At 39.7% G+C, this 68,702-nt stretch overlaps 1 protein-coding gene across 1 annotated transcript; it reads left to right on the top strand.

The window, feature by feature from the left end:
- Positions 1-38,009: 38,009 nt before the first annotated feature.
- TMEM192 (transmembrane protein 192) lies at positions 38,010-66,610 on the top strand. The gene is made up of 6 exons (XM_074376941.1): positions 38,010-38,193; positions 44,125-44,271; positions 49,957-50,221; positions 52,470-52,604; positions 57,816-57,918; positions 58,211-66,610. The coding sequence occupies exons 1-6, from the start codon at positions 38,185-38,187 to the stop codon at positions 58,347-58,349; spliced, it is 798 nt and encodes a 265-aa protein (XP_074233042.1). The 5' UTR covers positions 38,010-38,184; the 3' UTR covers positions 58,350-66,610.
- Positions 66,611-68,702: the final 2,092 nt, after the last annotated feature.

Raw genomic sequence — 68,702 nt, 5'->3', positions numbered from 1 at the left:
AGAGTAGACCATTCAATAAATGCTGTTTTCCTTCCTTCCTACATTGTTTTGTGCACACTGAGGCATGAAAGAAGGATTTGAGGGTGAGAGAAAATTGGAAATCCCAAACATTTGGTAGGGGTGCAAATAAATACAATTACCAAGTTGAGAATAATTTGCCAAGTTCTTAGTAAAGTTGAAAATATGCATAATCTATATGACTCTTCAGTTTCATCTCTAGAGAGAATGTCCTAGAGAAATTCTTGCACACATGCATCAGAAGATGTGTTCAGGGATATTAATTACAACATTGCTTGTAATGGTGAAAAACTGGATACATCCCAAATGTTCACCAGCATGTAAATGGATGAGTTTTGAGGTTGTGGTACAAGAAATATTACATCTTTTATGTCTGGTTCTGGGCACAGAGGTCTTGAACCCTTAGAATTTCCTGAGTGATGAGTCTTTAGGAATTCATTAGGAGTCCTTTTGGAGCACACCTGAGTTCGTGCTATGACATTATTATCGAAGCAAACTTGGATCTGCTTGCCAGCGTGCAGTAAAGCCAATCTACTGACACCAGGTTGTACTGAAGGAAAGTACAGAATTTATTACAGGTGCCAAGCAAGGAGAACAGGGAAGCTAGTGCTTAAAAGGCCCTAACTCCCCAGTGGTTTTCAGAGAAAGGTTTTTAAAGGCAGGGTGAGGGAGGGGGCTGTAGGGTATGTGATCAGCTCGTGGACAGTCTTCTGATTGGTGGGTGGTAAGGTCATCAGGAGTCAACATCATCAACCTTCCGGTTCCAACCAGCCTGGGGTCTATGTGCTTGTGGGCTGCATGCAGTTAACTTCTTCCACCTGGTGGGGGTTTCAGTCTCTGCAAAACAGCTCAAAGGACATGGCTCAGGATAGTATCTACAGCCCTGGAGGAGGAACTAAAGATCTTTGACTTATTTTAATGGCTAAACTAGTATTATTTTGTCTTGCTTGACTGTTTTCCTTTGTTTCTGTATTTTCTCACTTCTCTGATTAAACGTACTCTTTGGAACTTGGGGAAGCCTAGGAGACTAAAGTTTTTCTACAGACAAGAGGCAGGTGGAGGACATGGTGGGGTGGGGGAGGTCTGTTCCAGGCAGGTCCTGCTCGGTTACAAAGTGACTTAGGATGGGGACCCTAAGTAGCCTCAAGATGGGTCTGGTCACCAGAAGACCAAGCGATTAAAGGGTGGGGGCTCTCAGACCCACCCACTGACCTAGGGGGAGGGAGGAGGTATTAGGGATTAAACTCTATAAAATTTTTGAACAAGGAGACTCAGAGAGCTTCTGGGTTGGTGAATTTATCACAAGGCTAAGAGGGTAATATGCCTTGAGAAGGCATGGAAGCAAATTTATATATATATATATCTCACACCAATTATAATCTTCACATCTGAAAAAAACTAACCCTGGTAGATTCTATTTTCTTTATTTTACAAAAAAGAAAACTACCACTTCAACCCTATAAGGATGGCTTTTTTTTTTTTAAAAGGAAGATAAATGTTGGTCAGGATGTGGAGAAAATAGAAACCTTGTGCCTTGCTGGTGGGAATGTAAAATGATGCAGCTGCTGTGGCAAAGAGTTTGGCAGTTCCTCAAAAAGTTAAACAGGGAAGTGTGACATGGCCCAGAAATTCCACTTCTAGGTGTATATCACAAAGAACTGAAAACAGGAACTCAAACATACACTTGTACGTGGATGCTCATGGTAGTGTTATTCACAATAGGCAAAAGGGGAAACAACTTAGATGTCCCTGTGAATGGATGCACAAAATGTGGTGCATACATACAATGGAATATTATTCATCTGTGATGAAGAATGAAATTCTGATATGACAATGCAGATGAAATCTGAAAATACCATGCTAAGTGAAATAAGCCAGACACAAAGGACACCTGCTTCATAATTTTACTTATATAAGGTTCCTAGAATAAACAAATTCTTAGAGACAGAAAGTCCAATAGAAGTCACCAGGGGAGATGGGACATTATTGTTTCACGGAGACAGAGCTTCTGTTTAGGGTGATGGGAAAGGTCTGGAAATGGATGACAATCATGGCTGCAGAATGTTCTGAATGTACTGAATACAACAGAATTGTATACTTAAAAATGGTTTAAATGGTACATTTTATGTTATATATAATTTACCACAGTAAAAAGAAATCGAGAGAGAGAGAGACAGAGACAGAGACCTGGAGGTTCAAGGAATATTAGGTGGCTTGCCTGAGGCTGCCTCATTCACAGATGCTAGACCTGGACTTAAGCTCCCTCCGACTGGCCCCACAGCGGAAGCCTCGTGCACCGCCCGCCCTTCCCCCTCCGCGCTCCAGTCCTCTCCCCAGGAGAACTGAAACAAGGCGGGGGCGCCTGCTTCCACCTCAGCTAAAACTGTGCGCATCCGGCATGCAGATTTTCGAGGTTCTGCACACGTCCGCAAATGACCTCAAAGGGCCACAAGTATGGATGTGGGGGTTCCAAACAAATTTTAGCAAGTAGGTGAATTCGCAAATGGAGAATCTGCAAATAACGTGTGTAGGGAAAATGGAGTTACTCAGGCTCCCCCGCCGGACGACGCGTGCCCAGTGACTCAGCAGTATTACCCCGCATGCGCGGGACCCACGTACCGTTATGTAATGATGACTTGCGCTGCACACGTGCACTGGTTAGCCCACAGGTCATAGCTGGCTAGATGCCGGCTCTGTTTGCCTTGATATATAAGGCAGGTGGGACTTTCCACCACCACCATTGAAGCCTGTGTACTCCTTCGCAATAAAGGCATGTCAGAGATACCCACGGCTGAGAGTGCTCTTAAGTCTGCCCGAGTCCCGCGTGAACCTGCCAGGCCTTGAGCGCTTGCAATACAATGAGGATCAGCTCTATTTACAAAACTGTGCTTTTAAGCTTGCAAGGTTTTGGAAGTGACCTCCCAAGGAGAGGTACGTGTGTGGGTGAGGTGCACAGTGCCCTGCTGGCTTTACTTGGATGGAAAAGTCCTCAGCACATGGGGAAACATATCAAGCAATTATTTCCAGGCTTTCTTATACCTGGGGAGTCACCCAGGAAGCTTGTGAAAATGCAGGTGCTGGGCCTTAGCTGGGGCTCAGGTGATCTAGGATTGAGCCCAGGAAGCTTCATCTTTAGAAGCAGGCTCAGGTGATTCTGACACATTTTGAAAAGAAAATCTATAGAAATTCTCAATCTGGGCCTGCCTCTTGTTTATACACTGCTGCCAAAACCCATCAGTAATACACCTGCAGTCAAACACATTTGAGATTGTTGGCTGAGTTCACTGCAATCATGGAGACCACACACTATGGGGGAAGTATAGGGCCTCCCAGTGAAAAAGAGTTAGAAAGAACTTTCTATGAGAATTTGGCTTGTGTTACACGTTTGGGGGAAGGCTCAAAAAGTAGGCATGATGGGGAGGGATAAATTAGGAGTTTGGGATTAGCAGATCCACAATACTATATATAAATTACATAAACAACAAGGTCCTATTGTATAGCACAGGGAACTAAACTTAATATCCTGCAATAACGGAAAAGGATATATATACACATATATTCTTATATATATGACTACATATATATGTATATAACTCATTCATTTTGCTGTACGCCTAAAACTAACACATTGTAAATCAACTGTACTTCAATAAAAACATTTTTTTAAGCAGGCATTTGCCATGGATTGGGTGTTTGGGAAAGCAAGAGCAATTCTATGACTGGATGTCATAATCACTTTTACGTAGAAGGCAGGAGAATTGAAGCGGGGCTAAAGCTGCAATCAGTAAAGAACCAGCAATTACTCTGCTGGGAGAGAGGGCGTTTACCATGTTTACAACTCCATAGTGACCTTGTTTATGGCTGAGCTCAGACATAATTACACAATGGTCTTATTTCTGTTTCCCTTCATCAGGGACACGCAGTGAGCTCGCCCAAGGCTGGTGCTCCAGGCACAGGCGTGTAGTCAACAGCAGGGCCAGGTGCGAGGGTGTCCTCCTGAGGCTGATGGAAGGGTCAGACCCGCTCCCAGCTATGAAGGGTGGCTTCTCTGTTCTCACTGGTGGACATCAGTTTTTGTCCTTTTCCCTCCTTCCATGGCCCTTTTCACCTTCCCTGGTCTCATTTTTGCCAGTCTTACCAGATTCAATTCCAGCTCTCCAGACACTGGGAGAACAGCTCTCCCTCACCAACCCTTTCACAATTAGCTTGTCGAATATACTCATAAAATTTTCCAAGCTTGAATGGACACCAATTGCTAGATTTCCCACGAATACATATACGCTTGTTAGGGAGAATACTCCCCCAGACTCCCACAATAAGATAAAAGAAATGGGATTCTTTTAAGTTCCAGTCCCAAGGGATGAAATTTTGTCTTTTGTATAGTTCTTGGCATATTGTAAATGTTAAGCAAGTATGAAATGGGGTACAGTGATGATCTTGGAGAGAAAAAGGAGGACGCAGTGGCATTAATAGAGTCACAGGTGTTTAATCTCATTTTAAACCGTTAGAAGAACTATAAGCACCTCTAACAAACTGCTCTCAATGGGCTGTAGTAAAAAGATGTGGATTTCATGATCATAAGGTCATTAAGAAAACCAAAACACGCAGTTTAGATATTTAGAAATACAGAATCTATTACTTTTAAAGAATCTTAGAGTGGCCAAATTTGATTTTCCATTGGTTCTAGGTCTGCCTTGAACAGCATGGTTGGGCTGATGGTGATGAAAATGGTAGGTAAAGATTTGTAAAATTGGAGTGTTGAATGGTATGATTAAATATATTTAATATATTATATATTTGAATATATTTAAATATACTGTAAATATGCTAATTATCACTAACTATAAGTGCCTAAATTCTCCATATGCTTTTACTGGCCAGGAAGTAGAAATGTCAAGTCAAACATTTTACCTTGTAAAAAATATTTAATTTGCTCATTAGAAATATTTGTGACTATCATATATGTGGGGAACCTTCCTACTCCTCCATCAAAAAATCATAATAAAGTTTTGGAAATTATTATCCCTATAAACCAAGTATCTATCAAAATAACAGACTGTTTTTGTGCCTGAAGAAGAACAACTACTTTTATTGAAAAGAAAAAGTAAAGAATTGGGATGAAACTAGCCCAGGGGAAAAAGAGAAATCACATCAACGTGGCAAATGAAATAGTTCTGGATTCAGAGCAGCTCCTCAAATTCTAGATAGTCTTAGTTCTTCTCTGAAACAATACACTCTTTCAAAATTCTATCTTAAAAAAGTAATTTTTCCAAATATAGAATACCTTATTATCCCCTTACTATCCTTACTTCTTAATGTCTCTATATGTTGTCTTCAGACAATATCTATTTCCAAACAGAAAATGTCTGGAAAGAGAAATACCATAAGCATATAGAGAATCCTCTATTTTTTTGAGGCTAGATTTATTCCAATGTTTATAATCACATTAAAGCACATGGTTATTCTACAAAGGATTCAAGTAAAATATATGTGTTTTAAGATCTTTACTGGTGTGTTGACAAAATACCGATTCAATAAAACAGGAAACCCACATGAAACAGACCAGTAGTGTGCAGATGTAGGCATATTCTGGTTTGTTCCAAAAAACCAAAATCATGGTTGGATAAGAAAAACAACAAGTAAAATCGTAGACTTGCCTGTTTATGACATTTAAAATTGAAGTGTGTACCACATGTTTGCCAGTCTTTTTCATAAGCGTTGGGAGAGGGGTATACATAGATTCCTCTAGTCCCGTTTTACAGACATACAAAAAAAAATGAGACAGTCACCAAGCTCACACTGTGAGATAAAATGTAGGAGTCTAAGCGGGTCTGGAAATGACTGTGCAAAAAACACACTAGACTGGGCATGTTGCAAAGCACAGTTCTCCAGCCTCTGCTCAGTCTCCCAACCATACTTGCACTTGGTTTCTGTCCCTCCAAGCCTTTAAGGTCCCAAGCCTCTTAATTTTCATTCAACTTTGTTGTTGAAATATATGTGATTATATGACTCAGGCCTACAACTCTGGTTTTCCTGGCTTTTAAAGCCAGGTGAATTGTTTATGTAATAATTAAATATAGTAACTACAGTGAGGTATAACCTCACACCAGTCAGAATGGCCATCATTCAAAAATCCACAAATGACAAATGCTGGAGAGGCTGTGGAGAAAAGGGAAGCCTCCTTCACTGCCGGTGGGAATGCAGTTTGGTGCAGCCATTATGGAAAATAGTATGGAGATTCCTCAAAAGACTAGGAATAGACTTACCATATGACCCAGGAATCCCGCTCCTGGGCACATATCCAGAAGGAACTCTACTTCAGGATGACACCTGCACCCCAATGTTCATAGCAGCATTATTTACAATAGCCAAGACATGAAACAGCCTAAATGTCCATCAACAGGTGACTGGATAAAGAAGATGTGGTATATTTATACAATGGAATACCACTCAGCCGTAAAAAATGACAACATAACACCATTTGCAGCAACATGGATGCTCCTGGAGAATGTCATTTTAAGTGAAGTAAACCAGAAAGAGAAAGAAAAATACCATATGAGATCGCTTATATGTGGAATCTAAAACAAACAAACAAACAAACAAAGCATAAATACAAAACAGAAATAGACTCACAGACATAGAATACAAACTTGTGGTTGCCAAGGGGGCAGGAGGTGGGAAGAGATAGACTGAGATTTCAAAATTGTAGAATAGATAAACAAGATTATACTGTATAGCACAGGGAAATATATACAAGATCTTATCGTAGCTCACAGAGAAAAAAATGTGACAGTGAATATATGTATGTTCAACTGAAAAATTGTGCTCTACACTGGAATTTGACACAACATTGTAAAATGATTATAAATCAGTAAAAAATGTTTAAAAAATTAAATATAGTAAAATCTCAATAAAGATGTGGTATATATGTATGTGTATATATATAATATATATATTATACATACATACATACACACACTAAAATATTATTCAGCCATAAAAAGATGAAATCCTTCCATTTGTGACAACATGGATGAACCTTGAGGACACTGTGCCAAGTGAAAAAAGTCAGACAGAGAAAGATAAATACGGTATCATCTCATTTATATGTGGAATCTAAAAAACTAATAAATGAACAAACAAAAACAAAATAAGTGAACAAACCAAACTAGAACAAACCAAACTAATACAAACACGTAGGTACAGAGAACAGAGTAGTGGTTTCCAGAGGGGAAGGAGAGGGTGAAGTGGGTGAAGTGGATTAACTGTACAGTGACTCATAGAAGCTACATTTTTCGGTGGTGAGCACTCTGTAGGGTGTACAGAAGTAGAAATATAATGTTGTACATGTGAAACGTATATAATGCTATAAATCAGTATTATCTCAGTTAAAAAAGTAGCCAAATTTCTGTTGAGTTTATTCAGTGAACAGCAACCAAGCATGATAGAAAAGTATAGCATACCCTCATTAGGAGAAGGAGAATGAAAAGGTGCCTCAACTTCGAGACTGTATTGTTGAAATTTACATGTTCATAGATAACATGTATGTTTCTGAAATTAAGCTGATTTTTCTGCAACGCCTTTTGAGAGCAGACGTGTTACGAAATTGCACAATCACGAGAATGACATTTAGGTGTGTTCTCTTTCAGGGTTAACACCCAACAGTTTTATTCAGTCTGTTCATGTGCTTAATTGCCTTCTGTTATTATTTTTTAATGCAAGAAATACAGGCAGAGATCAGTGAATTGGAGCAATGATGTTTGGCTTGTACTCCTTCAAATGAGAACAGAGCCTCCTATTTGTGATGAAGTCTACTTTCACCTGCGCTTCCAGTAATCAGCCTCCGACCACCTGCGCAGGCAGAGTGGCGGCTCAGAACATTGTTCACGTAAACCAAGCCCGCCAAAATACTGTTTTCTAAAATACAAAATAGTTACTAATTACACTGATTGATTTTCTTTTTTTTTTCTTATTTTTAAATTTAATTTTTTATTGAAGTGTAGTTGATTTACAATGTTAGTTTCAGGTGTACAGCAGAGCGATTCAGTTATACATATTCGTACATGCATGTATTTTTTCAGGTTCTTTTCCATTATAGCTTATTATAAGAAATTGAATATAGTTCCCTGTGCTATACAGTAGGTCCTTATTGTTTATTTTACATATACTATACACTGATTGATTTTAAATATGTATTTTATCCACCAAGTGTTTATAAAAAATTACTTTTTTTAGGTATTTAATATTCATGAGATAATATGCGTGCGATCCTAGTTATAAAAATGAACGGTTAGAATTACATGGGAAAGACTGAATCAAATTGAACCGGGTCTTGTATTCGGAGAACGTTGCGGTGGACCACTGCCTTCATGTGGCACTGACGAATCGAGGTGTCCAGATGCTGAAGGCAGACTTCAAAGCAAGCATTCTCCTGTTCCGATTTTGATCATGTTCACATGTTAAGGCTAGGTACTCTCTTTTCTTTCTTTCTGCGGCTTTTACCTCTGGTAGTTATGAAGTACCACCGCTCCTCTCCGTACCTGGCCCCCATAGTCAGCCCATGGGCTGTGCAGACCAGCTCCCGAGGGGCTCGAAGAACGTGGTTCTATGCGGGCTTAGAACAATGCTGAGTGCCTCCTCGGCTTGTAGTTTTGCTTTCTCACTGTTTTTCCTCTATAGTTAAGTGCGTTTATTTCTGAAATACTACTCATGTATAAATACTGTCAGTTTCACTCCAATCATTTAACTTGTTCTACCACCAATTCCTGAATTTATTTATTTGACATAATTGCTAAATTTTATCTCCCTGTAAAAGAGGAACTATTTTGTTTGTTTTTTGGTTTTGGGGAAGGGCGGTTATTATGTTTATTTATTTATTTAAATGGAGGCACTGGGGATTGAACCAGGACCTCGTGCATGCTAGGCATGCACTCAGCCACTGAGCTATACCCTCTCCTGCAAAAAAGATCTATTTTGGATTTACAGTATATTTAAATTTTTTTCTCCTTATCTTTTAATTTAGATTTACTTTTCCATTCTCTAATATATTTTTCTCAGTTTAATCGTGTCTTAGCTTTCTGAATATGTGCTACTTCGGGTTTGGTGTACTAGGGTTAGGGTCAAATGTTGGCTTATCAATAAATGTAATTTTAACTAAAAAATATATATATATATATGAAATGTCTTAGCTAGTTTTCAATGTAGTTCACTCTATGTAGCATTGTCCCTCTTTCCATAGCATATTCTCTCTTTTTACATGTATCTTTGTACATTTTCATCCCTTTAAGAAATGAAGCTCACATTTGTAGTTTTAATGTGGAGGTTTAAAAAACTCACATAACTTGGGTTGTTCAGTCCTCAGCACTCTTTGTAGACAATACTAGAAAAATGACTGCATTGCAATGACCTCGTAGCTATGTGTTACCTTGGTTTTTTTAACTATCAACAGAGAGTCAAGGTCCTTCTACCAAACTTGGCTTATGAAATTGGAATTCAGCCCTAAAACCATTGTAATATAGATGAATATGCAAACAGTAACATGTATATAAATAAAAATCAGTTTAAAAGGAGAAAGTTACAGAAAGATTGTTTGAAAAGAAATAACTTGGGGAACCAATAATTTTATGTGCTATTACTGTCTTTAATTAGGTGTCGATTCCACTCATCATACTGGCTGCCTTTGCAAGGTTTGTGGTTTTGTTCCTGAGGAAATCTCTTCTGGACCTGCATATGTTGGAAGCAATTCCAGAATGCCTGGGCTGATGATCAAAAACCAATTTAAAATAATTGTAAGAATTCAAACACTTGGGGAACAACATGGTAATTAGGACGCAGGGAAACTGATGGTGCTTAGTGCTTACCTCTCTTCCGGCTAGCCTCTATGTATTCAACAGCCAGGTGCTGAATGCAAATATCTTTGCTTTCTGGACAAAAGAAGAAAAAACACAAAGTTCCAGGCTTGTCTTGATTTTTCCTGCTTCAAGACACAGAATCAAACATTTTGAAAAGCTATGGTTCTTTTTACCTGGGAACAATATTGGAGAAAAAAGAAAAAACAAAATGGAGCACCAGAACATAGTGTTTACCCACTGCTGGAGGGGAGGAGGCTGCCATCAGAGAAGGCACTTCTCCAGTTACTGCGCTACCAGCAATAATCTCTCGTAAGGAACAAACGGTGAGTTCTTGTTGTTTTCAGTTTATCTCTGCTTGAGTCCCTTTTGTCCTGCTCTGTTAAGGGGGCTTATGTTTCCACTTTAGATAGAGTTCTTCTATTTTACATTCACTTTAACGTGCCATACTGTATACTTTCATACCAAACAGTATGTCTTAATTATGTGATGACCCCTAAAATGTCAAATTCTTAGAAAGTTTTAAACCAGAATGATTCCCTAACACCACCCACCCCCTTACCACCGCCCCCCCCACCAACCCAGGGGAGGTCAAGGGTTGGGAGGGGGAAGGGAGGTAAGACCACGGAATCTAGACAAGCCAGGAGGGAGCTAAGATGAGAGGAACCTGAGCTTGTGGTATGGCCCAGGGACTGGATGTCTCCAAGAGGTTGAAGAGTGGGGGTTACTTGAGTAACTGAGCTAAAAGGAAGTAGTAGAGTATTTGAAAATGAAATTTCAGAAGTGGGGATATTTTTGAGATTAATATCTTGATGGTGGTCACTGATTGTGACCATGGGAAGTGGTGCCAGGGATCAAGTAGTCACTAGAGATGTCTGGGAGCCTTTCAGTCTTACATTTTAAATTGTTTATTAATGATGGATAAAACAAAGTCGTTTATACACCAACGCTGATTTTTGTATTTGTCCTTGTATTTGATGACCTTACTAAATCTAATTGGCTCTACTCAGCCATAAAAACCGACAACATAACACCATTTGCAGCAACATGGATGCTCCTGGAGAATGTCATTCTAAGTGAAGTAAGCTAGAAAGAGAAAGAAAAATACCATATGAGATCGCTCATATGTGTAATCTAAAACAAAAACAAAAACAGAAAAACAAAGCATAAATACAAAACAGAAATAGACTCATAGGCATAGAATACAAACTTGTGGTTGCCAAGGGGGCAGAGGGTGGGAAGGGATAGACGGGATTTCAAAATTGTAGAATAGATAAACAAGATTACACTGTATAGCACAGGGAAATATACACAAAATGTTATGATAACTCACAGAGAAAAAAATGTGACAATGAATATATACATACATATATGTTCACGTATAACTGAAAAATTGTGCTCTATACTGGAATTTGACACAACATTGTAAAATGATTATAAATCAATTAAAAAAATCTAATTGGCTCTAATAGATTCTCTTGGATTGTTTAGGGAGATAATGATATTACTGACAAATAGTGACAGATTTGTCTCTGCCTGTCCAATAATCTTACTTACCTTATTCTTTTTGTCTTATTGAACTGGCTAGAATAGCCAGCAAAATGTTGAAGAGTACTAGTTATTATCAGGGCCCACCTTGTTCCCTAACTTTAACAGGACTACTTCTACTGTTTCATCACTAAATGTGGTGTTGCCTATGGCTTTCCCATGTATGCTCTTTATCAAACCAAGAAGTTTCCTTTTAGTCCCAGTGTATTAAGGTTTTTGTTTTATTTCTCGCTATGAAATTGGGAGTGTGTGTTACATTTTATCAAATGCTTTTTCATAATTTATGATGTTAAACATGTTTTCCTCCTGTAATTTCTTATTATAGTGGGTCTTACATTAAAAATGCAGATACTATTTCAATTCAATTTAATAAATATTTTTGAGTGCTCACTATATGTACAAATGTGTATGTATATACATATATGTATGTGTATATATATCCCTCCGTGTATCAAGTTATATTCTAATGAATCCATCTAACTTAGCAATTCTTCTAGGTATTTATGCTACAGATACATGCTTATATGTACCTAGGTTCAAGGGTATTTTACTGAAACAGTTTCCCACGTTAAAAAACATTCAACAATAGGCGGGTGATAAAGGAATGATGACATATTCATGAATAGAACACTGTATAGTTATCAAAGAATGAGGTAAACACATGTGTACTGACACAAAATGTTCTGTAAGATTATTAACTTTAAAAAGAAGTGCATCGTTAAAACAGACACATGGGTCAATGGAATAGAGTAAAGAGCCCAAAAATAAACCCATGTTCTTATGGTCAGTTAATCCATGACAAGGGAGGCAAGAATATACAACGAAGAAAAGACAGTCTCTTCAGTAAGTGGTGCTCAGAAAATTGGACAGCCACCTGTAAAACAGTGAAATTAGAACATTTTCTCATACCATATACAAAAATAAACTCTAATTGGATTAAGACCTAAATATAAGACATGACACAATAAAACTCCTAGAAGAGAATATAGGTAGAACAATCTTTGACATAAATCATAGCAATGCTTTTTGGATCTGTCTTCTAAAGCAAAGGAAACCAAAGCAAAAATAAACAAATGGAACCCAATTAAACCTAAAAAGTTTCGCACAGCAAAGGAAACCATCAACAAAATGAAAAGACAACCTACTGAATGAGAGAAAACATTTACAAATGATATGACTTATAAGGGGTTAATATCCAAAATATATAAACAGGTCATACAACTCAATATTAAAAAAAATCAATCAAAAATAGGCATAAAACCTGAATAGACATTTACAATTGCCGGGAAATGGAAGCAACCTAAGAGTCCATCACCAGACGAATGGATAAAGAAGATGTGGTATGTATGAATATACAGCAGACTACTACTCAGTCATTGAAAAGAATGAAATTTTGCCACTTGCAACAACATGGATGGACTCAGATAGCATTATGCTAAGTGAATAAGTCAGATACAGAAAGACAAATACTGTATGATATCATTTATATGTGGAATCTAAAAAATAAAACAAACTAGTGAATATAATAAAAAAAAAGAAACATACACAGATATAGAGAACAAACCAGTGGTTACAAGCGGGAAGAGGAAAGGAGGGTGGGCAAGGTAGGAGTAGGGGATTAAGAAGTACAAACTACTGTGTATAAAATAAATAAGCTCACAAGGATATAGTGCACAGCACAGGGAATGTAGACAATGTTTTACAATAATTATAAGTGGAATATAACCTTTAAAAATTGTGAATCACGGGCGGGGGAGGGTAAAGCTCAGTGGTAGAGCACGTGCTTAGCATGCATGAGGTCCTGGGTTCAATCCCCAGTACCTCCATTAAAATAAACAAGTAAATAAATAAACCTAATTACCTACCCCCAAAAACAAAAAAATAAATAAGATAAATACTTCTTAAAAATTGTGACTCACCCTTTTGTACACCTGAAACTTATATAATCTTGTACATCAACTCTACCTCAACTAGAAAAAAAATTAAAAAAGAAGTGTATCATAGATCTATTGTGCAGATGATGTGTATGTCCACGGCCTACATATATACAAAGAGAAGTGAAGGACACTGATGGTGAATGTTATGTGTCAACTTGACCAGGCTAAGGGATGACCAGGTAGCTGGTAAAACACTATTTCTAGGTGTGGCTGTCAGGGTGTCTCTGGAAGAGATTAGCATTCGAATCAGTGGATAGAGTGAAGAAGATCGCCCTCAGGAAGGTGAGTGGGCATCATCCAACCCATTGTGGGATGACTACAACAACAAGGTGAGGGGAGGGTGAATTTGATCTCTCTGTTCAAGCTAAGACATCCACCTTCTCCTGTCCACAGACCTCAGTGCTCCTGGTTCTTGGACTTCTGGACTCAGACTGGAACTTACACCATCATCCCTGAGACCCCCATTCTCAGGCCTTCAGACTTGGACTGAAGGGCAGCACCAGCTTTCCTGTTCTCCAGCTTGCAGATGGCAGATTGTGGGACACCTTGGCATCCATAACCACAGGAACCAATTCCTATAATAAATCTTTTCTATCTATATCTCTAGCTCTGTCTATGTATATCCTGTGGGTTCTGTTTCTCTGAGGACCCCCAACTAAGACAGATACCCACCAAACTGTAACAGTGGCAGTTACCTCTATAGAGGGAACTAGGAAGGGGAGCAGGGGACTAAAAACCCAAAATACTACTCTACGAACTTCTGTATTGTTTGAACCTTTTGCAATGAGAATTTATTTGTGTATAATTTGAGCAGTTTTAAAAAGAGAGAGAGGGAAAAAAACAAAAGCATGAAACTGCTGTGAAACCAGCAAAATTTTGACAGATGGTCTGTCAGAACTACCAGGAAAAAAATGCAAGCCCTGGGAAAATAACAGAGAAAAAACATCAGGGAAACAGCCTTGGTTAATTAACACTAAGAAAGAGAAGGAAGTGAGGGGTAGAAAGATTATCTAAATAATTGGAATCGAAAAGCAAAGCAGGAGATCTGAGAGATCCTGCAGGGCTGTTGACTTGACCACAGCCCATTACATCTGTGATTTATGAAGATCATTTTGTCAAAATGAGAGCATCACACATCTTTCTTACAGGTCTATTTCAGAAAGTCTGGAAGGCATCATTTCATTTTAACACTCAAGAGGAAACCATCATGTGCCAAGAAAGATTTAAATATCTTCAGGGACAAGAGTATGGCTTGCCAGCTTTTAAGGAGCCAAAAATTTGCTTGTCATGCTGAACCAAGATGCTGAGCAGAAAACAGATTCTCAGCTAAAAGGCAGGAACCAAGCACAGTGACATCTGCAAGTCAGGTGTTTTTATTAAGGAGTTTTTTGGTGATTTTTTTTTTTTTTTTTTTGAATAGAGGTACTAGGGATTGAACCCAGGACCTCACTCATGCTAAGCATGTGCTCCACCACTGAGTTATACCCTCCTCCCAGGAATTTGGGTTTTTTAAATTAACACTTTTAAATTTACAAAAAATTATTTGATACATGCTTCTCCGGTCAAAATCAGATCACATCAAAGAGGGGATGGCAGCAGCTTCCTGGAAATTTAGCCGTCCCTTTCACTGGGCTCCCTTGTTCTCCTACATTGCCTGGAGGTTGATAAAACACTTTCTCATACATTAACTCAGGGGTTCTCACAGCAAATGCAGGGCTGGTCCTTTTGATCTTATTTTATAAGTGGGAAACAGATGAAGGGAGTTGCTTCAACAAGGTCACATGAGTGAATGGCAGAGCTGGGATGCAAATCTCTGACTGCTGACTCCAGTGTTCGCCACAGTGACCTCTCAGATGGAGATAATTAATGTATTTGACCTTTCCTGGAGCCAGACTTATGAATTAGTACAAAAGAAGGAACTCAGATAGTTTGGGATGGAGCTAAAGAACTGGAGCAGAACGTGATATAAAATAAGCTTGGGGAACCGATGTAGAGAGGAGTGAATGAGCAGTGTTGATTTCGCTGGAGAGTTTTTTATTTGTCATGATTAGGCTTTTCCAAATGCCACTGCAGAACTTTGAAAGGGGAAATGCCATGATGAAAACTGTGTTTAAGGGAAATTATTTGAAGAATTCAGCCTAAGAGGAAATGGAAGAGTGGTGTATTAGAAACAAGGAGGGTGGGGCGATACAACAAAAGATGATGAGAATCAGAAATATAAAGCACAGAAAGTTTTTGAGACCCTGGAAAGAAGAGCCATTTGGACCGTGAATGAAGAATGAAGAAGGGGTCAAAAGATAAAGTCCAAGATTTGATACTAAGTATGCCGGGCTGGCAGTGATGCTAGGAACCAGTGGAGATGTTGACAACATGGGTAAAAATGACTCAGCCAATTACTGGCATGTAAGGTCTTAGGTGTCAATAATCAAGTGAAAATCTCTTATAAGGAGTTAGTAGTATAAATTTGGAGAAAAGTGAAAAGTGGGTGCTAGTTCTTTATATATGAAAGCCATTTATTTAGTTAGGTGGTCATGACAATTGGGAACCTAGAGAATTGCCCAGGCCTGAGAAACACTGGAGAGGTCCACCTAGTAGCAGCCAGAGAGGGCTCTCCGACCAGCAGGAGAGATGGAGCAGGTAGGGAAGGTTTTAGCAACAGAGCATTAACCAAAGTAGAAGGAAGAAATAGGAGTCATTTGTCTACCCGACAAGATCTGCAAGTCTGTGGAATACTGCCTAATGGAACATGCCTGGTAAACTTTGGATTCATAGCAGACATCCTTTTTGCTTTTGCTAACTTCTTTTTTTAAAAAAAATTTTTTGGAGGTACTGGGGATTGAACCCAGGACCTTGCCCATGCTAAGTATGCTTGACCACGCTTGACCACTAAGCTGACCCACCCCATTTATTAAATGGAGGCAAGTCCTAGGCTGAAAAGCACTCATTCTGGCTGTGAAGAGGCTATTGGAGAAAGGCAGGGTGTTGGAATTACTTCATTCTAAAGATGATTATAAAAGGGAGAAAAGACAAAGCCGAGGATCAAGTTTGAGAGACAGCTCACAACGAAAGAATAGGAGAAAGGTTAGTGAAGGAGAGAGAAGGAGAGAACAGGAGAAGGAAAGAAGAGAACAAAGTAGCCCAAATCTCAGGCTGAGGTAAACTGAGACAGAAGTGCTGTTAAATGAGCCAGCAGACCAAAAACGAGGAGAATATGCCAAAAAAAAAAAAAAAAAAAGATTTCAATTATTCAGTAATCAGGAAATCACTGGTGATGAGATTTTAGTGGGGATAAATGCCAAGTTGCTGGGAGGAAAGATAGTTAGTAAAGCCATAGGAAAACTGTAACCCAGCAAGACAGTAACATAATAATGTCATGACAATTGGTAGGAAAAAAAGATTGAATTTAATTGAAGAAACCTCAAATTAAATGCATAGCACCATGTTAGGTGCAAAAAACAAGTTTTAAGAAGAAACAGACGAAGTAAAGTGAGGGAAAGGTAGGAAACATGGTGGTCCCCAAAAGTCTGATGGGAAAAATCTGGGGCAAAGAAAAATTCAGGGTTCAAGTATGGCTTTAAAGGGGGATTGGTAATTACTAATCAGGTCCAAGATTGGCAATGCTGGTCACATGACACGTAAGTGTAAGGTTGGAGTTGGGGGCAGCGAGGTGAGGGAGAAGGGTCTTATGAGGGGTCTGCAGGAAGTGGTCAGCTGTTGGGGACAGACCAGATCATTTCTAGTGACACGTTGCCTTTGAGTCAAAACAGACCTGGGTTTGAAATCTGGTCCCAACACCCTCTAGCTGTGTGTGAGCTTAGGGAAGTTGCTTAACTTTTTGGAGCTGTAATTTCCCCTCTAAATTAGCTGTCTCATAGTGTTATTGTAAGAGTTACATGAGATAATGCCTTGTAAAAGCAAGTGCCTGCCATTTGGTAAGTGCTTAATAAATAGCCAGTATTGTTGGGGGAAAATAGGTTCTTGTTTCGCCCAGGAAAGAATTCAAGAGCAAGGCGTGGTAAAGTGAAAGCAGGTTTATTTAGAGATGCACACTCCACAGACAGAGTGGGGTCTGTCTCTCTCAGAAGGGAGAGCGGCTTAGGAGATACACGCTCCATAGGCAGAATGTGAGCCATCTCAGAAAGGTGAGAGGGAGAGAAGCCGAGAGCTGTGGGATGTTTAGTTTAAAGTAAAAGCAGATACATACTCCATAGAGTGCAGGCTGTCTCAGAAGGCAAGAGAGAGCGACAGAGTGAGAGTGACCACGAGGTGCACAGTTGTTAGGTTTTGTGGGCTCAGTAATTTCATATGCTAATGAGCAGGATTATTCCAACTACTTTGGGGAAGGGGAGAGGATTTCCAGGAAATGCCCTCTCCCACTTTTTGATCCTTTATGACCAGCCTAGGCACTGTCATGGCCCTGTGGCTGTGCCATGTGGCTCAAGGACTACAGGAAGTCAAATCTTCTGCCATCTTGGTTCTAACCAGTGTGTCCTGTCCTCAATGGATGTGTCATTCCTTCAATGGTTGTGCCCTGTCCCCTTCCTTGCCACTTCAGTATTATTAATACTTAGTGCATAAGGACAGAAACGTGGGTGTGGGGCACAGGGTTGGATGGCATCTGAGGCACTAGGGCACTGTGGTTCTGAGGGAATGGGGTAAGGAAAGGCAGAAGTGGGGAAAACTTAGAACTCAACAGTCAGGCAGAGAAGACAGCCTTTGATACGTTCTAGAAGATACCATCAATAGTGCTATCAAAGAGGATCTGTACTACTGTATAGCACAGGGAACTATATTCAATTTCTTGTAATAACATACAATGGAAAAGAATCTGAAAAGAAAAAATATATATGCATGTATATGTAAAACTGAATCACTTTGCTGTACACCAGAAACTAACACTGTAAATCAACTACACGTCAATAAAAAATTTAAAAAAAAAAGAGAACCCTTAGAAAGCAGCTGAACAGCATTTCAATTTTAATATATTTATTATAAAACTAATACATATGAGCTATATACAAAATTAGAAAATCCATAAAATATAAAGAATGAACTTTAAAAGTAAAATTCATACTTGACTTTGGGAGATAGCCATTATTAAAATGGTGGAGCAATTCCTTGCTTTTGTTTTCTGTATACATGTGTGTATGAATGTAAGAAACTGAATCCTAGTTTTTTCACTTGACATTATATTATAGTTTTTGTCCAGACTCTAACCTATGGACATTCTTTACTGCATTTATCAAATAGTACATTTATCATTTGTTCAACATCATGTGTTAGTAGTTCAATGCACTATTGAACATCTGAGAATTATCAATTTTCTCTAAATATGGAGAGAGATTAATATCTGTGCATCAGTTAAAGCACTTGCATAATAGTCTATTGTGTTGGTAAGCCTTAGTTTACTTAGTCATTTAATCTCATACTTGATATTTTAACTTTTTTTCTTTCTCTTTGACATTTATTATTCAAAAAATGTCACACTGAACACATTTGAATGCATGTATTTGTGTGTGTGTTGGGGTGAAATTCCTTTAAAAAAAACCTTAAAAAAAAAAAACTTGAAAGGGGGAGAAATAAAACAAACAAGGGGTAGGGTAGAGCTCAGTGGTAGAGTGTGTGCTTAGCTTGCCTGAGGTCCTGGTCCCAGTACCTCCTCTAAAAATAAATTAAAAAATAAACCTAATTACCTCCTCTCCCCCAAAAAACTAGAAAAAAGATTATAATAAAATAAATAAATACATAAATAAATAAACCTAATTACCCCAAAAAATCTTCTAAAAATTCCCTTAATACAGACAACCAGATTTACCTCTAGAAAGTCTGCCAATTTTCACCCCATCGTCAGATCCTGATGGTGTCTGTTTTATCACACCTCCATCAGTAAATGAACAGTGATCATTTTCTTAAATTCATTGGCAAATTGCTGACCAAAACAATGGTTTCTGCTTTCCTTTTCTTTTTTTTTTTTCACTAGTGAGGCTGTACATACAAATTTTTTATTGGCCATTTGTTTTTCATATAATGCTTTTTAAACCCTTTTGAAGGCAAAATGCCATTCACAGATCCTATTTTCAAGTATTATTATCAGAATCCCAGAAATAACTGCTTTCTGCAACATCTTAAGAGGGTTTTGTTTTGTTTCCTTTCAAGCTATAGCCGGGTAACAGAAGCACTTGGTTTCAACTCCCAGCAGCTCTTCATTATTTAAATGCTGAGGTGGAAAGCTCTCGTGGATATCTGAGAGTGTGCCAGGAACAGAGGCTTCCTTATCTTCTCCTGAGTCAGTCTTCACTGCAGCTCACTGAAAGGCTAGGCTGAATAGACTCCACAGTTTTCTACCATGTAGGGTTAAGTGCCACCTCTTTCTTCAAGTTGGAAATAGACATTGGAGGTTAGAAGTGATGACTGTAATTCATTTTCAAACAAGGCGGTGGGTTTATTTCTTTTATTATGGCTAGTGGCAGTAAGGGTAGGGAACTGCAGAAATTTCAAACAGAAACAATCCTGTTTAGATAGAGGAGACCATAAAGATCACTGTAGTGAAAACTTTTTTTTTTGGAGCGGGGAGATAATTAGATTTATTTATTTAATGGGGGTCCTGGAGATTGAACCCAGGACCGTGTGCGTGCTAACCATGCATTCTACCACTGAGCTATACCCTCCCCCACTAGTGATACCCGATTTGATTTCCCAAATTTCTCTTCTTGAGGCAACTCTTTCCTGCTTTTCTTACCCTGAAGTCTATCTAAATTATCATTGACAGATTGGTTCTGCTGTGGACAGCTGTCCAAAACTTGGCCAATCCCAATCCTTGGGAATCAGAAAATTCTTTCACCAGGTGGATGGACCTCTAGGCTAATAAAAATTTGGAATGTTTTGGGAGCCAGGTTTTCTGCCATGTGGCTTGGGAAACAGAGAAAGTTGGTCAGCGAGTAGAGAAAAATGGTGCAAAATATTTCCCTTGTTTCATTAGGATGCTGCAGGCAACCTAGCTCCAGTTCACTGGCAGGCATCCCCACCTCTTTATAATAAACTCTCTCAAGTTTTCCCTCTCTCTTTCTCTCCCTTTCTCCTTTCCTCCCTCTCCCTACCCCCATCTCTGTCTCCAGCTCTCTTCTTAGTGCTGGCCAGGGCTGGTTTCTACTTGCTGGTTTGCAGGCAAGAGAATTCTAAATAACACAACCACCCACATTCTTTTTTTTTTTTTTTTTTAAACCACCCTACCTGAGAATAAAGAGCATGCTGATTATTTTAAACTGGTGAGGAAAGGATGTATTTCCTCCCCTACTGCCCTTACTCCATCTGCTATCTTTTCTTTAGCAAAACGCTTGCAAACCATTTACTATCATAGTGTTCTTGTAAATGTAATCAATTTAACTGTAAATGTGATCAGTTCAATTAGTAAATGTGATCAGTTTAATTGCAGGAAGATGTTATTGTATGATTGCCTTGGCTATTCCTCTTACTCAAAAGAATTCGAAATCTTCTAAAGGGCATTCCAATTAATCATTTTTCTAGGTATAATCTTATATTAAAGTAAAGGCATGTTTTGAGACATACTATTGAAATATTCCCCATTTGGGGTGATGAAAACATTCTGGAATTAGATAGCAGCAATGTCTACTGAAATAAATGTGCAGCCTAAAAGTTGAGCGTTATGTTTTATTTGGCGGGAGGACTCGAGCTGGGATGACAGCCTCTCAGATGGCTCTGAGGGACTGCTCTGAAGAGGTAGGGGAGGACCCAGGATATATAGAAGCTTTACAACAAAGACCAGGTAGTTTGAACAATGAAAGATTACTTGTTATCTAAAGAAAACCAGACATCTCAAGTTAAAGAATTTAGTGCTTTTCTATGTATGGGAGGAGGCAAATATTTGGGTTCATTGGATTCATTCCTTTGACAAGCACCTAGCTATCTAGGGCCAGTATCCTGTCCTTTCTTATTCTGAGTCCCCTCAGGGTGCACCATTGTGAGTGGCTGCAGTGGCCAGGCTGCAGGCTTGTCTTCACTGGGGGGTGGCAGCAGCCGCTGATGACTTGATGGCTTCAGCATTCTTTGTTTACTGATGTGGTTTGAAGTATTTTTCATTCTCAGTAAACTTGTAAACATGTATTTTTAATATCACTGAATTATCCACTTTAAATGGTGTTATGGTATGTGAATTAAATATCAATAAGAATTAAGAAAAACTAAAACAAACAATAGCAACAATAAAGTTGGCCACAGTGGATAATACATGTTTAAGTTAAACATAGTGTGCTGTACATTTTAAATATCTTTTCATTTTACTTGTCAATTATACCTCAATAAAACTGAAAAAAATCATGAAATAAATAAATAAATTAGAACATGATATAATAAAATTCGTTGATGATATAATACAGAAAAAAAAAAATCTCTCAACTACCATGCCAAAATGCCTCTAATTCTTTTATTGGAGAAACTGATCCAGGTACACAAAACATCTTGATGCAGAACCAAACGCTCTAGCCTTAGTGATGATGAAAAAGACAATGATCATCATAGTTGAGACACACTAATTAAGGTCTCACATTTTAAGACTGTCTTTAGATATTCCAATATGTCAACCTCCTAACACAATGCCTAAGTGCTATTTCAAATAATAGCTCACCTGATTTATTTAGTACTGTTGACTGAAATAAACGTGCAGCCTAAAAGTTAAAAGTTATGTTTTATTTGGTGGGAGGACTCGAGCCGAGATGACAACCTCTCAGATGGCTCTGAGGGGCTGCTCCGAAGAGGTAGGGGAGGAGCTAGGATATATAGGAGCTTTACAACAAAGACCAGGTAGTTGGAACAATAAAAGATACTTGTTATCTAAAGAAAACCAGACATCTCAAGTTAAAGAATTTAGTGCTTTTCTATGTATGGGAGGGAGCAAACCTTTGGGCTCATTGAATTCATTCCTTTGACAAGCACCTAGCCATCTAGGGCCAGTATCCTGTCCTTTCTTATTCTGAATCTGCTCAGTGTACACCATTATAAGTGGCTGCAGGGGCTGGGCTGCAGGCCTGTCCCCACTGGGGGGTGGCGGCAGCCGCTGGTGACTTGGTTTCAGCATTCTTTGTTTACTGATATGTTTGCAGTATTTTCACTCACATTGCAGTATTTTCGTTCACAGTACCCACTAAAGAGCCTCTTCATATATGAAACGGAAACAACCATCTATCTTTAAGCACTTAGCCAGAAACACTACGTACTTATCCACTTGCTGAGAAAGATTACACTCTAAGAGGCCACTGTCCATCCTCCTAGTGGAGGAGCAGCACTGCTCAGTGGACTGGATGAGAACTGCACCTCTAAATGCAGGTGTGGTCCCGGGAACTTGCAACCAGATCGCTCAGCTGTAGTGAAGCCAGTCAGTTCCATCTGCTGGACAGCTTACAGTTCCGAGTGCAACACAAGATGCAACCAGGGTATGCATGGAGCAAGGAGGAGGGAAAAGGGCTGAGCCTGAAGATGGCAGAAAGCTCCACACCTCCCCAGATCCCTACAAAATTCTACAGTCCGCAAACACCTGGTGTAAATTGGGTTCTTGCAGCAATCAGTGAAGGGAGAAAGGCCGGGAGGCCCCAGCTAACACTTGGGTTCCTACTGAAAGCCTCCTCTCCTCCAGCTGGCCCTCTCTTCCTGACCTTTGGAGGCGGGCATGGTGAACAGGTGATGGACCACGTCCTCAGACACTCTGACCAGCCTCCACTTAATCTCTCTGCTTCTGTCTTACAAAACTGTGTTATCGACAAAGGGCAGGACCTCAAATTCTAGATGTCTGACTGCTCAGCGGCACAGAAACAAAGTTGTGAGGCAGGTGTGAGAAGTCTCATCCCACCTCGGGAGCAATGAATCGAAGTATCATTATGTGATTTGCCAAAACCACACTCTGAATTTAGCATTAGTGCCATCTGAGTTTCTGCCAAGGAAAAACATCCAATCAGGGTGATTGAGCAAAGTGCTTTTCTCCTGCTATGATCGTGCTGAACTTAATCAAAAAGCATTTGCAAAGGACTTAATGATGTGCGTTGCTGTGCTGGATACACACAGAGAGATCCCCGTGCCCCTGGCCCCCCTCCAGCAGTTCACAGGAAAGAGAAGTGGGAAGGGCGAGGGGGAGACAGGAAGGAAGCAACAGGTCAAAAGTTCCTCATTTGTGCCCAGTCCCATGTCGAGATTTCACATGTGATTTGATCCTTACGGCACCTTATGAGACAATATAATTTTGTCCGTTTTAGAGATGAGGAAAGTAAGGCTCTGAGGGAAAGTTGTAGAACTGGATTTCAAGCTGTGTTTTCTGACTCCCAGGCTCTTTCCTCGACACCGCAGTGCCTCTGAGAGGAGGGCAGACAGGCTGATGCGAGAAGTGTCCTCAGGGGAAAAGGACCCCTTAAATCAAGGAGACAGTGTCCCAGCATTTGGGGATGGAAGGCAGAAATGATGTATGGAATATAATTTGGAATCAAAGGAAGTATGTTTTGTAGACATCCTGAAAGACTTCTTTACTCACACATGAAAACTTGAGGCAAAAATGCTTTGCTTAATCTCTAAGTCTTGGGGTGCAGCATTGTGGGGGAGGTGCCTGAGAAGTGGCTGCCCCTTCCCCACACTTGCAGGCTATTAGGAGAGCCCAAAATTGCCCTTGGGATTTAACTCTTCTGGGCAGTGAATCTGCCACAGACCTAGGGGATTCTAAGAGTAGGAATGCAGGGCGTGGGCAGGATCCGCAGAAACCTGTCCAGGCGAGGTAGAGTGGAAAACAAACTAACAAACTGGCTTCCCTGATGCTAAACCTGGTTGCTGATTCATTCGGACTGAGAAGTCCTGAAGCTTGCTTTTACTGCCTTACAGACTCTTCCCTTATGCTCTCCCCTCCTATACATGCTTTACTGAGAATACCTTTAATCCAGAGGCTATGCTCCAGGAAGGAGGTAACGGACTGATAATTTAAGAAGAATGGACAGACCCTCCAGAGTTCCTCCGTGACACCAGGAGGATTCATTAAGGTTAAGAGGAATGAAACACCCTGACTGTTATCACCTTTTCTGTTCCATCCAGTTTTTCTATAAATCTTCAAGACCACAACCCCAAGAGGGATTCACAGTCTTTAAGGCATTAGCCACTGTAACTCCCCTTTGCCTGGCAAAGCAATATAGCTGTTCTTTTCTGATTCTCCCAAAACTCTGCCTCTGAATCTTAATCTGGTTTTCCAGGTATAGAGGCCAGTTTTGCGGCAATACAGGAAACGGCTGCTGCTGGTGGCCCATTGCAGGAGGCCAGGCCAGGACCCTGTCACCATGCAGCTGGCCTCTCCCCACTGCTTTTCTGTACCTCTGCTCACCTGCCACCAGCATTCTTTTCTGTAATTCCCCATCCCTCTCTCTCCTCCTCCTCCTCCCCACATCTCTCCTTCTATCCCATCCTTCCTGAGCCTATGTATTCCCACCCCCCACCTTCCACTGGCATCCTGTTTTTACACCTTCTCCCTCATTTCTGTATGAGTTCAATTTAACCACCACTTGTTGCACGGTCAGTTCTGGGTTGGGTGTGTGGATTACACTTTACAGCATCTGAAGTTTAGGCAGGGGTCGGGGTGGCGAGGATTAGGCATAACCCTGAAACTCTTGGTGATTACAGAATATTATTATATTTGGAAGTCAGACCCCAAAACGGGGTGAACTGGGATCTAAAGAGATGAGAAAAGCTTTCATCTTTTTAACCTTCTACACTCTAAATGTCTGCTTTAAACGTCGCTAATTTCTCACTCACTAAAGGATAAGGGTCGATTTAAAATGTGTTAAAAAGTATGAGAAAAGGATAGAAATTCAGGCTGGTTACTTTCAAGTGTCTGGAGGAAAGCTGAGGTTAGGAAAAGAAGAGGAGCCATCGGTCAAGGAGCATTAAGGGGCAGGGGAGCATCAGTGCGTCTTCCTCCGCAGCTGGACCCTGATCAGGGCTGAGGAAGCCCTCGCTCTACCACTGCCCTTGTCTGCAGGCCTGGAGGATTCCTCCCCACGTTCTCATTATTATTTATTCTCCTTATTTCTTTATTCTTCTTAATTTCTTCAGCTACAATTTCCCATCTTTGATTCACTACATTTAATTCAAACCATGTTACAGGCATGCACACTATGAGGTGGGTTTTTAAGTCATTTTCCCCCCATTTTATTTGTCTTGGCTACTTTGCAATGATGCATAGAGAAACAACTTCATCTTTTAAATATATATTCTATTTATATTGTTGGATATTTATGTCTAAACCTTTCCAAATTTATGTCTATTAGACTTACAAAGCATAATTCTTTTTCAAGCTATTTTTTATGGTAAAAATAACAGAACTGTTACAGAAAATGCACCAAGAGGCACAGGTGTATTTAAAGAAGGAAGTAGACAAATGTTCCTTTATTGCATTGTTTGAAACATCAAATAACTGAAATCAAGCTAAGTATCCATTATTTGAGGACATTATTATTTGAGGATATATATTACTTGAGGATGTATATAAGGACACATGTTATTTAAGTTAAATAAACTTTGATATTCATAATTAGTATCCTATTCAACAATTTTTTAAAAAAATGAAGTGCATCTATATACATTATCCAGAAAAACTCAGCTCTACAACATAGAAAAAATAATTGTGATATAATTTTATTCATGAAAAATGTATGTGTAATAGAAAAACCAAATGCAAATGTATGTTATAAAAGTATACAGAAAAATGTCTGCAAGAATACACAAGCCAAACTGCTTATGGTATAGTCATGAATTACCTGTTTAATTAAATGTTTAAAAATTAAGTGTATCCCCTCCCAACAAAAAAAAGAAAAAAAAGAAGCTCAAAAACTATATTAAAAAAAATTAAAAGTGTAAACAGAAACAAAAAGAAAAAGAAAAAGAAAAAAGAAAATAAAAAAGAAAAACCAAAAAAATTGAAAAAAGAAAAAAGAAAAAAAAGAAAAAAACAACAACAAAAGCAAAATTAAGTGTAAACATTTCAAAGTGTGGAAAAATTTAACCTGGAAAGAAAACATTCTTCAACATCCTCAGCCCTACTCAGCAGAGGTAATCATGCTGGAAATATATATATACATATATATATATGACTGCAAATTAAAAATTTTTAACTTAGCCATATCATTCTGTAGCACATAAAGATCAGCACATACAGATCAACCCCTATGCTTTTTAATGGTAAGTTTCATTGGTGCAATATTTTATTTAATTAGTCGTCTACTAATGATGTTCAATTGTTACTGTATTTAACGAAGAGAGGAGTTTAGAAGCAATGTTCCAACAAATGTCGATAAACAAATATCTTTCTCTTTTCTAGTATAACAGTAGGAAATAGCCCTAGAGTCAAAAGATGAATATTTAGACACAACATTGTAAAATGATTATAAATCAATAAAAAATGTTATATTGTTAAAACAAAACAAACAAACAAAAAATATGAATATTTAAAAGTAGGATAAATTTTGATTCGGCAGGCTAGAAAGATTTGGCCAAATTGTTCTCGGAATGGTGCGATATTTCACATCACTCTAACTGTCTCTAACAGTGTGTGATCTCACCCATACTTTTCATCTTTGTCAATCTGATAAGTAAAATGGCCTCTTTTGTTGTTTTAATTTGCATTTTAAAATTTATGGGTGTGGGAGGGAGGGTGTAGCTAAGTGGTACAATTCATGCTTAGCATGCACGTGGTCCTGGGTTCAATCTCCAGTACCTTCATTAAAATAAAACAAATAAATTAATTAAATAAACCTAATTATCTCCCCCCAAGAAAACATTAGCTCTTTATCATGTGAGTTAGAATCATGCAATGATTCATAATTACACAGTGAGCAGTTTTGTGTGTGTATTCCAGACTTTTTTAAACTATATTTTTATTGTGATAACATATTTCTAACATGTCATTTGCCGTGTTCCTCATTTTTAAGTTTACAATTCAGTGGCATTAACTACTTTTGCAATGCTATGCAGCCATCACCATTATTTATTTCCCAAATTTTTCATTTCCCCAAACAAAAATCTTTACCCGTTAAACAATAAATAATTCCTCACTTCCTCCTTTCCCCAGGCCCTTTGTAACCTCTAATGTACTTTCTTTCTCTATAAACTTGCCTGTTCTAGATGTCTTGTGTAAGTGGAATCATATAATACTTGTCCTTTTGTATCTGGCTTATTTCTCTTAGCATAATATTTTCAAGGTTCATCCATGTTGTAGCATGTATCAGAACATCATTCCTTTTGATGGCTGGATAATATTCCATTGTGTGTAAGGACCACATTTTACTTATCCAAGTCATCTGTTGATGGACACTTGGGTTGTGAGTGAGGAGAGGTGCTGGAAGAGAGAGGCCTGGCCTTCACAACCCCACTTCTGCAGAGATAGCCTAGTGTCCCTGAGATACCCGAAGGGTTCAGGCCAGGTGGCAGGGGCTGGACTGGGCTGGACTGGCATGGGAATGGCGAGAAATGGAATTGTGAACAGAGGACTTGGTGGGTATTTGAGCATGGTGTGACTGCCCTGTGTTTATCCCCATGCACCTGAAAGGAACAGCTCAGCTCTGAAACTCTTGGTTCCATTTGTTTACATTTGTGGTGTTTTCAGAGTCTCATCTGCCAAAGGTCTTAATTTCAGTGGCAAGAAATTGTAATTCCAGCTAAAAATTACAGGAGATTTAAGTTCCCTGACTCCCTTCATGTGTAATATTTATCCTATGTGTACATAAACAGTTTAAATATATATGTACATGCACATATAATCATTATTTGCCTTTAAGCAGACTATTATTATTTCTTTTCATCCTATTTAATGATGTTTATATTTCCTATCCATAATTCCAAAATAAACATGGAGAACTGCAAAAAAAGAAAGAAAGAAAAAGAAAAAGGAATGTTTCACCTTTGTTTGTTTTGAGGGGAGGTAATTAGGTTTACTTATTTATTTATTTTTTAGTGGAGCTACTGGGGATTGAACCCAGGACCCTGTGCATGCTAAGCACATGCTCTACCACTGAGCTGGACCCTCCCTCCTCCACCTTTTGACTATTGTGAACAATGCTGCAAGGGACATTGTCAGACAAGCACCTGTCTGAGCGCCTGCTTTCAATCTGCTTGGGTGTATACCTAGAAGTGTAACTGCCGAGTCATGGCAACACTGTTTAGCTTTTTGAGGAACTGTCAAACTGTTGTCAGCTACATCGCTTTACATTTCTACCAGCAATGCATGGAGATTCCAATTTTCCCATATTGTTGCCAACATTTGAGATTTTCCATTTTTTCATAGTATAGTAGGAGTGACATGGTATTTCACTGTGGTTTTGATTTGCCTCTGCTGACTAATGATGTTGAGCACTTTTTCATGTGTTTGTCGGCTATTTGTATATCTTCCTCGGAGAAATGTCTGTTGAAGTCCTTCGCCCATTTTTTATTTGGGTTTTTGGTTGTGTGTGTGTGTTTTGTTTTTGTTTTTTTATTTTTTGCTGTTGTTGAGTTGTAGGAGTTCTTTATATATTCTGGATATTAAACCCTTATCAGATTCATGAGTGTCAAATATCTCTCATTCTGTGGATTGTCTTTTCACTTTCTTGATAGCACCTTTTGATGCACAGAAGTTTTTCATTTTAATGAAGTCCAATTTATCTTTTTTTTGTTTGTGCTTTTGGTGTCATATTTAAAAGAACAACTGCCAAATGCAGAATCATGCAGATTTGACTCTATATTTTCTTCCAAAAGTTTTACAATTTTACCCCTTAAATTTAGATTTTAATCCATTTTGAGTAATTTCTTAATATGGTGTGGATATTCAGTTTTCCCAGCACAATGTGTTGAAGAGACCATTCTTTCATTGAATGATCTTGGCATCCTTGTAGAAAATCAAATTAGAGATGTGTGGGTTTATATCTGGGATTTCAGTTTTATTCTACTGGTCTGTATGTCTAGCCTTATGCTAGCATCACACTGTTTTGATTACTACAGTTTTGTAGCAAGTATTGAAATCAGGAAGGATGAGTCTTCCAAATTTGCTCTTTTTCAAGACTATTTTGTCTATGCTGGGTCTCTTGAAGTTCCATATGATTTTTAGGATAAGTTTTTCCATTTCTGAAAAAAACATTGTCAGGATTTAGTGACTGAATTGAAACTATTTATCACTTTGGATAATATTATCATCTCAACAGTATTCTTGCAGTCAGTGAACATGGGATGTCTTTCCATTTATTTAGGTTTTCTTTAATTCTTTTCAGCAATGTTCTTTAGTTTTCAGTGACAAGTCTTGCAGCTCCTTGGTTAAATTTATTTCTAAGTATTTTCTTCTTTTTGATGCTAGTGTAAATGGAATTATTTTAATAATTTCTTTTATTTTGTAGTGTTTGTTGCCAGTATATAGAAATGGAACTAATTTTTGTGAGCTGATTGTGTATCCTGAAACTTTGCTGAATTTGTTTCTTAGCTCTAATGGTGGGGGATGGGATATAGCTCAGTGGTAGAGTGGGTGTTTGGCGTGCATGAGGTCCTGGGTTCCTGGGTTCAATCCTCCACTAAAAAAAGAAAACAAGCTCTAATGGTGTTTTTTGTGGACTCCCTAAGGTTTTCTAGATGTAATATCATGTTTTCTGTGAGTAGAGATAGTTTTACTACTTTCTTCCCTATCTGAATGCCTTTTATTCCTTTTCTTTAATTAATTTCTCAAGCTCTGTATACCTTCATAGCATATATTTGCATATCAAAAAAATTTTTGTATTATATGTGTACTCTTTCCTCATGAAAAAAATTTATAGCATGATGATTATTTTGCAACCTGCTTTTATAACACACCAGATTATAGAGCTGCTTTTTTTGGCCAACATATACAGATCTATCTCATTTTATAAATTGTTGGATAGTACCCTAATTATAGACACCAAAGTTTATTTTCCTATTCCACAAATAGTAGATATTTAGGTTATTTCTAGTTATTTGGAATTTGGCATTTATATTTTAACTTAACACTGTCTTTTTTTTTTTCCCCATGCAGAAGTTTCAAATTTTTATGTAGTCAAATTCATTATACTTTTTTTCTCTGGTGCTTCTGGGTTTGGGGTTATGCATGGAAAGTCTTTCTTTACTGCAAGACTATATTAAAATGTTCTTTTTTCTAGAATGTGTGGTAATTTTTTTTTTTTTTATGTTTAAATCTTTAAACCTCTAGGAATTTATTTTGGCTTAAAAATGTGAGAGCAATCCAGTTTCATTTTCTTCTAAATGTCTGTCTGGTTTTACCAACATCATTCACTAAATAATCCATCAACCAGGGAGTACTTATATAAAAGAAATATAAAGTTCAAGTTGAAAAAGTACTAGGACATTTTTACTCCTAGAAGGGCTATATAGACAAAGGCTTGCATTCAGTGCATTCAAGGGCAAGTCTCCTGAGTGAAGGTGAAACTTATCACCCGAAACTGAATTAAAGCCAGATTAGGGAGCTACTCTTCAGCCTAGAGTGGGAGACTATGGCTTCTAATTTGAGTGCCTTGCTCCTTCCTTTTATTCCAAATATCCCTCCTTTCCTACTTTTTTTTTCTGTGAAATACAACTCAGTCACCACCTCATCCATAATGAAATATTTCTTTATTCTCCAAAAGTTTCTGTGTTTTCTCCTGCTCTACTTCAAGCACACATCAGAACATCAAGGAACACTTTTCAACTGTCAACTCTGAGAATAAGAAGCTGAAAATATGAAAGGTTTGACAGGAGATACTGGAGAATTGGGCTGATGCTGGAGACCAGAACACTGTATTGGAGCATAAGTAGGAGAAAGCTGGGGTCTAATGGGCATATGTGAGTATAATGTACTCAGTCCATGTAGAAATTAAGCCAAAATACAAATCTGAGAGCAGCATTTACAAAGACTAGCCAGGAAGTAGGGAATAGAAACAGGAAACATAGGACTTACTGATTTTTTAGTTTCCTGCGGTGGCTATCAGTGCCCTACATTGAAGATTTTAGTTATTATCAATTGATGAATGAATGAGGGAGTGCTGAACATGAAGTTAGACTCCAGTTTCCCTGTGATTAGCAGGTGATCTTGGGAAAGTCATTCAAATGCTCTTACCAATTTTCTTCATTGTAGAATGCAAGCAATAATATTGCACAGCCCCACTTCTGAGGATTGTCATTAGGACCAAAATAGACATGTTGTTTCAAAATGTGTAAATGCGTTTCAGAAATTGACACAACATTGTAAACTGACAATACTTCAATAAAAAAGAATGCAAAAAAAATGTGTAAAGGCTTCATAAGTTGTCATGTTCACATCAATGTTGCACCTAGGATCCTTCTTAGAGAGAGGCAGGGCATGCGTATGTCCATGTACAAATTTACAGATTCTTTCTTTTCGTCTTCTGTTTTTCCTCCTTTTTAACATTCTAAGTAATTTAATTTTCACTTACTTTAAAGGATAAATTTATCTCTAGCTTATACTAACAAAGATGCTATAAACAGCAAATTACACATCCTGGTCTATCTCACTTCTTCTCAAACAACTTCAGAGACTGAAGCTGCAAGCTTTTCTAAATATTGGAAAATCAAAATAATCATTTTATAAGTTATTGGCAGACACTTTCAAATGTGTTTTATACCTCAGCACATAGAATTGGAATTGTGTTTCAGAAGAAAATTGTTACTTCTTAAATGTCTAGAACTTGATTAAATGAGATGTCACTGCAGAAAGCTGAAAGCCCCATCTTCTGGTTATTTCTGAAATAAGGAAATCCTCCGTGGAAATGCTAAGAGTAACCTGGCTGCATTGCAGAGCCTGGGACTTAACATTAGAGTAGAATCAAGAAGGGGCAGAAATCTGATGAGACTAGCTCTCAAATTACTAAGCAGTAGTCTTGATTTCCATGAAGTTTACAAAATTCATTTCATCCTGAGTTTCTGTAAATTTTTTTTTCTAAACTTTCAGAGAAATTTTGGTTTTGGTCTAAAACTTCACATGTTTGGTATCTATCCAAGGACAAATTATTTTTGGAAGTTTTAGCAAATTTGTTCTCCCACTCCCGAATTGGTCAGTGAAACCAAAATAAAATTTTTCTGCCTTCAAAAACAAGTGTGTTTTTTAAATGTCAGGAACAAGAACTCCTGGAGAACACAAATCAATAACATGGGAGGAAGTGCTGGATAATAAGTCTCAAATTTTGTGGATTCTGAGGAGCTCTGATAGAGCTTTCTAACCCAAATTTGAAATGTTTGGTTACATTTGGACTCTATTTGGTTACAACTGGATTCTATTTGTGTCTGATAGACACAAACATTTCTAGAACAAATAAATGGAAACTGGAATATTTCTAATTGCTTGCAATATCCTTAAATTTCTTTCTAGAAAAAACTTTCTAGAAAAAGTACACAGACCAAAAATAATTTGATGCACTAAAATAACTGTTGACTTACTTTTTTGACTATTCATTAAAAGGGAGATTTTCAGTGACACATCTCTGGATATCTAAGAGAGACTTAGCTATAAAGCATTCCAAAGCCAGAATTTGAAATATGTGCATTCCTGATAGAGGTACAGGGAAACTTAAGAGAATTGTAAAAAGATCTAGCTTGGACCAATTCAATCTAAAATTTGATTAAAAGGGCAAGTTAAAATCAGTATCAGTAGATGAAGAGATCCCTCTTTAAAGTCAATATTAAATATTAGACACCTATTGTTTGCATGATACACATGTTAGGCTGAACAATATGTAAAATAAAATATATATTTTATGACAAGACAAGAAAAATTAAAAAAATTTTCTCTGCCTTTGGCATCCTCTCTCTCCTCTACTGTCCACTGTGTATCTGCATTACGCATCGACCAAACCTCCCCTTTGGCAGAAATACCTCCTTTACCATAAGAGCAACATTCTCTTAGCACCAACAAGATAACTCCTTAAAGGATAACATTCTTTCTTAATCTTGTAAGAAACCATTGTGACCCATGACCACTGCTCGTTTGGTACACATAGACCTGGATTGTGTAAACTGTCAATAATACATAATTTACTATACAGCCCTCTGTCTTAAAACCTTACATAACTGTGCTTTGACCTCTAGTGGGTGGGACAGTTCTCAGAACTTTCTGAGAGATTGTTCCCAGGTTATAATCCTCAAGTTGGCCTGAGTTAAAAGTTTCCATTTCTTTCTTAGATCGACTGATTAATTTTTCATCAACAAATGGAAGTTACAGTGAGTTAAAGACACACTTTATTTGATGTTGGGGAAAATGAGATATTTTAACACATTAATATCTGTGATAAGGGCTGAGCACTTTGCTGGCAACTGTGCTGAGGGTGACAACACTCACAGGAGAGACGATGCCTCAGACCTGCACCTTCACCAGGTGAACCATTTGGCAGAAAGAAAGATTCTCTCCTCTTACTCCTGATAGGTAAACAAGTGCAATAATCTGTACCAAAAAATATTTTAACCTTGCAAAAATGAAATGTCAGGCATTTTTACAAATATAATTTCTTTACAGGGCTATATTTATTTAGATTGCTTTGACTACCATTAGAGCATTATGCAGACATAAGATTTTAATCATCTTTCCTGATAATGACTAAGTTTTAATGCCCCATACATACTAACTGAGGCTTTGGTTCTATAAAAATATTTTTTGGAGGGTGCATTTTGGACAGAATTCCACAGAACCATATTCCTGCACCTCACCTGTGGTTTCTGATTATATTCATTGAGCATGGATATTGATGACTTTTAGTGGCAAGTGTATATTTCTCTTTATTTCTAACTTTTGAGCTGGACACAGTAAACATAACATAGCACCTACTCCTGCATGTCTAGGCCTAAACAAAATGGTTAAGTAAAGATAAATCTTGTTCTACTTCTCCCTTCTAAATATTCACTTTTAATTATCCATAGAGCACCCTTTTCACCCACTCAGTCTAACTCCCAGAAGTCAAGGTCCCCTATGGAAGCCCATCTCCTAGGCTGACAACCTCACTCGCCACCAACCTGCTCCTATAAAACCTCATGAAGTTCAGAAATCTATTTTTTGACAACATTGCTCCCGTCTGGTTTATACTGGGTAATCTCAGATTATTTCTACCCTAAACTAAGCAAGCCCTTTAGCTTAACAAGTACACCATCATCTTTGTCCCCCCAATTTTTTTTTTTAATTTTAAAACAAAAATATGACTACTATTTGCTGAGTGCTTTGTAGGGACCACGCTGTACTTGTGTAAGGGTATTACCTGCATATTTCATTTTGTCAAAAATTTCTCTGAAACATAGGCAGAACACTCTGACATAAATTTCAGCAATATTTTTTTTTCAAACCAGATCCTAGAGTAATGGAAATAAAAGCAAAAATAAACAAATGGGGCCTAATTGAACTTAAAAGTTTTTGCACATCTAAGGCTACCATAAACAAAATGAAAAGACAACCTACAGAATGGGAGAAAATATTTGCAAATGATGTGACCAACAAGGGACTAATTTCCAAAATATACAAACAGCTCATAGAGTTTAATATAAAAAAAAAATGCAATCCAATCAAAAAATGGGCAGAAGACCTAAACAGACATTTCTCCAAAGAAGACATCCAGATGGTCAATAGGCACATGAAAAGATGCTCAATATCAGTAATTATGAGAGAAATGCAAATCAAAACTACTATAGTATCACCTCACACCAGTAAAAATGGCTGTCATTAAAAAGTCTACAAGTGAGGAGGGTGTAGTTCAAGTGGTAGAGTGCATGCTTAGTATGCACAAGGTTCTAGGTTTAATCCTCAGTATCTCCTTTAAAAATAAATAGACCTAATTGCCTCCCCTCACCAAAAAATAAAAATAAAATATTTATTTTTTAAAAAGTCTACAAATGATAGATGCTGGAGAGGGTATGGAGAAAAAGTAACCCTCCTACGCTGTTGGTGGGAATGTAAATTGGTGCAGCCACTATCGAGGACAGTATGGAATTTCCTTAGAAAACTAAAAATAGACTTATCATGTGATCCAGAAATCCCACTCCTGGGCATATATTGGGGGAAAATTATAATTCAAAAAGACACATGCACCTCAGTGTTCATAGGAGCACTATTTACAGTAGTCAAGACAGGGAAACAACCTAAATGTCCATTGACAGATGAGTGGATAAAGAAGATGTGGTATACACACACACACGCACACACACACACACACACACACACACACACACACAATGGGATATTACTCAGCCATAAAAAATAAAATAATGCCATTTGCAGCAACATGAATGGACCTAGAGATTATCATATTAAGCGAATTAAGTCAGACACAGAAAGACAAATAACATAATAAGATGTCGCTTATAGGTGGAATCTAAAAAAAAGATACAAATTTTATTTACAAACCAGAAATAGACTCACTGACATAGAAGACAAACTGTGGTTACCAGGGGGTGGGGGGAAAGGATAGATTAGGAGTTTGCAATTAATAGGTACATGTTACTCTACATAAAGTAGATAAACAACAAGGACCTACTGTATAGCATAGGGAACTATATTCAATTTCTTATAATGAGCTGTAATGGAAAATAATCTGAAAAAAAATATGTATCTGTATGTAAAAATAAATAAAGAAAAAGCCAGGTGAGGAGGAGGGGAATTCTCTGAAATTGGAAATAGTAATAGTTTCATTTTTACAAATGAGGAAACTGAGTCCAAAGAACTTATATAAAGTGTCCAAGATCACAGCCTTAATGAGATGCAGAATTCAAAGCTCCATGACTAATTCCAGAGCCCTGGCTTAACCAGTTTACTGCACCTGTTAAAATACATGTCTTGACATAATAACTAAATGTCATGTGTGACCCTTGATTGGGTGGGAGATGGGGGGATTGTGGGGAGTGGGGGAAGCAGCAAAAAAGACATTTGGGGGACAATTTAGCAAATTCTTTTACCATGGATTTGTAAATATGTAATTACTATTAGTTTTCTTGTGATAATAATTTTGTAGTTAAGTAGGAAAATGTCCTTATTTTTAGACAATGAAGTATCCAGGAATGAAGTTTCATTACGTCCTCAACCTTTAGATGATTCAGTTAAAAAAATGTGTGACATGCACACAAGGGCGCGCCCTCACACAGAGCAACTGTTGGCATAATATTAACAACTGTTGAATCAATGTGGATGTTCATTCTACTAGTCTTTCTGTTGCTGGTAGATGTAACTGATGTTCCAGGTTCTTTCCCATCCCAGAAAGAATTTAGAGACAAGACACAGTTGTTAACAGAAGTAAAGTGAGGATTTATTAAAGGATGGATAGTGCACACCCAAGGGGAAAGCGGGCAGGTAAGCGGCTGCCCTGAGTTTCTTTGGCAAGTTGGTTACATAGAGTGTAAAAATGAACGGGCAGAATATTCATTAGGGAAGGAAGGGTTTGGGATCGTATTTCCTGATTTTTATCCCAACTTCACCTTTCCAAAGAAAGGAGGGATTTTTGTCCTTATTTAGTCTGGATCAGAAGTGTCATGGCATCAGTGCATAATGGGTACTTCTTATCTGCAAGGCTAATTTTATTGTAATGAGCAGAAGGGTACATTTGGACACCTGCCTTTTCTCACCTTTATTTGCTGGCCTCCAGGCTGTGTATCACCCCCAAAGGTGTGACCACTTATCAGTCCAGAGGTTCCTGCTTTTCCTTCTCTGCTTAGGGACCCCTCGTGCTTACATGGTGTATAGTTTCCTGCATTTGGCCTGTGTCTCTCTTTCTGCCCAATTCTTGCCGTTTGGTCTGTGTCCTCTCCTTTCTCTGTTCATAACTAGCTAGATATCTGCCTGCTCTAACATTTCTACATTTCCATAGGCTTGAAAATTTTAAAAAGAAAATGTTGAGGGGAAATGCATGTTTAGACAAGGCTCTTAAGAAATAATTCATATAACCTCAGGATATTTTAAAGATTTAAAAATTTCATGAGATTTTAAAGATCAGGTGGAGTCTTACAGCATCTTCTCTTTTGCTGGTATTTAAACGATTTTATTTCACCAACGGTAGGAACAAGATTACACCGTACACAATGTACAAATACGCATTAAAAGTATGGAAGTGTATGTATTCATGTATTCTAGTATCAGCATTACCTATGGGGATTAGTATTAACAGAAAATTTTACTTACATTTTCACAACTATCATGTATTTTCAGAAAATGTTATAAAAATGTAGTTCCATTTTTTAAAAGTCCTAAACATTTCTTATTGCCTCATGTCCCACTGGTGGAATCTGTAAATACTCATAGAAATTAGTCTTTCTTCTGTTCGTGTTTTGAGCGATAAATGGGAACCTAGGATTCTATCGCTGATTCTATGCATGGGGCAGTGCTGCAAACAAAAATTAAGTAAGACGGAGAAAAGTTAATGTTTTACAAAGCAGCAAGTGGCTACTAAAAATATTTCAGTTCTTGGACTTGGAATGCATCCTTTAGTGCCAAAATCTCCGCCAACCTGGAACGCAAGGAGAGGTTGCGGGGTCTCCCAGAAACACAGACCGTCCTAGCCGCAGCGGAGGCCCCAGGCTGGTCTTCAGGAAGAGGCACGCCCCTTCCGCATAGACCAATCGGGAGCGAGGTGTCGGGGCCGCCCCCTCTGCATCGGCTAATAGAAGCGAGGCGGCGGGGCCAGGAAGGCCTCGGGCCGCGGGGCCCGCCCTCTGCGCCTCGGCTAATCGGCAGGGAGGGGCGGGCCCCGGGGCGGGTCCCGGAAGGCGGTGCGAGGCGCAGGTGCGGAGGCCGGGCTACCCGGCTGCGGCCTCGGGCGGCGGGGCTGCGGCCTCCGGCGGCGGGCAGTATGGAGGACGTGAGTGCGCAGATGCAGATGGCGGGCGGCCGGCCCGGATCCCCAATTCCGGAGCTGGGCGCGCTGGGCGGAGACGGGGGTGGGGACAGCCTTGGCCCGAGGGGCGCCTCCTGCGCCGTGCTGCCGGGGCGCGGGGTCGTGGGAGGAAGCACCCGGGAGGCGGCGGGGTCCGCGCCGCGCCGGCCCTGGGGTTGTTTTCCTAGCGGAGGCCGGGCGGTCGCCCAGCCCCATGCGGGCGTTTGTCGGGTCCCGGAACTGGGGCGGCCCGCGGTTCGCATGTGGGGCGTCTGGCCGCTGGGACGCAGGACGTCCCGCTCTTCGTGGACCCGGGGCTTGGCCCTGAGGGCTATGAACTGGAGCGGCAGCGGCTTCCTGGGCAGACCTGTCCCTGTCATCGCCCGGAAACCCTCACTGGATATAAACAGTGTCGTGATGTTTTGAATCGAGTCATGGTAGAAATGAAGGGATTTTTAAATCTCCTTCCTTAGATGGATCCAAACCAAATTGCTAAGAAACCAGTGCCCTAGTTACAGTGGATATAGTGTATATGGGAGTGAAGGGTAGTTAGAAAAATCTTTGCTTAAGTGCATTAAAACATTGTTTAGAGGAAGCATGTGTTTGTGCTCAGAATTAACTGGGTTGCCCATTGACACGAAATAAATTCTTGCCTAGAAGAAATGCAATGTTGACAGTTATATTAAAGCACTAATTTGGGTTAATGAAGTAATAGAAATATTACTGTAATCTTAGCACTGAGTGAAGCGCATCGGGCAAGGCACATGAAACACAGTTCCAGTCCTACAAGACTTTAGATCCTTGTGCAAATAGTGACCAATTTCTAATGATAAAACTAAAGAATTTTATTTTTTCAGTTGAGAAAATGGAAAGTAACTGTAAGCCCTGAAAGTAGATTTAAGACTTGTACATATTTAAAGAAAAATGGATTTTTTTCTAAATTTTTAAGGGTGAGATTCAGGAGCTGACAATGTATGGAGAAAATGAGTATCTGAGAGGAACATGAGACTCTTGGAAAAATTTTTGGTTAGGGCTAAGCTGCCTCGGGTTCTTAGATCTGTAGCTTTTAGCTTTAGGATGAGTACAATCCTAGAAATTTGTTTCACCACACAATTGGAGAGTAATGTTTCACCAACAACTACATAACTAAATCACTTTAGATCTGAGTAAGTTGCTTGCTTTTGGTACTTTTGTGGGTATGATTTCTACCACGAAGTAAAAGGCTAAAAACCATGTCTTAGGCCCAGACACTTAAATGAGTTAAAAGAGGCAAAGGTTTTTTGTTAGGGTTCCTTGCTTGCAAGCGGGCAAACCAACTCAGGCTACTTTAAGGAAGAAAGAGATTTATTCCAAAGGATATAGGGTAGATGAACATCTAAGCCTCTGAAAGGACCCAAACAAGGGCAGCTCAGCAGATCCAGTGACTGGAATTCTTTCAGTGTCTGTGGTGGGATGGGGCTCCCTCAGTCACCGCCTCCCTCCCTTTGCTGCTCCCAGAGACAGTTGGATTGGCCCCGCCCTCTTTGGTTCCATGACCACCCCTAGGCCCGAGGAAGGTGAGGAGCATCAAAGGATGATCCCCTTGAGACATAATGCAGAGGTAGACATTGGGTCCCCAAAGGAGGCAGAAGTATTGTCATAAAAGAAGAGGGAAGAGATGGTGTGGGCCAAAAACAGACATCTATCTTCTCCAGGTAGCGATGTAGTTATTAATCGTGGGAATGAAGAGATTGGCTCAGGGTCATCTTCCCTTCACCTGTCACTTGCAGATGGCGAGTTACAGAGAGTGACAGGGTGCAGGGTGCTGTTTGCATGGTTTTCCTACATTTCCTTTAGGATCCAGAGGACAGTGTATTTGATATAGCCACCAAATACATTGTATTTCTTGAAAAGTGAATAAGTGACATAGAGGAGAAACTGTATTGCTCCCAACCCCTTCAGTGCAGTCAGGGAAAACAAAAGGCCTGCTCATAAAGGAAACAATACAAGGCAGCATGACTAATGGTCCGAATTAATATTACAGGTATTACGTTTTATAGGAGTTTTAAATGTAGAAAGAAAACACTTGGCAGGACAAGTTTTGTAGAGACCATAAGTCTTGATTGGACCTTGAATGATGAGTTGGATTCTGAAAAAGAGAAGAGAGGATATTTGTGGAGCAATCCAGAAAGCTCATTTTGGCTGGAGGAGAAGTTGCATGAAGGGGACCTCGTGGGAGATAAGGTGGACTATTGTCTTAGAGTCAAGGTACTACCTTTTTAAAAAATTTCCAGATCCCAACTGTTCAGGAAGTTGGGCCATCTTTCAAAAGAGTTGAGTGAATACTCAACACACATATTGAGCACCTGCTGTGTATCAGGCACTAAGGGTACAAAGAACATGGCATAATGCAGAGTCCTGCCCTTCTGAGGCATATCTCATCCCAATCGCTGGGATACCTCGTGCTTAGGACTGTGAGTTATAATAGTGTAAGAGAGTAGTGGGGACTTCTTTTCCTGGCCAACATGAAGGATCCTGCCTCAAAGAACCCAAAACCAGTATATAATGTATGAATTGTCAATTTTTGCGATAGTGGACATCAGACAGTGAAGGACCATGGTCTCTGAGGGATGGGGAACAAGTGTTGTGAGCCCTGTGCTTGCCCCAGCTCACTGCCTTGAGAGAGCTTGGGGGCTGTGACTGAGGAAGGGGGACCAGGCGGGGCTTTAGGAGACCCAGAGTTGAGGGAGGTGCAGCTGAATCTGGGGAGATGGAGGCAGCTGGACTTCACAGGACATAGGGCCCAGAGAGCAGAGCGCTGTGCAGAAGGAGAGCTCAGGAGAGGTGCAGAGTCCCCGCACGTGTCCAGCTGAGTCCTGATCTGCTTTCTTCCAAGGAAACTCTCTGAGGACTGGCAGAGAACCACCTGGAAGGATTAGAAGGAGCAGGGCCAGGAATAGTACCTGTGCTACCAGCCTGACAGGAAGCCTCGTAATCACACGGTACTAGGTAGAGTGTTCAGAAAAGTCATGCCTCACTTGTGGGGAATAATTAGCATCAGGCCAAACATGGTATGGCCCCACCTACAGAGCACCTTAAAAGAAAGACCAGAAAGATCAAACTGTTTCAAATGACTGAACTAAATCCCAGAACAAAGCTCAAGAATATTTACAGGAATACAAATACGTCCAGCACTCAGAGGGGTAAATTTTGCAATGTCTGGCATCCAATCCAAAATTACTAGGCTTCTGTAATTACGTGATATGATGGAGGTATTAGCTAATGCTGGTAACAGCTAATGCTGGTGGTCGTCATTTTGCAACATATAAGTGTATCAAATCAACTCATGGTACACCTTTAACTTATACAGCGTGACATGTCAATTATATCTCAACAAAGTGGGAAAAAAATGATCACGGCACGCAAAGAGACAGCGGAATATGACACATAATGAGTCAATTAAAACTGATTCAAAAATGATGTGCTAGGAATAGCAAACCAGGACATTAAAAAATTACAACTCTTTCCTATATGATCCAAAGGTTAAAAAGACACACAGGAGATATAAAATAGACCCACTCAAACTTGTAGAAATGAAAACTACAACGCCAGGGGACAAAGGCAGTAGGAACAGTGTGGAGGCATCAGAGGAGGCAGCATTTTTACTGAAACAAACCTTTGACAGGTGAAGAGGCCCAGGGATTCGGAGGGTTTCTGGACAGACTGAAACTGAACAGTCAGCATCAGGTGGAGAGAGGCGGTGAGAGGCCGATCCAGACAAGTTGCTTGGGACGGGACTGTAAGGCAGACAGCCGGACTAAGAATTCGGACTTGGTCCTGAGGATAATGGGGAGGAAGCCAAGGTATAGGGGGAGAGAAACTTGAGTGTTCATTTTGGAAGAACTCTGGCTCCAGTGAGAAAGGTCACGAAGGTCTGGAGATGGGAGGGTCCTAGTAAAGGCCACGAGACCTGCCACGAGGGCCTGGACTGAGGTGGTGAGAACAGAAAGAAAAGAGCAGATCTAGCAGTTAGAATGGTAATGAAGTCTGCTTGGGGAACAAAGGAAAGCAAGAGTTAGTGGACACCAGGGCTGATACTTAGTGACCTTTGCTCCGTGCCAGGCAGTGTGCCAAGCACTTTTATGTTCACTGATGCCTTTGTCTTCCCAGCAAAGCTGGGAAGCAGGTGCTGCTCCCTCCTTTGTACAGGTGGGGGCGCTGAGGCGGAGAGGTGGGAGGCTTGCCCACAGCTCGAAGCACTTATGTTTGAACCCAGGCCGCTCATCGGGGGAGCCCACCGTTAAGCACAGCACTTACTGCCTCTGGTCAGAGTGGTTTCTCCCCACGGTGCTTGATAATCTCTCTGATTAGCCCAGATCTTTGCTGATATCCTAGCTGAGTTAGAGGAAGGCAAGGACAGGTCTGCAGCATCTGTTCATTCATCCCATGTTGGCTGAGTGCCAATCATGAGTCCCTGTCGGGTGCTAGGATTGCAAAGGTGAAGAAGTGGGGAGTTAGTGGATCCTGTGACGTGATCTTGTGGGGAAGACAGATAAGACAGTATGATTGTGGAGGTGAGCGCAAAATGCTTCGGAAGACATGGGCCGCAGGTGGCAGGGGCCGTAGGGGAGATCCAGATGCTTGGGTGCTAGGGAAGGCTACCTGTGGGAGCTGCCTCAACTGGAGGGACAGCCTCGAGGGGTGCACAAGCCACGGAGGCAGCACAGCTCCTAACTGAGAAAGCTAGAGGCAGGGGAGTCTGGAAGGGAACAGTCTGGAACAGTCACAGCAGACTGAACAGGAAGCTATCCAGGCATTGAATAAAAAAACTGCAGCAGCGTTGAATGGCTGCAAGTGGAAATCGAGAAGCCCACCCAGATCTGGTCATGCCCCAGATTGCTGTGTTATCTTTAAATCCTGGTGCCCCACAGCCCATCCTTAACACCACTGGTCCCCCTTCCCAAGTGAGGAGCCCTTATCCTCTGACTCCACATCCTGTTTTCAGGCTTCCCTTTTCCCACCAAGTCTTCACTTCCCTCTCATTGTAGTGCAGTTAGCTAACCTAAATTGGTTGTGTCCTCTGTGCTGATCACTCGCTAATTTATCATGTGCTTCCCCGCAGTATTCCATTCACTGTATTCTGCTGTGTAGTCTTGTGTTATTCAGTCATGCACGCCTTTATCCCTAACCTCTCTGATGCAAATGTCATCTCCTTTTGACTGTGTCTTATTTTCCTTTGTCTCAGGAACAGTGCCTTGTATATAATAGTTTTCAGTAAGGATCTGAGATTGAGAGATTGTCACGTGCACCAGAGACCTGAAGCACTCTTCCTGTCAAGACAGTACCTTTAAACACAACTCACTAGATTTTTCGGTTGCAGCTCAGCCTTTCTGGCTACTTCAGTGACATTGCAGCTAGTTGTTTCCATTGAGAAGCTGTTATCTACACTCTGAAGTCTATCAGGGGGGTCTGTTTCTATTAGTACTCCACAACACTTCCATCATACCTGAAAGTTTGTTTTAAGACCTCTTAAAAAAGACTCCACCAACTTTCCAAAATTTTGTGGAACGCCAAGATACCGTTTAAGAATTGCCATCATATGTTAATTATTTTATCAATAATATAAAAATGTTAATTAAATCAATATGTAAGTTTTGAGGCCTTGAAGAAAATTACTTGCTTTAATCTTGTGTATTTGAAGACAAATGAATTAAGATTTCCTCGACCTATTTTAATAATTGTTGTTTTTACCAGTTTGTATGCAGTAGTCATCAAGAGGCTCATGGTAGTTCTTCAAAATTCGCTTTAGGTAGGGAGTGGGTTTTCTTGCCTCTATTTGTGTAATGGATTTTGAAATTTTACAGTTTAGTAGATTTGGCTGGGAGACATAATCCAAAAAGTGGTGATTACAGCTTGCTTCCTTTTTTCTGCACCCAGGGTTCCTTGGATCTCATCCAAAGCATCGAAGATGACCCCCTCCTGGACATCCAGCATCTCCCCCATCACTCGTTACATGCTCATTTTAGACCCAGATTCCACCCTCTTCCTACAGTCATCATAGCAAACCTTCTCTTGCTAATACATGTAAGTTGGTTGGAAGAAAGTGATCCATCCAGAGGTGACGTTTTTAAAAAAAACGTGTAAGCTCTTCAGAGAGCAGTTTGGCTATATCTATCAGCACTTAAAGTGTGCATGTTGTTTTACTCAAATCTCGACTTCAAAGAATTTATTGTAGACACACCTGTGCACATGTGAGGACACTGTTTATGACAGCAGTGCCGTCTGTGATGTGAGGAAACTGCAGACTACCACCATCCAGAGGATGCTCTGTACATCCCATCCACATGAAGGAATGCGTATGCAGAGTTGAAAGAGAAACTTAGAAACCTGGGGTGGCTGTGTATATATTGAGACTAGCCTTCACAATTGCATTGTTGAATGGAAAAAAATGTAGTTCGCAGTGGTGTGCGCATTTTAAAAGGGAGTCAAGAGGGCTGTTGTTTGCATGGGTGATATTGTGACTATGAGACATAGATTTGGAAATTCAGATGACTGAAATATAGTTCTCATATTGGTTTGGTCTTTGTCCGTGGTTCCCGGCTCGTAGCTCCCAAAGCCCTTGGAATTTCCTGAGGGATAAGAACAATGGGAGCATCTTTTGTTATATTTTTTGGTCTCTGGTTCTCAGTTCCTGAAATCCTTTCAGAGTCAGAGGTGAAATGGGTGTCATGATATTTATAACAACCCCTCCCCACCACTGCTGGGTTCATGTTAATGAGGTGACTTTGAACAGCACCTAAGGGTGGGTGCTGGTTGCCTGGGGAACCAACTAGAAATAGAGGATTGCAACTTTCAGCCCCACCCCCTGACCTCTGAGGAGGGGACAGGGTCTGGAGATTGGATCAACCACCAGTGATTGGTGATTTAATCAACCGGGCCTATGTAGTGAGACCTCCATAAAGTCCCAAAAGGAGGGGTTCAGAGAGTGCGGAGTGGGGAGCCAGAACCCTTGTTGTGAACTGCCCTGCCGAGCCCCAAACTCCACTAGGACAGAAGCTTCTGTGTTTGGGACCTGGCCCAACGCACTCTTCATCAGGCTGTTGATTTGTAGTCTTTAATATTCTTCGTACAAAGCTGGTGATCTAGTGAGTAAACAAGTTTCCTGAGTTCTGTGAGCTGCTCTAGTAAATGAATTGAACCCAGGGAGGAGTTGGTGGGAACCTTTGGTTTGTAACTGGTTGGTAAGAAGCACTGGAACAACTTGGACTTGGAATTAGCATCAGACGCGGGGGCAGTCTTGCGGGACTGAGCTTTTAACCCCTGGGATCTGATGCTGTCTCCAGGTAGATCGTGTCAGAATTGAGTTGAATTGTGGGGCACCCAGCTGGGGTCAGAGCATTGTCCCCCCCCAGCCTCCCCAACATGTTGGAATTGGTACTAGAAACTTAACATGTATTCCTTTATTCTGTAATGGAATATTTCCAGACGCGTTCACAAGACCCTTTGGATACTAGTTTCACTGAGGGCCTCAGTGGAAGGGACACCTAATATATTTTACTGTTTACTTTTTTGGACTATTTGAAAAAACAAATGTTTAACCCTATTCATGTATTACTTTTTCAGTCATAAAAACAGAAAAGATACAGATAAATCTGTATATGTTGACACAGAAGTTTATCAATTTATCTATACACCTAGGAAATAATGTGAAGCAGAGAAATCAGTTTACAGAAAAATAAGTATGATGTTGCCCCATGTTTTATATGACAAAATTACAAATCCCTGGGGATTTTCCAAAACAGATATAGTGACTACTAGGTGAATAAATCCTTGAGATCTAGTGCACAGCATAATGATTATAGTCAACACTTAAGTATTATAAATTCGAAGTTGCTAGGAGACTAGGTATCTTAATTGTTCTCACCACAAAAAAAGAGATGGTAATCATGTGGCATGGTAGAGGTGCTGGCTAAAGCAGTATATGAATGTTTCAGATCAACCCGGTGTACACTTGAAAGTTACACAATGTTATATGTCAGTTATATTCCAATAAAAATAAGCAAACAAATAAATAAATACATAAATTCAGCATCATAAAAACAAAGCAAAACACATGTATGAATGGTTTTGCAGGCTTTTTGGTGGCTCTGCTCCATGTCTGTTCACTGTTTCCTCCATTTCAGTTATTGCAATCTCGGGCACTAGCGGGCTGTAGTCATTTGTTCTTCGCTGCAATGTGAAAAATCGAAAGAGGGCAAATTCTCCTTGGGTGTTCATGAGGTGGGTGGGTGTGGCTGGGGGTCTGCCCCAGCTGCTGCTCCAGTAAGTGCACCGAGGGAGACTTAAACTCAGAACCGAGTACACTGAGAGGTGCACCTGCTTTCTGCGTGTAGACCTAGTAAGTGGCCTGGTTCTGTCATGCCTTCCTGATCCCCAGGTACACCTGAAATGCTTCCTTTCTGCTTCCTTTTTGTATACTTTGTATAACATACTTTGTGTATGACACACACACATCACTTTAACAAAAAACATTGTATTTTAGATCGCCTGCCTTTGATACTATGGGAGTGATTGTCCTAATTTTGGAACTAAGAAAGTCTTAAGTGTTAAAGAGCAATAAAAATGAATGTCTTTATATGCTACTCTACGTAAAATGGATCAGTTGGGTTCAATGTACAGCATATTACAGTAGGGGGAATATATTGACTTTTCCACTTTTTACTTTATGATGATCAGCATCCTGAGTTGCCATAGCAAATATTACTGCTCTTGAAAAATCACATGTATTTTTAAAAGATTTATTACATAATAAGATTGGTGCTTGATGGCGGATGCTAATGACAGCATTTAAATTTTTCTTTATTTGATTTTTTTTAAAGTACAGAATAATACTTATTGTAACAAGTGAAATATTACCAAGGTACGCAAAGATATAATCTTCCCTTCTCTTTGCTTCAGCCCTTCTCCCTGAGTTCATAAATCGGGTCAGTTTGTTGTATCTCTTTCCGTGTCATTTGTTAAGTTCATACATGTATGTACAAAAAGATTAACATATCATAAAAGGATGTCCCCCACTTCCCCCACAAATTGGATAATATGGTATTTATTACTCGACAGCAGTGTTTCTCAGACTTGAACATTCATCAGACTCCCTGGCAGGCTTATTAAACTACAGATTGCTGCTTGCACCCCCCAGAGATTTTGATTCTGTGTGTCTGGGGTGGGGCCCGAGCATTTGCATTTCTAACTGATCTGGAGACCACAGTTTGAACTTGCGCTTTTTTTTTTTTTTTAATTGAAGTATAGTTGATTTACAATGTTGTATTGGTTTCTGGTATACAGCATAGTGGATCAATTATAGATATATAGATATATATATTCTGTTTCATTATGTTATTATAAGCTATTAAATATAGTTCCCTGGGCTGTACAGTAGGACCTTGTTGTTTATCTATTTTATATATAATACTTTGTATCTGCAGATCTCAAATTCCTAATTTATCCCTCCCCTCTTTTCCCCTTTGGTAACCATAAGTTTGCTTTCTATGTCTGCAAGTCTATTTCTGTTTTGTAAATAAGTTCATTGGTGTCATTTTTTTTTAGATTCTGCATATAAGTGGTATATATTTGTCTTTCTCTGTGTGACTTCACTTAGTATGATAGGTCCACCCGTATTGCTGCAAGTGGCATTATTTTTTATGGCTGAATAATCCCTTATGTATATATACCACATCTTCTTTATCTAATCATCTATTGATGGACATTTAGGTTGCTTCTGTGTCCTGACTATTGCAAATAGTGCTGCTATGAACATTAGGGTGCATGTATCTTTTCAAGTTAGAGTTTTCTCAGATATATGCCCAGGTGTGGGATTGCTGGATCATAGTGTACGTCTATTTTCAGTTTTTTAAAGAATCTCCATACTGTTTTCCATAATGGCTGCACCAAACTACATTCCCACCAGCAGTGTAGGAGGGTTCCCTTGTCTCCACACCTTCTCCAGCATTTATCATTCATGGACTTTTGAATGATGGCCATTCTGACTGGTTGAGTTGATAGCTCATTGTAGTTTTGATTTGCTTTTCTCTGATAATTAGTGATGTAGAGCATGTTTTCATGTGCTTGATGGCCATCTATATGTCTTCTTTGGAAAAATGTCTTTTCAGGTCTTCTGCCTATTTTTTGATTGGATTGTTTGTTTTTTGTTATTAAGTTGTATGAAACTTTTATTTATTCTGGAAGTTAAGCCCTTGACAGTTGCATCATTTGCAGATATCTTCTCCCAGTCCGTAGGTTGTCTTTTTGTTTGTTTATGGTTTGCTTTGCTGTGCAAAAGTTTATAAATTTAAATAGGTCCCATTTGTTTATTTTTACTTTTATTTCCATTGCCTTGGTAGACTGATCTAGGAAAAGGTTGCTACAATTACGTCAGAGAATGTTTTGCCTATGTTCTTTTCTAGGAGTTTTGTGGTGTCTTGTCTCATGTTTAAGTCTTCAAGCCATTTTGAGTTTATTTTTGTGTATGGAGTGAGAGAGTGTTCTGACTTCATTGATTTACATGTGACTATCCAACTTTCCCAACACCACTTGCTGAAGAGAATGTCTTTTCTCCATTGTATATTCTTGCCTCCTTTGTCAAAGATTAATTGACCGTAAGTGTGTAGGTTTATTTTGGGGCTCTCTATTCTGTACCTTTGATCCAAATGTATGTCTGTTTTTGTGCTAATACCATGCTGTTTTGATTACTGTAGCTTTGTAATTTTGTGTGAAGTCTGGGAAGGTTATTCCTCCAGTTTTGTTCTTTTTCTTCAGTATTGCTTTGGCATTTCTGGGTTTTTGTGATTCCATATAAATTTTAGGATTACTTGTTCTGGTTCTGTGAAAAATGTCCTGGGTAGTTTAATAGGGATGGCATTAAATCTGTAGATTGCTTTGGGTAGTATGGCCATTTTAACAATATTAATTCTTCCAATCCAAGAACATGGTGAACTACTACTTAACAACTTAGAACTTTTAATTTTAACATGTCATAGACACCCATCCAAACTAATACATAGAGCTGTAGTTAATTCTTTTATAGGTGAATAATATTCTGTTATATGAGTGGCTGTGCACGCATATACTTGGGCAGTTTTCCATTTTTGCAAATATAGAGAATACTGCAGTGAGTATTTATATCTATATATCCTAGGTACTGGTACTTTTACTTCTGAGGGCTAGGGTCCTTCGGGGATTTCTAGGTCAAGATCATTTCCAAGTTATCTTGAAACTGAAAGAGCAGTTCCCAAACCGGTCAGCAACATACGAGAATGTCCGTACAGATTTTGGCACCAGTCTTCTAAATTTTTGTCAATCTAATTGGATAGTTATTCTTCTTCTCTTGAAAATGAAACTAGAAAAAAACTTTTTTAATTCAGGATTTTACTTAGTTACATTTGAGGCGCAAAATTTACTGTTTTTACTCTTTTTAATAACAGAAAAGTGGGCAGGAAACTGTGTTTAACATTAAGACTCATTTCTGTTAGATGAGATTTGGGGTGATTTTTATTTCTTATTTGTGATTTTATCTGTTTCCAGGATTTCCTGCAAAATTTTTCCCCAGATTTTCTTTTTTAAAAGTTGGTAAAAATGGCAAAAAAAAATTTTTTTTTGAACTCATAAAAATAAGACAGTGAAAGTCATAGGTGTTAGAATATGTGCTGGGATGGTGATTACTGTTTCTTAAATCCAAATATTGAATATTAATTCTACTGCTTTCCTTTCCACCAGGTTGTGTTTGTTGTTTTAGCGTTTTTAACAGGCGTGCTTTGTTCTTACCCCAATCCAAATGAGGACAAGTGCCCAGGAAACTATACCAACCCACTGAAAGTTCAGACGGTCATAATCCTGGGAAAAGTTATTTTGTGGATTCTGCATTTCCTTCTTGAACGATACATCCAGTATCACCACAGCAAAGTAAGAAACAGAGGCTATAACAAGATCTACCGGTCGACGAGGCATCTTAAAAGCCTTGCGCTGATGATACACTCAACTGGTAAGCTCCCCACCTCCCCGTTCCCAGTCTCTCTTGGCTATCCTGTGGCTTGCTTGAGTAGCAAGAATAGCAGCAGAAAGAAAATGTTAAGTTTGATTTTATAATCAGATATCTTCTCTCATTTTTGTGCGAGTGAGGTGGCCTCTAAAATTTGGATCACCTTAATGTCTCGAAGCTTTTCTGATATTTTCCTTTGAAATCTGTGTTGGTTATTGTAGGGGAGGAAAAATAGCATTCCCTCTACCCTTCTAGGTTCTTGGCTGAGATTCCACTGTAATAAAAGACAGATTAACAGGAGAAAAACAGCAGATGTTTAATAACATGAATACTTTTATACAGAGAAGAGACCCAGGAAAACCGAGTAACTCCCTGAAATGGCCTAAGCCATTACCTTAAATATCATTTTCAGCTAAAGACAGAAGGAGGATGTTGGGAAGGGGCAATTATGGGAAGTTTTCAGGAAAAGCACAGTAAACAAGAGTAAGGGTGTTATGCAGATTTAAGTCCTTGCCTTCTCCATTGATGAGAGTGTCTAGAGATTTAGAGTCACCCTCCTCTTCCTGGTATAGAGAGGGAGACACCCTTATAAGTGGAGAGTTCCTTTATAAGTGTAAATCTCTCTCACAAAAGGTGACTCCTTTTCAGTTTTCAGAGATTCATCTGTGTCTGATGTTTCTTAAAACCAATCAGCTTAAAATAATCCTAATGCCAAAGAGGCGTATCTTGGGCTGGCGTTTCCTGCTCGTGTTCATTGTGAGCATGGTGTGCACATATCCCTGTGTGAAATGTGGGCTTTCCCCTCCCTTGGTACCAGGAGGCTTTTCCATCTCAAGGAGATAGAAAACTATTGCTATGTATACTTGTAGGGTAAGAGGGAATTTAAATGAAACTCAGTGTTTTTCTTGCAATAAGAGAGCAACTATTATAAGATGTTATAAAATGGAAAACCTGAAAAACAGTTTCTGAGGGCAAGGTCAGAAAGTTTGTCCAGAACTCAGAATGCTCATGTGCCCGCTTTTCTTTATTGCTGCAGACATTGTAAAGGCTTCATGGAATTAAACTGAACTTCTTCAGATATTTTTGCCTTATAGTCAACGTTTTCACCTTTTAAAAAAAACTCTCTTTGTCAATTTGAGTCTAGAATAAACAGTTGAACATTCCAAAACCAAATTAGAAATTAATTTTTCTCCATTAAAACAGAGCTACATAATTTAATGTTTTTTCCTGTGTTCTGGTAGTGCATTTTCTTAAAGGGCAGACCGTGAGTTCATCCACTTAGTGAGCTTCTCAGTGGGAGCGGGAGGGCCGACCAGCAGCAGAGGAAGAAGCCTTGTAGAGGGATGGACGCATCTCCCAGGGGGCGGCCTTCACCTCCCAGAGGAAGAGGGGCGGTTTCTGACATGCCACCGCTCACATGCAGTACTTGTTTTTGGCCAGAAGGTGTTACTATAACCTTTCCTCCCCCAACAAAGTGAAAATAGGAAACCTATTTGTACACTGACCAAAATAATGTTCAGTTTCTCCTGTGATGGTCTGGAAGTAGTATTTCTGAGGCCCAACGAGAGATTGTCTGATCTTTTCCTGTCCTCTGACTTTCAAATTCTTGCTACACATGTGACCCTTAATCACAGTCTTTCCAAACAATTGGACTCTTAGTTTAACCACAGATGGCATCACTTTTACGTCACTCATACAAGGACCCAGAAGATCAAAGACCTTTTCTTTGACAGTCTTTAGAGTAAAAGTGCAGAATGAGGTTAAAATGGTCTTCAAAAATAACAGATATGCTGCGCAGGGGGGAAATGGCTCGTATTTATTGGGTACTTCCAGGCCAGGCACCACTCTAAGTATTTTTCACATATTAACTCTTACTCCTCACAGCAGTCCTGTGAGGAAGGTACTTGTACTCTCCTTTTCAGGCAAGGATTGGAGGAGTGAAGGTGTCAGGGCATCTGTCCAAGGCCAGCAGCGCATCCAGGGTGTTTTCCTGGATCCCTGATGCGCTGCCCGACCAGAAGTGACCACTGGGTCCTTCTTGAAGGTCACTCCTTGGTTTTTAAGAAAGTCCAGATTCTTATGTGTTTGTGTTAGGGGGCATCATTTGTTCTTGGCCATGCCGGTTTCCATCGCCTCCCTCCCTTCATCGCGGGTGTGACGGGGTGGGTGCTTGTGGCGCGGGCTCCGGGGACACTGACACCCACACCCGCACCAGCACCCGCACCCGCACCGACTGGCTTTCCTCCCGCAGGCAACACGGCGCTCCTCCTCGTCCTCTGCCTGCAGCACTCCTTCCCCGAGCTGGGCACGCTCTACCTGGACCTCATGCTGGCTATCCTGGCCCTGGAGCTGCTCTGTTCCCTGGTGTGTCTGCTCGTGTACACAGGTGAGAATCGCACGGAGCCTGTTCTGATCCAGAAAGGCCTTTACTGCTGGTCGCAGCCCCACTTGAAGCCCCACCATCACGTTTCTGGCTGGAAGAACTTACTACCTGACCCAGACCCTACTGAGCACTCATCTCTCTCCTTGCTGAGCACATCCAGACTCCCCTAATTTCAAACCACCAGGAACTTACCATCGAGTCACAGTTCCAAATCTGTGTCATCGACAAATTTTTGTCAATGAGAATGACAAAAGCTTTTCATAAAAAAAGAAAATGAAAAAAAAAGATTCACAAACTTTTGCATCCTCAAAAGGCAACTGAGACATAAGTCTGGCTTTAAAATTTAAAAATAACAAAATGTAAAACAAAAAAATAATACATGCAAACTGCATTTAGCCCAAACTTGCTTTGGATAAACCATTTAAGAAGCTCCTTCTTTCTAAATTTAGAGCTGTCTGAAGATTGGTGTTTGTGCCTCTCTCCAAACTCTCAGTGGTAAAATTAAGTAAGCTTCAAATATGTTAACATGAAAAATAAATAGAAGGATACTTTAAAAGAAAAAAATCCAGGCCCAGAAGAAATCAAGATTTCATTCCTGCTGCAATATTGACATGCACTAAAATCTTTAATAGCACCTGATTTGGTGGCATTGAGCAATAGTTGCTTTGTGACAATAAAGTACTTTATCTGTCCATTTTGAAAGATCATTTCCCTTATGAAGGGAAAGTGACATGTGCCAAAATTGTGTTTCATTTTACTAATTTTTTTGTGCTTCTTTTGAGGCCTAAAGTATTTAGAATATGAATGGAGTGACTAGTTTTTAAATCAGTAATGTCATGCCTTTTTTTTTATTGAGGTATAATTGACATGCAACATTATGTTTCAGGTGTACAGCATGATTTGATAATGTGTTTATATTGTGAAATGACCATCGCAAAAAGTCTAGTTAACGTTGTCACCATAATCACAGAATTATTTTTCTTGTGATGAGAGCTTTTTAAGATGTACTCTCTTTACAACTTTCAAATATACAATATAGTTTTATTAACCATAGCCACCATGCTGAACATCACATCCATGGGACTAACTTATGTTATAAAAAGAAGTTTGTACCTTTTGACTCTCTTCACCTATGTTGCCCAGTCCCACCCCCCTACCTCCAGTAACCACCAGTCTGTTCTCTGTATGGATGAACTTTAGCTTTTTTTGTTTTTAAAGTCCACACATAAGTGAGATGGTCTATGAGCTTGGTTTGTTTGTTTGTTTTTAGATGCCGCATCTAAGTGAGATCATACAGTCTTTGTCTTCCTCTGACTTATTTTACTTAGCATAATGCTCTCAAGGTCCATCCATGTTGTCGCAAATGGCAAGATTTCATTCTTTTTTATGGTTGAATAATATTCCACTGCACGATCACGCATAGACACACACAACATCATCTTTATCCATTAGTTTATCTGTGAACACTTAGGTTGTCTCCATATCTTGGTTATTGTAAATAATAACTACAATGAACATGGAAGTGCAGATATCTTTTCCAATTAAGTGTTTATATTTTCTTCAGATGAATATCCAGAAGTAGAATTGCTGGATTACGTGGTAGTTGTATTTTTAATTTTTTGAGGAACCTCCATACTGTTTTCCATGGTGGCTGTACCAATTTACATTCTCACCCACAGTGCACTTTAGTTTTAAAGTAAGGTTAATTTCTTAGTGTATAGGAAACAGCTCAATACTTCAGTAACGTGAGCCATGTTTCAGAATGAACACCAAGTTATCTTGTTGACTGAGGTCAGCTCCAGCCTGTGACATATCTGTCAAGAGTTGTAAATGGGGGTTCCAGTTTAGAGCTGAGTGTGGGGTTTATCTAGCATGTTATTTTATAGTATCTCTAGAAATTTATTTACTGCAAGGAATGAAAGCCCTCTGTAAAGTATCAGGTGGGTACTTTTTAAAAAGAATTTTCTTCAATATGTATATGTGCTCTATGACACAGAAGGAGGTGACGACTTTATTCCAAAGATCATGTGAATGTCTTCATGTAAATAAGGGGAAATTAATACAGTTAATATGTAGTCTAAGATTTTTCTCTCTAGAATTTACTCTTTTATTTAGAGGATTTACTGTAACATTTAAAATTAATTATACAGGGGGGAGGGTATAGCTCAGGGATAGAGCACGTGCTTATGCTTGAGGACCTGTGTTCAATCCCCAGTAACTCCATTAGTAAAAATAAATAAATACAAACCTAATTACCTCCCCCCAAAATAAAATTAAATTAATTGTACCACAAATAAGATAGTAATGTTAAAAACAAAAGAACAGAAACCTGAGACCATTTAAAAGGAAATAGAGGAAGCAGATGTTCCAGGATTCCTGAGGGGAACTAATTTTTACATTTGGGCACAAATATATTATTAGCTCCATGACACCCAAACTGTTTTAATCCATTGTCTTCCTTATTAAAATGAATTGCTTTGGTCTGTAGTCAAAGGCTTATTAGAAGCATATTTCACCCTTATTCATAATAATTAAAAATGTTTTATCTGAATAAAGTACAGCATTAAACATTGTCTTTTTATAAAGGTAAACATTGAAAATAGTAGAACTTGTGAATATGGCTGCATATGTTCTTCTGGAGCCAAAAATTACCCAGACAAATAGGTGGGAACATGAAAAAAAAAAAAAACCTCTTTAAATCTCATATTGACATGCTTCCTACTTTCAGAAAACCTGATAATTGGTAATTCAGGTTTATAAAATAAACAGAAGATGATTTACATAGGGAAGGTTTTAGTTTTTATTTTATTGACATATAGTCAGTTTACAATGTGTCAGTTTCTGGTTACAGCACAATACTTCAGTCATATAGGAACACACATATATTCATTTTCATATTCTTTGTAACTATAAGTTACTACAAAGTATTGAAAGTTTTTCCCTGTGCTATACAGTATACAATTGTTGTTTATCTGTTTTATATGTAGTAGTTAGCATCTGCAAATCTGGAACTCCCAATTTATCCCTTCCCACCCTCTACCCCCCCCAACCATAAGTTTGTTTTCTATGTCTGTGAGTCTGTTTCTGTTTTGTAAATAAGTTTGTTTGTCTTTTCTTTCTTTCTTTTTTTTTTTTTTTTTTTTTAGATTCCACATATAAGTGATACCATGTGGTATTTTTCTTTCTCTTTCCGGCTTCACTTTCACATTCTCCAGGTCCATCCATGTTGCTGCAAATGGCATTATTTTATTATTTTTTATGGATGAGTAGTAGATTTTAGTTATTATAATAATTATAAATTTACTGGACTGAAGCCCTGGGACCCTGGTTCCCTGGCTTCCCACTCACTGCCTCTGCGCCCCAGCTCGTGGCCCCATCTTCTCTCTTGCTGAGCTCCCTCCGCCCGCGTGGTGGCGCCCGCAGCCCAGTCCCCGACTCCCATCGCATGGGAGCCTGGAGCCCGGGACATGCCCGCTGAGGGGCTTCTCATTTCCAGCTCTCTTGGCCACCACCTAAAAGTCAAGGGCTTCTCGTTACATCCCCTCACTTCGATCTTCCCGCATCTTACGGCCTCCTTCCTCCTAGTCCTTTCTGATGAAACCCCTGTGTATCTCTAAACCTCACATTTCTCTTCAACCTCTGCTTGAGCTTCCTCAGCCTCCTCCTCAGCTGAGTCACTTCAGAGTCATCTGTGGGGCCTGGCAGTTCCACGACAGGCTGAACATGTGGCTCAGCAGCCGCACTTCTGGGTACATGTCTGTCTACATCCGCACAAAGGTTCCAAACGGCGCCACCTATAGGAGCCAGAAGTGGAGACAACCTGAGTGGTGCAAGGATAAACTTGATGACCAGACCTGTCCTGTCCATGCAGTGGGTAGGATTCAGCCGAGAAAAGGGAGGAATAGAAGGACAGATGTACTGACACGTGCAATGTGGATGAACCTTGAAACCACTGTGCTCAGATTTAAAAAGCCAGTCATGAATATTGTATGATCCCATGTGTATAAAATACCTAGAACACGCACATCTATAAAGAGGGTAGATTAGTGCTTGCCTGGTCCTGGGGGCGGGGTACGTGGAGAATGACTGCTCCCGGGTACCGGGCTTCTTTCTGGGGGGACGAAATGATTTACAGTTGATTGTGGGGATGGGCGCACAACTCTTAGAAGGTATCATTGAAATGTACTCTTTAAATGAATGCCATGGCAATTGTATCATACCTGAGTTATATCTCAAAGGTGGTTACAAGAAAGGAAAGAATCATATGTGGAGTTTTGAAAAATAATGCGGGGAGGGCGTCTAACCTGCCCCCCACCCCCACCCGCATGCCGAATACTCGACCCACTTGGAGCTGCACAGACCTGGAATTCTCAATCCTGCCTAGGGGAGGGGGGCAGTCACTGCCTTCACTGGGACCTGGCTCAGCCTTTGTTTGTCATCTCTGCTGGCTGTGTCCCGGGCTTGTGGTGCAGGTCGGGGAGAGCCCAGGCAGTGGCTGTTACTCGGACATGCAGGTCATCCGGCTCTGACTGTCGTCAGATCTGCGAGGTGGGAAATTGCAGCCTTCGTGGTTTCTGCATATTTACCTCTTTGCAGCTGGCGTCTACCTATTTGCCTTGGCCTGCTGGGGCCGCATGGCAAATACCCAGCCTGGGTGTCTACAACACTGATTTTCCCTCCGTTCTGGAAGCTGGAGCCTGAGATCAAGGGGCCTCAGGGCTGCTTTCTCCCGAGGCCTCTGGCTTGGCAAGTGGGCGCCGTGTTCTTGCTGTGTCCTCACGTGGCCTTTGCTCTGTGCAGGTTCATTCCTGGTGTCTCTTCATCTATCGGATCGGCCTCCCCACCCACTCCTGCCAATTGCTCTGTTTAACTTTGATTACTTCTCTAAAGGTCCTGTCTGCAAGGACAGTCATTGAGTTAGGGCCTCATGTTCATCCGTGGTTCCCAGTTTGCCCAGTTCACCAGCTCCTCCCCATGTCTCCATCTCCCAGCAACAGACTCTGGTGGCTCCTTCCTGCCTCTTTTCCTGCCTCTCTGCATCGACATTTCCAATCCCTTTAAGCAGGTTTTCCCTACTTTTTAATTCACTTTATGAAGCAATTTTTGGGCATGTTATTTGAAAAAAATAGCCAGTTACTAATGTACTTTGAATAAATGGAAAAAGAACATTTTTCATGATTAGGTATTCTGACAATAATATCTTTATTATTTTAGCGAAAATTCGGAAATTTAATAAAGCCAAGCCACAGCCTGATGTACTTGAAGAAGAAAAAATCTATGTTTACCCCAGCAATATTACCTCGGAGACAGGATTCAGGTAAGTGCAGAGTAAAAGACTAGAGAAAGCGAATTTAAAGTTTTTTGGTTTTTTTTTCCTTCTGGAAACCCGAGACCATCCTAATGCTTGGCGTTGAGGGCTCGGTGTGTATTGGAATATGTTTAGAACTGTATGTGACCAAGTCTAATGGAAGAGTCTCACTGGGGGCTACTGCTTCAGCTTTTACCATGTACGGAAGGGTAACAAATGCCGGGTGCTGTACTGAACACTAGGGGGGGACTGTTTGCAGAGAGATGGTATGTGTAACCCACTCCATCTGGGCTCTTTGCAGGACTCTCTCGAGCCTGGAGGAGATCGTGGAGAAGCAGGGGGACATCATCGTGTACCTGAAGCGCCACAACGCACTGCTCAGCCAGCGGCTCTTGGCTTTCACGTCCTCCGACCCTGGCTCTCAGCCACGTGGGCTTTGACAGCGGTTTCAGACGGACCCACCCCCTGACAAGCCGTCTTAGGGAACTGCAGCTTTGCCAAGTGACGTTTTACAGCTTTTGTTGGAAACCTAAATTGGGTTCTCACCTGTGTGGCTGTAATAAGTAGGACTCGAGGGTCATGTGAAAGGCACTTTGGAGAGCCGCGGTAACTCAAGGGGAATGTCTGTTTTGCACATTTTGGAATTATTTAACTGCCTGGTTTATCCGAGGCATAGGTATAGTTTAAAGTTCTCCTTGACTAACCCTTCTTGCAAACTCATTGCAACCCTGTAATAATTTGGCATTTTATGGAATAAGTCTGACAGGACAACCTGTTTAAAACTGGGCTTTGAGCAAAGAAGTTTTCCCCGCTTTTAAACTGGTCAAAGAAGCCATTGTTCCTCATGGTTAGTGTTTTTTTCCCGTGGAGCCTCATGCATTTCATATGCTTGTGTGGTGTTGGATGCCTCGGCCCTTGTACCTTTTCTAGAGAATTTCTTCACTGTAGGACCAAGGTCTCACTGAGGCATCTACTTTGCAGCTCCTACAGGTTTCCATTCTCCAGAAATAAAGTCTGAAGATGACTTGGACCAGTGTTAGACTGGCCAGTGCAGCTGAACTGCTTAGAGAAGACTGCAGGCTCTTTCTTTTTTTTGGCCCTTCTTGGAGAGGCTGCCATGTGTTTCAGTATTGACTGTCATCAGATCGGTACGTTCAGTGACAGGAAAGATGTCTGTGGCTGGAAGTTTGTCTGAAAGAAAAAAAAGAACACTTTTTTCAGTCTTAGATTATACTTAATAAAAATTATGATGGGGAGAAAGTATCATATCATCTTATACGTGGATATTAAACATACCTAATTCTCCAGATAAAATGAAGCGTTTTTATGAGTAGATGACATTTTTCCTGCAGTTTTCCTAGTGTGTCCCTTTACTTTATCAGTTTGCTATTGGAACCTTCACATGCTGCCTCAGAGAGACTTCAGGCTGAAAGCGTAGCGCGAGGGAGGGGATGTTTGTGATTATGTATGCTGCTATTTTTTTTTCTTGTACTTAGCTGAATAATCAATATTTGATTTAAAAATCCTTGAGCTATACATATATTTGGCAAGGGGTGTATTCGCTGGGCCATACCATACTTTTGAAGGGCAGACATCTGTCTCCTTCAGATACAGCCACTGGGAAACATTCTGCAGGTTTTCTGCTGAGGGCAAGGTGATTGTGTGTCATCTATAACCAACACCGTCGAGTCCCCAGAATGACAGTGTTCACAAACTAAAGCCAAAATTGTGTTTTTAAAGTTCAGATTGTATTCAAGTTTCCAGACTTTTCCTCCTTCTCTTCTTTCTTTCCTTTTTAGTAAGCATATCTCAAAGCCATTGCCTTCTGTGGAAATCTGTCTGTGTTCTGGAAGAACTTTTGCCTTTAGCTGTTTTCCTTAAAAGGAAAACCCCGTAGTAGACGAGGAATTCTCCTTTATTTTTAAATTAAATTTGGATCTTATAGTCAGTTTCTAAGGTTTATGAGATGAATTTTGGTTTACGGAGAAAGGTACGGTTTAAAAGTTAGAATACCCAGGTTCTGCCTGATGTGACGTCTGTATAATCACCACTGCGCTTTCCAAACCCAATAATGAACATTTCAAACAATAAAAGGAAATGGAATTATGAGAACTAGCAAAAAAGAATGAGCAGAACTGTTTACATGTTAAGCGTTCTATGCACCAGGCAGGTGCTGTGCCAGCACCATGGGTACAAAAGTTACTAAGACAGACCTAGTTTGTAGCTGACGTTCTAAGGAGAGGACTAAGGTTTCCAGGATCGGTGGTAAATGAAATGATGGCAGTTAGCCCAGGGTACCACAGGGATCCGGGTCAGAGAGCTCCCTGGGGGGATGGGCTTTAGGAATTCCAGGCAAATGCATGAGTAAAGAAAAAGGATGAGCAGCTACAGATGATGTCAGCACTGTCTGCAGCTTGAGCCCGATGTGGGCAGGACATGGGAGGGGCGGCTGGTGGCAGATTCTGGGGGGCCCTTGACGCTCCCTGTGCCCAAGGGGTCTGTGCTGGGATGGGGTTCGCTGAAGGGTTCCAGGCAAGGAAGTGGCAGTGGGTTTTAGTTTCAGGAGGATCAGGCTGTGCAGCATGGGAAAGCGGGCAGCAGAGTGACATGGCCCTGAAACAGGGCAGGTACAGTCACTTTATCAAGGGTGTATGTGTATCTATCCGTGATATGTTTCTGTATTTTTTATTTGGGGGTTTACTTCAAATGACAATAGGATCATGACTTATTGAATGAATACTAATGCAGGTGAGCTTTTTTTTTTTCCCCATACCCTTTGGTCTTTTTATAAATCTTTTGTGATGTTCTTGTGTAAGTCTTTTTCTTATTATTCTCCTAGGATATTTTTTTTTCTTAACAGGCAGTCTTCCTTTATTTTTTTTTTTTAACATTTTTTATTGATTTATAATCATTTTACAATGTGTCAAATTCCAGTGTTCAGCACAATTTTTCAGTCATTCATGGACATATACACACTCATTGTCACATTTTTTTCTCTGTGAGTTATCATGACATTTTGTGTATATTTCCCTGTGCTATACAGTGTAATCTTGTTTATCTATTCTACAATTTTGAAATCCCAGGCTATCCCTTCCCACCCTCCACCCCCCGGTAACCACAAGTCTGTATTCTCTGTGAGTCTATTTCTGTCCTGTGTTTACACTTTGTTTTTGTTTGGTTTTGTTTTTGTTTTTTAGATTCCACATATGAGCGATCTCATATGGTATTTTTCTTTCTCTTTCTGGCTTACTTCACTTAGAATGACATTCTCCAGGAGCATCCATGTTGCTGCAAATGGCATTATGTTGTCGGTTTTTATGGCTGAGTGGTATTCCATTGTATAAATATACCACATCTTCTTTATCCAGTCACCTGTTGATGGACATTTAGGCTGTTTCCATGTTTTGGCTATTGTAAATAGTGCTGCTATGAACATTGGGGTGCAGGTGTCATCCTGAAGTAGATTTCCTTCTGGATACAAACCCAGGAGTGGGATTCCTGGGTCATATGGTAAGTCTATTCCTAGTCTTTTGAGGAATCTCCACACTGTTTTCCATAGTGGCTGCACCAAACTGCATTCCCACCAGCAGTGTAGGAGGGTTCCCCTTTCTCCACAGCCTCTCCAGCATTTGTCATTTGTGGATTTTTGAATGACGGCCATTCTGACTGGTGTGAGGTGATACCTCATTGTAGTTTTGATTTGCATTTCTCTGATAATTAGTGATATTGAGCATTTTTTCATGTGCTTTTTGATCATTTGTATGTCTTCCTTGGAGAATTGCTTGTTTTGGTCTTCTGCCCATTTTTGGATTGGGTTGTTTATTTTTTTCTTATTGAGTCGTATGAGCTGCTTATATATTCTGGAGATCAAGCCTTTGTCGGTTTCACTTGCAAAAATTTTCTCCCATTCCGTAGGTTTTCTTCTTGTTTTACTTCTGGTTTCCTTTGCTGTGCAGAAGCTTGTAAGTTTCATTAGGTCCCATTTGTTTATTCTTGCTTTTATTTCTTCTAGGAGAAAATTTTTGAGATGTATGTCAGATAATGTTTTGCCTATGTTTTCCTCTAGGAGGTTTATTGTATCTTGTCTTATGTTTAAGTCTTTAGTCCATTTTGAGTTGATTTTTGTATATGGTGTAAGGGAGTGTTCTAGCTTCATTGTTTTACATGCTGCTGTCCAGTTTTCCCAACACCATTTGCTGAAGAGACTGTCTTTATTCCATTGTATATTCTTACCTCCTTTGTCAAAGATGAGTTGACCATAAGTTTGTGGGTTCATTTCTGGGCTCTCTATTCTGTTCCATTGGTCTATATGTGTGTTTTGGTACCAATACCATGCTGTCTTGATGACTGTAGCTCTATAGTATTGTCTGAGGTCTGGGAGAGTTATTCTTCCAGCCTCTTTCTTTCTCTTCAGTAATGCTTTGGCAATTCTAGGTCTTTGATGGTTCCATATAAATTTTATTATGATTTGTTCTAGTTCTGTGAAATATGTCCTGGGTAATTGGATAGGGACTGCATTAAATCTGTAGATTGCCTTGGGCAGTGTGACCATTTTAACAATATTGATTCTTCCAATCCAAGAGCATGGAATATCTTTCCATTTTTTAAAGTCTTCTTTAATTTCCTTAATCAATGGTTTATAGTTTTCTGTGTATAATTCTTTCACCTCCTTGGTTAGATTTATTCCCAGATATTTTATTACTTTGGGTGCTATTTTAAAGGGGATTGTTTCTTTACTTTCTTCTTCTGTTGATTTATCGTTAGTGTAAAGAAATGCAACTGATTTTTGAACGTTAATTTTGTAACCTGTTACCTTGCTGAATTCTTCAATCAGCTCTAGTAGCTTTTGTGTGGACCTTTTAGGGTTTTCTGTATATAGTAACATGACATCAGCATATAATGACACTTTTACCTCTTCTTTTCCAATTTGGATCCCTTTTATTTCTTTCTCTTGCCTGACTGCTGTGGCTAGGACTTCCAGGACTATGTTGAATAGGAGTGGTGATAGTGGGCATCCTTGTCTTGTCCCAGATTTTAGTGGGAAGCTAGTCTTCCTTTATATATAAGGATAGTCTTCAGTTTATATTTGTTGGAAATATTTCCTAATTTGCTTCGGGTTCTTTTGCTAGGTGCTCTGCAAACACCACAGCCTGGATTCTGTCCCCACAGTGTTGGTGGAAAGTTCACTGCACATCGGGTGAGAGTGGCACTGGCTTGAGGGAATGTTAGCATAGCCAAGCTTCTGCTGGAGGCCTTTTTCCCTCTTCCAGGGATTCTAGCCAAAGTCTTACTTAATTCAAGTTAATTCCTTTCCCTTTTTTTTCTCCAAAGCAGGGTTCTCCAACTTCAGCACTGTTGACATTTTGTGTTGGAGGATCTTTGTTGTGGGAACTTCCCTGTGCATTGTAGGATGTTTGGCAGTATTTCTGGCTCCTGGGATGCCCATAGCAACCTCCAGTCTCCATACATAAGCATTTCATTTCATTTAACACTTGATGTTCAATTGAGAACTGACATGCCTGACATGCACCAGAGGGTGTTGGAGGTGTTGGGAATGCAGGGGCCAATCAGAAGAGGTTTCTGTTCTCGTGGAGTCTACATTCTACTGGCTGGAGTGGAGTGCTGGAGGGGGAGGTGGAAGTGAACGCTGTAGACAGATAAGCCAACTGTTGGGTTTGATGGATATGAATCTTCTGTAAATTAGACCACGTGGAGTATTCTGATGTTAATGTCACTTGTGGAAAGAATTTAGCTTTTGTGTTTTGTAGCCATTCAGAAAACTGAATGGCAAACAAAATGAACTTAGTGTCCTCCCCCTATCCTTTTTCATGGAAGACACCGTTATTTAGTGATCTCGCAACCTGATCAGAGATGCTTTTCGGAGTCTTGAATACAAAACTCCTATCTGTCAGTCTCATGAATTCTTGAGGAAACAAACCTCAACTATGTGATAATCACAAGTCAGAAGAATCTCAAAACATCCCCTGGGTTTCCTGAGGAAGAGTGTTTCCCTTCAGGCTTTTGTTCACATGTCTTTCTCAGTGAGGCCTTCTCCCCACACTCAGCCCTCTGTCTCCCTTATCCTTCTAGGGGTTCAGAATATGTCACCCCAAAATATGCCACTTTGGCATATTGATTATTTTGAACTAAAGTTACCTGACAACCACTACAAGAAGGAAACTCTGACCCTCCTTTGTTCCTGTGAAATCAGGGGATAAACCTCCCATGTAAAAGGTACCCTCCCCGTACCAGTGAAACGGAGCAGGACTCTCTAGGGCCCTCCTGAGTACAAAAGCCCCTCCATGCCCTCAGTTCTTGTTTGTATAAAAAGGCTTTAGTTTCCTAGGCTTTTCCTAGGCCTTTCCTGAGTTCCAAAGAGCAGTTACTTATTAGGGAAAGGAGGGAGTGCAGAACCAAAGGGAAAGCAGTCAAGAAACAATAGTACAGCAATAAAACAGTCCTAGTTCCTCCTCATGGGATACACATAACAATCTGATGCATATGTTTGCGTTCTGCAGGAACTAAGACCCCCCACCCCGGTGGAGGACAGTGACTGCATGCTGGGCACAATCATGTAGACCCCAGACCTGGAGCCAGAAGGTAGATGATTAAGATTTCTGAAACACCACCCTGTTACCTCACCACCAACCTGTCAGAGGACAGGTATCACCACAAACCTGTCATGCACCCTGCAGCCCTCACCCCAAAGGTTGCCTTTAAATTAAAACTCTTCCCTCAAAGCCATCAGGGAGTTCGGGACTCTTAAGCACAAGCTGCTCGCTCTTCTTATTTGGGGCCTGAAATAAATGTTGGACTTTGTTCACCACAACGTGGTATCAGTAGATTGGCTTGACTGCACGTGGGTGAGCAGACCCAGTTTGGATCTGGTAACACCAAGAAGACATCCTTATCACCGGATGGGGAATTTAGGGCCAGGAAGGCTGTGTAAACAAACCTTGCAGAGGGGAAGAAAAATAATTTTCCCTCTACCCTTCTAAGTTCTTGACTGAGAACTGTCTGTAAGAAAAGATAATAAACAGGAGAAGTTTAATAACATGTATACCTCCTGTGGTCATAGGAGACCCGAGAAAACTGAGTAACTCCCCCAAATGGCCCAAGCCACCACCTTAGATGCCATCTCCAGCTAAGGACAAAGAGGATGTTGGGGAGTGGGGGAGCTGGTTACAGGAGGCTATAGGAAAAGCACAGTCAACAAGAGCAGGGTTGTTATGCAGATGTAGGACTTTGCCCTCTCCCTTGGTAGGGCTTGTGAAGATGTAGAGTCATCCTCCTCTTCCTGGTACAGAGGAGGAGATACACTTATAAATGGAGATTTCATTTATAAATGTAAATGTTTCTCACAAAAGGGTAGCTTCTGGCTTTGGTTACTTCTTTGCATCTCATTTTTTATGGGGCTCCTACATGTACAAAATTAAATCTGTTTTTCTCCTGTTAACCTGTTTTATATTTATTTTCTTATTAAACCAGCAAAAGAAACTAGGAGGGAAGAAGGGAAGATTTTTCTGCTGCTACACCTTTTTTTCCCCCATTGTACTTCCCACCCTCCATATTATATAATTTACTTATTTACTTTGTTTTTCTCTCCCCTGACTAGAAGGTAATGTATTCATTTCAGATGTAGCATAGATTTCAAAGTGAAAATATACAACCATTATCCAGCATGATACACAAGTGCACAAAGACATGCAAAATCATGGCAGGAGTGTTGATAACAGTGAAAATGGGAGAGGAGGTTATCTCAATATGATAAAGGATGTATGAGAATACATACAATGAGATAGTTTCAGGTAATTAACTACATATACACATACATATATACTGATTTGGAAGATGTCCAGTCCCATATACAAAATCAAAAATAAACTTACCAGTATGGGAAAAATATTTATAATGTAAGAGTCAAGTATTCCTATTTAAGATTTTCATTTTGAAAAGATATAATGCAACAGAAAACAGACAAAGATAGTAGGAAACATCAAATAAGTTCCCATTAACATAAAAATTAGGACAAAAATGTCCACATATTATTATTCCTGAGGTTTCAACAAAACATTCAGTTAAGAAAAAGAATATGAATCTTTATAGATTGAAGAGGTAATGGTAAAATTACCATTATTTGCATATAATATGATTGAATACCCAGAAAAACTCCACAGACATAAATACAACTTGAAGTGCACTAATATTCTCATTAGAGGGGTCCCAGAAAGAGAAGAGGGAGAGACAGGACCTGAGAAAATTTCTGAAGAGATAATAACTGAAAATTTCCCTCGCTTGGGAAAGGAAACAGTCACCCAAGTCTAGGAAGCACAGAGAGTACCACACCAAGGCACATAGTCATCAAACTGACAAAAATTAAGGATAAGGAGAAAATATTAAAATCAGCAAGAAAAAAGCAACAAATAACATACAAGGGAATTCTCATAAGGTTATCAGCTGATTTTTCAGCAGAAACTCTACAAGCCACAAGGGAGTGGCATGATATATTTAAAGTGATGAAAGGGGAAAACTTAGAACCAAGAATACTCTATCCAGCAAGACTCTCATTCAGACTTGATGAGAAATCAAAAGCTTCACAGATAAACAAAAGCTAAAAGAATTCACCACCACCAAACCAGCATCACAACAAATGTTAAAGGAACGTTTCTAGTCATCAAACCATAAGAAAACAGAACAAAAAGAAGAAAGAGGAAAAAAAATTTAAAAGACCTACAAAAGATCGCTTTGGCAATTTGAGGTCTTCTGTGGTTCCAGATAAATTCTGGAATTGTTTGAACTAGTTCTGTGAAGAAAGAATGTTGTGAGTATTTTGATAGGGGTTGCAGTAGATCTGTAGATTGCTTTGGGTAGTAGGTAGTACAGCCATTTTGATCATCTTGATTCTCCCAATCCAGGACTACAAGGTATCTTTCCATTTCTTTGTATCATCTTCAATTTCCTTCATCAGCGTTGTACAGTTTTTAGAGTATAGGTGACCTCCTTGGTTAAGTTTATTTCCAGGTATTTTGTTGTTTTTGATGCAATGGAAATGTTTATGCCAGTTATAAAATTCTGATTTTTGAAGTGCAAAAAAAAAAAAAAAAAAAAGTGAATGAAGGGCTGCAAATGGCAAAATATCCTTCTTTATTATGGGTGAGTTGTATTCCATTGCATATATGTGCTACATCTTCTTTATCCACTCATCTATTGATGTGCACTTAAGATGCTTCCATATCTTGACAATTATAAATGATGTTGCTGTTAATAGTAGGGTGTATGTATCTTTTTGAATTAACATTTTTTTTTGCTCAGATATATGCCCAGGAGTGGAACTGCTGGGCCATATGATGGTTCTATTTTTAGATTTTTGAGAACCCCCCATATTGTTTTCCATAGTGGCTGCACCATTTTACATTCCCACCAACAGTGTACCAGGGTTCCCTTTTCTCCTTGCCAACATTTGTTATTTGTGTTCTTTTTATTGATGGTCATTCTGACAGGTGTGAGATTTGCATTTCCTTGATATTAGTGATGTTGAGCAACTTTTCATGTTCCTGTTGGCCATCTGCATCTCCTCTTTTAGGAAAATGTCTGTTTAGTCCTGCTCATGTTTTAAATGGGTTGGTTTTTTGTTTGTTTGCTTTTTAATTAAAGTACAGTTGATTCAAAACGTTGTGTTAGTCTCTGGTGTCCATCATGGAGGGACTTGGAGGGCATTATGCTAAGTGAAATAAGCCAGGCAGAGAAAGACAAATATTATAAGATACCACTTACACGTGGAATCAAAAAAATACAACAAACTTGTGAATATAACAGAAAAGAAACAGACTCACAGATGGAGAGAAGGAACTAGTGGTTACCAGTGGGGAGAGGGAAGAAGGAGGGGTAATGAGGTGGAGAATTAAGAGGTACAAACTATCAGGTATAAAATCAGCTACAAGGCTGTGCTGTACAACATGGGGAACACAGCCAATATTTTATATTAACTATAAATGGAGTATAACCTTTAAAAATTATGAACCACTCTATTGTATACCTGTAACATATAATATTGTACCATCAACTATACTTCAATTAAAAATGATATTATAAAAAAAAGAATATGAATCTTTATAGAGTAAAAACATAATGATAGAATTACCATTATTTGCAGATAATATGTTTGAATACCCAGAAAACTCCAAAGGACCTATTGGAAAGACTATTATTAAAAAAAAATACAGTGAGGAGGGAGGTAGAGCTCAGTAGTAGAGCGCGTGCTTAGCATGCACAAGGTCCTAGGTCCAATCCCCTGTACTTCCATTAAATTTAAATAAATAAATAAACCTAATTTCCCACCCCTACCAAAAAGACCAAACAAACAAACAAATACAGAAATTAGAGAATTTAGTAACGTGGCTGGGTGCAAAGTTAATATGTAAAAATCTGTTGCTTTATACAAGGAACTACCAGTTAGAAGATACAATTCAAGAAAAGCCCTCATCCAAAAAAAAAGAAAAGAAAAGAAAAAGAAAAGAAAAGAAAAGAAAAGAAAGAATACAAAAACAAACAAAAGTAAAAGACAGAATTTTAAAAAGCAAAAAATTTTAAAAATAACAAAAAAAAAAAAACACAAAAAAGAGAAAAACTCTCATCTATAGTAACAACAAAAACGATTAAATACCCAGATCTTTTTGAAGAAAACTTGGGAACACTGCTGAAAGATACAAAAGAAGCCTCGAAAAGGCATGACATGCTCAGAAAGTGGCTTGACGCCATTACGCGGCGTTCTCCCTCAGTGAACGTGTGTGTCT

The sequence above is a fragment of the Camelus bactrianus genome, chromosome 2 (assembly GCF_048773025.1).
Source record: "Camelus bactrianus isolate YW-2024 breed Bactrian camel chromosome 2, ASM4877302v1, whole genome shotgun sequence".
Taxonomy (NCBI): Eukaryota; Metazoa; Chordata; class Mammalia; order Artiodactyla; family Camelidae; genus Camelus; species Camelus bactrianus.
The sequence above is the reverse complement of the archived record's forward strand: the minus strand, read 5'-3'. Positions and strand labels throughout refer to the sequence as shown.

What these genes read in the sequence shown, in the direction of transcription:
- TMEM192 (XM_074376941.1), top strand. An exon ending in GTGTCTGCTCGTGTACACAG is followed by an intron (nt 52,605 to 57,815) that starts GTGAGAATCGCA and finishes TTATTATTTTAG; the next exon opens with CGAAAATTCGGAAATTTAAT. An exon ending in ACCTCGGAGACAGGATTCAG is followed by an intron (nt 57,919 to 58,210) that starts GTAAGTGCAGAG and finishes GGCTCTTTGCAG; the next exon opens with GACTCTCTCGAGCCTGGAGG.